This window comes from Physella acuta, unplaced genomic scaffold (assembly GCF_028476545.2).
Source record: "Physella acuta isolate Inbredline_101_S28 unplaced genomic scaffold, ASM2847654v3 ptg001829l, whole genome shotgun sequence".
Taxonomy (NCBI): domain Eukaryota; kingdom Metazoa; phylum Mollusca; class Gastropoda; family Physidae; genus Physella; species Physella acuta.
Window position 1 is genome coordinate 7,395 of NW_026733338.1, and position 62,168 is coordinate 69,562.

At 34.3% G+C, this 62,168-nt stretch overlaps 6 protein-coding genes across 8 annotated transcripts; 3 read left to right on the forward strand and 3 right to left on the reverse strand.

Moving 5' to 3' along the window:
• The first annotated feature begins 3,610 nt into the window (after positions 1–3,610).
• LOC131930717 (glutathione S-transferase kappa 1) lies at positions 3,611–7,451 on the forward strand. The gene is made up of 9 exons (XM_059287305.1): positions 3,611–3,637; positions 4,416–4,516; positions 4,726–4,807; positions 4,943–5,043; positions 6,000–6,128; positions 6,355–6,390; positions 6,521–6,637; positions 6,867–6,960; positions 7,094–7,451. The coding sequence occupies exons 2-9, from the start codon at positions 4,451–4,453 to the stop codon at positions 7,138–7,140; spliced, it is 672 nt and encodes a 223-aa protein (XP_059143288.1). The 5' UTR covers positions 3,611–3,637; positions 4,416–4,450; the 3' UTR covers positions 7,141–7,451.
• On the reverse strand, positions 7,452–22,741 carry LOC131930715 (condensin complex subunit 1). Its single transcript, XM_059287303.1, has 32 exons — positions 22,659–22,741; positions 18,979–19,175; positions 17,999–18,057; positions 17,679–17,851; positions 17,313–17,464; positions 16,786–16,907; positions 16,447–16,570; positions 16,163–16,310; positions 15,873–15,995; positions 15,689–15,763; positions 15,362–15,496; positions 15,005–15,231; positions 14,757–14,873; positions 14,225–14,313; positions 13,976–14,085; positions 13,222–13,475; positions 12,879–12,963; positions 12,610–12,746; positions 12,372–12,504; positions 12,111–12,195; positions 11,822–11,995; positions 11,442–11,632; positions 11,223–11,322; positions 10,784–10,907; positions 10,435–10,590; positions 9,846–10,023; positions 9,549–9,640; positions 9,356–9,436; positions 9,054–9,237; positions 8,765–8,903; positions 8,484–8,669; positions 7,452–7,834 (listed from the first exon to the last, which is right to left on the reverse strand). Exons 2-32 carry the CDS (start codon positions 19,161–19,163, stop codon positions 7,767–7,769), a joined length of 4,206 nt encoding a protein of 1,401 aa, XP_059143286.1. The 5' UTR covers positions 19,164–19,175; positions 22,659–22,741; the 3' UTR covers positions 7,452–7,766.
• A 349-nt stretch (positions 22,742–23,090) lies between these two features.
• LOC131930720 (BLOC-2 complex member HPS3) lies at positions 23,091–40,563 on the forward strand. Its single transcript, XM_059287308.1, has 23 exons — positions 23,091–23,521; positions 24,172–24,403; positions 24,547–24,649; positions 24,922–25,025; positions 25,140–25,486; positions 25,779–26,015; positions 26,295–26,408; positions 26,784–26,962; positions 27,425–27,553; positions 27,666–27,787; positions 27,923–27,989; positions 28,135–28,304; positions 28,906–29,005; positions 29,355–29,538; positions 29,732–29,795; positions 29,897–30,161; positions 31,573–31,639; positions 31,869–31,903; positions 32,013–32,108; positions 38,531–38,755; positions 39,174–39,416; positions 39,629–39,725; positions 40,145–40,563. The coding sequence occupies exons 1-23, from the start codon at positions 23,308–23,310 to the stop codon at positions 40,321–40,323; spliced, it is 3,573 nt and encodes a 1,190-aa protein (XP_059143291.1). The 5' UTR covers positions 23,091–23,307; the 3' UTR covers positions 40,324–40,563.
• Positions 40,564–41,031: 468 nt separating this feature from the next.
• Positions 41,032–47,866, reverse strand: LOC131930722 (RING finger protein B). 3 transcript variants are annotated; one of them, XM_059287310.1, is made up of 11 exons: positions 47,793–47,866; positions 46,260–46,645; positions 45,732–45,849; positions 45,009–45,160; positions 44,399–44,505; positions 43,571–43,734; positions 43,329–43,428; positions 42,958–43,014; positions 42,698–42,817; positions 42,229–42,472; positions 41,032–41,804 (listed from the first exon to the last, which is right to left on the reverse strand). In XM_059287310.1, exons 2-11 carry the CDS (start codon positions 46,498–46,500, stop codon positions 41,074–41,076), a joined length of 2,034 nt encoding a protein of 677 aa, XP_059143293.1. In that variant the 5' UTR covers positions 46,501–46,645; positions 47,793–47,866; the 3' UTR covers positions 41,032–41,073. The 3 variants fall into 3 exon arrangements, with proteins under 3 accessions (XP_059143293.1, XP_059143292.1, XP_059143294.1); XM_059287309.1 differs by having other exon boundaries at positions 46,260–46,649; positions 47,793–47,857; XM_059287311.1 differs by having other exon boundaries at positions 46,260–46,649; positions 47,831–47,851.
• A 1,259-nt stretch (positions 47,867–49,125) lies between these two features.
• Positions 49,126–56,500, forward strand: LOC131930718 (protein RCC2 homolog). Its single transcript, XM_059287306.1, has 10 exons — positions 49,126–49,403; positions 50,943–51,033; positions 51,144–51,284; positions 51,632–51,763; positions 51,878–52,081; positions 52,656–52,822; positions 52,994–53,174; positions 53,517–53,622; positions 53,743–53,815; positions 54,012–56,500. The coding sequence occupies exons 1-10, from the start codon at positions 49,212–49,214 to the stop codon at positions 54,189–54,191; spliced, it is 1,467 nt and encodes a 488-aa protein (XP_059143289.1). The 5' UTR covers positions 49,126–49,211; the 3' UTR covers positions 54,192–56,500.
• Positions 56,501–57,388: 888 nt separating this feature from the next.
• LOC131930719 (uncharacterized) lies at positions 57,389–60,733 on the reverse strand. Its single transcript, XM_059287307.1, has 4 exons — positions 60,648–60,733; positions 59,126–59,261; positions 58,821–59,014; positions 57,389–58,510 (listed from the first exon to the last, which is right to left on the reverse strand). The coding sequence occupies exons 1-4, from the start codon at positions 60,727–60,729 to the stop codon at positions 57,762–57,764; spliced, it is 1,161 nt and encodes a 386-aa protein (XP_059143290.1). The 5' UTR covers positions 60,730–60,733; the 3' UTR covers positions 57,389–57,761.
• Between the last annotated feature and the right edge of the window lie 1,435 nt (positions 60,734–62,168).

Here is a 62,168-nt window from a genome sequence, read left to right on the forward strand (position 1 = left end):
CTGACCTCGACTGACCGGCGCCTTATATGGGCTATATTACGAAAAAAAAATTCCTCCGACGACCCCCCTTGAAATTTTGTGAGGTGGTAGGAGAACACCTTGGGGTGTCACAAAAAACTCGGCATATCTGGAAAAACTTCGTAAAGCGGTCAAAACTGACCAGTTGTATTTCCCTATATAATCTTTGTATTTTATGGGAAAAACAGAGGGTCATTTCAACGCAGACTTTAGGGTACTTAAGCTCAGTATATCTGGCTAATTTTTTGCATACACTACTATAGATGACTAGGCCGTATGGAAAAACTGTTGATCAGACTCAAAGCCCTCGACAAGGGCTAAAAGATGATCTTGAGTGAAATTCTCCTTATATGAGATATAAATATATAAATAAATTGACGAACGATCCCCTTAATATTATGTGACGTCGTAGACCGACCATGGAGGCTAACAAAAAAACTTTAATCCCGTCGGAAACAGCCATTATAGTTGTTAAATATGTTCATATACCGTAATTTCTTATATAAGCATAGCAACTGTTTGTAAAAAAAAAAAAAAGACATACGTCATACGTTCAGTTTTCAAGGGAGGTAACGTTTTTTAAATTATTATTTTTCAAATAATTGTATACTATTTTAAACAGAAACAGAAAATGACGAAGTATAGCATTTGTTTTAGTACAAAATTAAGTTGTTAATTTAGTTACGTATCCCAATTAAATAAATAAATAAATTTCAAAAGGCAATGTAATAAAAACTATGAGATGTACTGTTCATGGAAGCTGTGTAGTTCTAATTCCATTTTACTTATACATTGCGTACTTTCCGATATTTCTCTGAGAACTGTATGTAAATGACAAACTAAAACATTTTTTTTCTAAAGTTAGCATTACTGTTTAAATTAAAGCACTCAACACCAAATCCATCGCTAAATAATTAAGTATTCAAATTCTCAAATGTTATTTAAAAACCTAAGCGAAGCTAGGCAGTATGCCTAGTATATATATATATATATATATATATATATATATATATATATATATATATATATATATATACATGGGGCCCTATATATATATATATATATATATATATATATATATATATATATATATATATATATATATATATATATATAATCTATATCCTAACTGAGTAATTTAGTCTACTTCATTGCAATATATAACCCTTCTGAGAGAACAAACCAGAAAAAATTTAGTCCAAACTAATTTTGTGTTAGAGATGTTTCCTAAATATGCTGGTCAAAAATATATAAAGACGTTAGCTTGATTCGTGAATGGTTTCTCGCGTTATGTTTAATTTTTTCATTTTTGGCTTTTATAATATCAATTTTGAAAACATTGATTTTAATAGCTATACTATTGTATAGTACGTCTTATTTAAATAACAATTCAGAGAATCAATTGCTTTTTAATGTACATAGTACAAAACTATTTAAATCAGCTTCGTGGGCATCCCTATTTTAAAGAAGGGCAGTAAGTCATGTAAGTAGTGTGAATGTTTACCTACCTTTCAAACTATTGCTCTTGTAGATTTTAAAATATTTTTCTACGCAACAATCTCTGCTATAGTAGATCTGTTTTTTTTTTTTTTTTACAAAACCACTTTCAAGATGCATGAAAAACATAATTTTTGAAAAAAAAATTCATTGTTTTTTGGTCGGAACTGGGCCCCTAAACGTCCTGGGTCCCCCCGCATTGCGGGGTCTGGCGGTATGGTAGTTCCGCCCCTGGAATAGATCCTTTTTTTAATTGCTAGTTGCATAACAAGTCCTAATACTGCAATTTTCGTGTAATTAAGTCCACTAGACCTACTAAACGGAGTAAAACTGGTAGAAAAAGACGAGTGCTACTGCTTTGTTACAAATGTTCATTGTAACTGATAATTTAAAACTGTAATATACTAGTTTCGAAATTGTCCTAAATACACGACCAAAAGTGGACCAAATAAACTTGCACCTTCTACAAACTACACTCTAGAGCAGTATCTATAGTTCTGAGAAAGGAACTTAAAAGGGACAACAAAGCACCGACGTGTTTTTATCCATCAGTACCAAATTTGGGATGGTCTCAAAAAGCTGTCTTAATATCTAGCGGCCTCGCGCAATTGAAGTTTTTTCAAAAGAATTTTGCCGACAACAGCGTGTGTTTGATTGTAGGAAAAAGAATATACAAGAGCGTGGGATGGTGTCTATAGAATAAAGATACTCCAACCGCAGCTACAGTATTCTTTTTTCAAAACAACCATCAGGTCAAAAATGCAAGAAAATTAATTTTAACTTAAAAAAAATGATTATGGGCGGCAGTGGGCCCCCTAAACGGCGTGCCCCCCCCCCCGCATTGCGGGGTCTGGCAGCACTGTAGTTCCGCCCCTGACGCTCACGTATGCACCCGTTCTTTTTCTTCCCACGTTTTCTTTAACTTGCTTTCGTCTCTGTTTGTCTTTCCAATCAAATCTTGCGATCGAAATTTCTGGCACTTCCCAGTTAGCTAGCGCGCTGAAATTTTCAGGGAAGCTTTGTTTTGGATGACAATAGAATATTCAATTGTTATTATTACTAAATTGATCCATGGAAATATTTTATTGAGCATTTTAGAGCGCTATATAATTGTAGTAAAAACGTGGGGGAAAAGGGACATAACCCAGTAACTGTAATTTGATGAAAACAAGGTTCGGTACTCTCCCTCTTTTTGCTTACTGACTAGTGTTCACGCGGTGTTTGTGTACAAACAACCGTAACAACTGGTGGCCAGTATGGGGGAGACGATATGGTCGAGTGGTTGGGCACACGATTGCTATCCCACTCGACACGGGTTCAAATCTATGTGTTCTAGTCAGTAACGTATTCACACAACGTGTTTTTTACGAGTTGTCTTTTTACGAGTTGTCTTCGTTTACCCCAAAAAAAAAAAGTGAAAAGATAAAATCGATAGCAAGATTTTAATGCAAACAAACAGACAAAGACTAAAAAGTAGAAAATATTAATCATTAAAAAAGTTTTAAAAAACCCACGATTTCTGATTGAACTAAAAAGTAGAAAATAAATGCTAACCATCACAATAATGCAAGCGATCACTCTACTATAAGCGATCAAAAACGTGGGGCGCCGTGATTTTCTTACAGTTTCTAATACTGTTGACTCTCTACAAGCTCCCTAATAAAAGTCAATAGTATTATCTAATCAATAGTAATATAACTTTTACTTCGGCGCCCCACGTTTTTCATCGCTTATAGTAGAGTGATCGCTTGCATTATTGTGATGTATAGCATTTATTTTCTACTTTTTAGTTCAATCAGAAAACGTGGGTTTTTAAAAACTTTTTTAATGATTATTGGGACTAGATCTAGATCTAGTAGCGGCTGGTTTGAGGGGGAATAATAATATTATTCCCCCTCAAACCAGCCGCTACTAGATCTAGATCTAGTCTAGTCCTTTTTGTAAGTTAAGAATAAGGGTGATAAGTAGATCTAGATCTACTTTTATTTTTTACTGCCTAGACTGTCTAAGTGCAGATTTAGGTTCAACAAACAAGAAAATAATAATTGAGTAGATCTGGAATCTTGATTATCTTCTTAGTTCTAAATCCATAAGCCTAAATCTCTGTTATAAATTATAAACGGTAGGCCAAATAGATCTTCGATGATATCAATCAAATCTAGATATTTAATTAATAATTATTGTTGCTTAAATTGTCTTACTTAAACTTGAATTCAATTTCAATATCTGTCTGAAACTGAATAAGTTCAAAGTTCAGTGGCAGTAGAATCTACTACTTACTTAGTACTTACTAATAGATCTAGATCTAAAATCAAATGTAACTAAATGATAGACTAAATCTAGTCTTAAGTCTAGGATCTAGATTCTAGATTTAGAATCTAAACTAAATCTAGTAGTAGTACATAGTCATACTGTTACTACTCAACATTGTAGTTGACAATGCTATTACTATCTATTCTATCTGACTGTTACTATTAAAATACTATAGGACCATAGGGCTATCTATAGGGCATAGGGGTGTCCATAAATGTTGTCACACTCTTAGGGGGGTCTGTAATTTTGTGATGGTGTGTAATGACGGGAAGGGGGTTCAGATGGTGTGACGTCACACTTTTCCATTATAAAAAAGCGGATGATTATAGATACCAGTGTCCGATAATGGAATCATCTTTAAAATAGGGGTGTTGGGTTGTTAGTAGTATTGTAATCTCGACTAATTTTATGGTTAGAAATTAGGGTTAGGCGTATGGTTGGACCAGGGTTGGGGTTAGGGTTAGGGTTAGCATTAACATTAGCCAGCCATGTGTGTATTTAGTTAACTACCAGTAACCTAACACCCCTTTTTTAAAGAAGATTCCATTATCAGACACCGGTGTAAACATTCTCCCCCCTTTTCTAAGCCCTGATTCCAGTGTAAAGATTATTTAAAAAAACCATGTCAAAGAAATCTGTGGAGTTGTTTTACGATGTTGTGTCGCCATACACATGGTTTGCATTTGAGGTAAGTATTTTAAAAAAAAATTAATGCCTGTCTTTTGTAGTAATAATTACGTATGAGTTTAAAATTACTGAAAAATCAGTTTTATAGAAACACATTGTCTGTTCATGCACATTCAAATATTCATAAATACTGGCATAGAGTGAATGTATAGTTAATGCTATGTTCTATTATTGTCTTAGATGATTGCATGTATGCCCTAATATCCTTAGGTAATGTGCAGATATCAGCACAGATGGAACATAGCCCTTAAATTACGTCCTTTTTTCCTGGGTGGGATTATGAATGAATCAGGTAAATTCTTTCACTGTCATTAGTAATATTAATCAAAAGTTTCAAAAATACTGTAGGCATTAATTTTAACGTATAAAGTTGTAATTTTGTAACTTATCCTGTGAAAAACTAAGATTATTTGTACACAAATTAAAGGAAACAAACCACCAGCTACTGTACCAAATAAAGGAGCCTACATGTATAAGGATGTGCAAAGACTTGGGAAGTATTTTGATGTACCCATTAAATTTCCAAAGGTACGTAATTATATAATAGTACTGTACTAGTATTCTATGAAGTTTACAATTTTTGGCATTGTTTTATACTTATTTTATATATATCTATACACGTTTGTAAATAAATATATAGTGATTTTAGATGTGCTGAAACTTAAATCTAAGACGATATGATGAAATGAAACAACCACTTGGAAGGGTTTCACTTAGTTCATGATGATTTATGTTATGATGCATGTTTGACTAGGGCAATGGGTGCGCATGATTGATGGTGCGGCCGTATATTGAACGAGTGAGTGTGTGACGCTGTACGCAAGAAAGTGACGTTTTAGTGTGAGTTCCGTTGTTGCCGGGGAAGAAGATTGAAGTTAGTCTTGTCCGTGTTATGTTAGAGTTAGGTTGTCTAGTTGTAGTATCGTTTGTCCAAGCTGTCCGATGTCCATTTCTTATTGTGCAATAAATAGAGTTAGTAACCGATGTCATTCTGTCAAATCCTTCATAAGCGTTGATGTCGTCGCGTCTCAAGATATACTGTAGCATAGCTAAACATAATCAAATGATAGTGATATGGAAAGATGGTATTGGATCAGGTAGTTGTACCCTCTCACTGCATAACTGTGGTACACATATAGAACCCAGTTATAACAATTTATATAACTTGGAAAGAGTTAGAAAACTAACCAGACAAAGCAGATTTTCTCAGTAAAATTGACAATTTTACATTTTTGTGTCAACCCAATGGTCTGGAGCTACTGTCCATGACATAATTTGTCTTTGATTACATGAAAGATATCTTAAGTCAGTGATGGTTGATAGTTATTGAGCATTATCCTGATCTCCCAGCCTGATCAAAGGATTTCTCTTGAAGCCGATTACTTGCGCTATCAACATCAAAATAATAAAAAAATTTAAACATTTACTCTAAATCATTGCTTTTAGACTTCATTCACTTTTAGACTATCTTTAATAACTGGTAGAACCCATCAGAGATGATGTTCATTAAAGGAACTCTTGCTGCCCAAAGGTTCCTCACAGCCATTGACATGACCCATCCTGAAATGCTTGAAAAAGTCTCTAGAGAGCTCTGGATGAGGAACTGGAATAGGGTATTGTACTCTTACGTTAATTACATGTTTAATTATTTGATGTAAGCTGTTCAGATTTACGAATCTAAATTCCTCTGGTGTTTTTTTAAATATCATTATCAGTGGAAAGCTTGATTAAAAGCTTTAAAATTGTGAATTGATTAATAAGTTATTGCAAAGTATTACTTTTTATATATTAAGATCATGATTTAATTTCAAAGTTTTATAGATGAATTGTTTTCTACAGGATGAAGATGTAACTGAGCAGAGTAGTTTGGCTGCAGTAAGTGTTTAGTCTCACTAATATTAACGGTAGTTTCTGTGGTTTGGAAAATTGTATATTTTTATCCTTTTAACAGACTTAAGTGCTTTTTTTAATCTTTATATAATTTCTATAATTTTTCAAAATTTAGGCAGCAAAAAAAGCAGGAATGACTGAAGAGAACATAGCAGCAGTTTTAAAACTTGTCGCTGATGAAAAGGTTAAAAACAAATTAAAACAGACTACACAGGAAGCCATACAGTTAGGGGTATGTTAAAGTACTGTTTACCTTCATATATCTCAATAACATCTTGAATTTGGTACTGATTTCATTGTCTCTATGCAAAACAAATGTTCATCTGACTAAAGATTATTACCAGCAGACACCTACTTTTAAAGTTGCATCATATTTCTATGAGATTTACAACAAACAACCATTTACTGTAAAAAGCTCTCTATAACATTTGTAATTTGTTTTTTGCCCCACAATACACTAGGCATTTGGCTCTCCAATGATTGTCACAGAGGTAAATGGCCAAAAAGAATGGGTGTTTGGGAGTGACAGATTCCCAGTACTTGCTGATTTACTTGGTAATTAAAATATCTTAATTAAATTTATTGTACATTGCAATTAGCACAGGATAAAAATAGTTTCATTACCTCCAAAATGAAATCTTACTGACGAGCTAATTAGAATTTTTGTTAACATTTTTATTTCGATCAGGTGAAAAGTGGGAAGGTCCCCTGCCTGGAATATCAAGCAAACTATAGCATCGTAGAGTTATCCAGCTACAGCTTGTTTATTGTTGATTTCATTGTGATCCAAGTTTTTTTGTTATATTTACAATTGTCAAGCAAGTCTTTTGTCAAAGCATCAATAGCTGTGACAGTTGATTATATTGTTGGTTGTTATTCACATTTTAACCAGAGAATTTATGCCTTGTAAACATGGAACAGTGTTTAGTTATACTACTTATAGCATTGTGTATCAAAATCAAATGTAAATTCTAAGTTTGTTTTAAGACAAAGTGGAGTATTTATAAAACAAATATTCTATAATAAATTATAATAAATACCAATAATCAGTTTGTTCTTATTTTTATTGTACAAAATTATGGAAGTTCAAAGAAAGAAAGGCAAAGAGAATGGGATGATAGTAGATTCAAGATGACATACTCTGTATGTGGGAACAACTTGTAGATATGAATGCGTTGTAGGTGACATGAAAACTAACAATTTTGATATCCAGATAGTTTGACTTAATATTTACAAATTCATAAATCCATTTCACAATCCTTTCATTTAAAAAAATTTCATCAGTCATGTTTTTTAAATGTACAATGAAAAACTAAATGACGATAAGCAATTAGACAGGTGTGAGTGGTACTTTTCCTTTCTTAGATTTTTTTCTGAGATGGTTTTGTAACAAAACTGTCATCATCGTCCAGATCTCTTTCTACCTCTCCTGTGGTAAAAGGAAAAAAAAAATCTTTCTCTAACTGATCTAATTTCCCTTAACAAATAGATCTTTTTAAAAACTCCTTAACAATCTCAAGATCTTAGTCTTAAAGATCCATAATAGTCACTATTCAGTCTTCTTCTTCTTCTTCGTTCTTAATTATCAGTGTTTGAAGGGGATCGAGATTTATCTGCCAGTGGGTTTGAACTCGAGACTTTGTTCGAATTAATCAACCATGAGCTTTTTTTGCAGACTCGACCACGCCTCCAACACAATTAAGCGTTACGTGTCAACTGTTTATGCGCCATTGAGGCCATTGACTCCGATTTCAGCCTGCTTTTCTTTTTGGATTTGCTTCCATAGCCTTTGTCCAACCAAGAACAAACCACAAGGCAGCAGTTGTTTAATTTTGGAGTTGTCTCTCCTAGAAGAGCGGCTGTCCCCAGCTAACGAGCCTCATCTGCCCGAGGGTTCGAACTCAAGACTTTTCGGTTTAGCAACCATGAGCTTTACCGACTCGACCACGCCGACCCACTATTCAGTAAGAACCATAAAAAGTGTAAAATAGTATATTTGATAAAAAAGATAGGTCCCACTCAATTTTTAAAATTCATCTAGATTTTGTATCTAGAGCTTGACTGAGTGGTCTACTGACCTTCTTTCCCCATGTCAAACAAAGCTTCATCATCTTCGTCAGAGGAATCCAGTGTAAACCTGGCCTTGGTCACCTTTTTCTGACCTCTCAACACTTTCTTGGGTTTCAGTGGGCTTATGTTTTCAATATTTTCATCTTCTTCGTTCTCGCTATCACTCTCCTTCACTTTTTTCTGTTTTCTTCTTACTGGAAAATTGGTTAAAATATTTTTTAAAAATATGTAAATACCTAAAAAGAATTTAAAATACAACTTATTTAAATAGTACCAAGAGTTATCGAACCTGGTGTTTTGGCTCCTCTCCCTTTACCTTTGACACATACTGATGTTTTTGTAGTTGCAGCCTTGATAACAACTTCACCATCTTCTAAACCTTTAGTATGAGCTTGTTCTATCTTACTTTCAAGCTCCTCCAAAGCTGCCTAATTCAATATTATATAAAGTTAGTTACAAAATAGATGTGTAAAAGGTTAAAATTATGTGAATTTGTTTAATTTTAATGTAAAAGATGTATTTGTAGATAAAAGGTAGTGAATGATAAGAAATTAAAGCATTCTCAAGATGCAACATACTCTTGCTTCTGGTCGCATGAACTGTTTAGACTTGCTGATGATTTGACAAAAATGACCATACACATCATTGTCAACCAGCTTGTCTGCGTAGCAAGGGAAGTTCTCTAAAAGCTTGGCAATTGCTTTCTCTGAGTAACTCAGTTGTGACAGACAAAAGGAAAGATCTCGGACTTGCCGGTCAGTTCTGGAAAAATAAAAAGTTAAATAATAAATACTGAAAACTAGCTGTAAGCATTAGTTAAACAAAGTAACCCATACCACACAGCAAAATAAGTTATTAGTAAAGTACAAAACCTACTAACCGTGTACCCCTGAATCTGTGGCAAAGTTTCTCAGCTAAACTTTCACAATGTTTACTTTTCTCAATATGAGAAAAGATGTACCTGTAGAACAGTTTTTAAAATTACTTTAAGTGAAAAGCTTACATAAATTGAGAAACTTTATAGACTATAGTGAAACAATAGATAATTTTAAAAATTAAAATGAAAAAGTTACTTGATAATAATTTGGAAATGATTTTCTTCCACCCCTGTATCTGGGTCAGAGAGCCGTGAGATGATGTCGGGCATGTTGTACATAGAGTTGCCCTACACAGCGACAAAATCAATTGATTACTTGAACCCTTAATTACTTCAACACTTAATTAATTTGCACAAAAAAGTAGGCCCGTAGGATATTTTTTTTCTTTAAAAAAAAATCAATATAAAATAAAATACAATTATATTAATTGTAATCATCAATGAAAACTTATGGTAAACATTATATCAATATATTTTTTAAACCAGTTTTTACCTTCTTAGCAAACTCATGAAAGAAAAGTTTAGCAAGTGCTGACACAGTTTCATTCATATCAACAATACAAGTAGCAAGCTCACTGATTTGACCTTTGACCTTGATCATGTCATTTAGAATCAAATGTGTGAGAACCTGTAAAGTTGTCTTCCTAACAAAAGGGGAGTCGTCTCTGAGCCTGAAATCAATGTGTCTGTAATTAGTACCCACTAATTCTTTGATGACTATCTGAATAGTATTTTTGTGATCTTAGAATAGTCCTTTGTCTAAATTTAAAATGGAAAAATAAATATTCTCCATCTATTCCTCTGATATCAAAGTACTATGCACCTGATGTGCAGAAGTACACTATCAGACTATCCACAAGGCAGAGCTGATCTGTTACTTAACCTTGCATATGAATGGATGGTTGTGGACTTAAGGTTGTTCTAATGACTCAATCCCATGAAACAAAGTGGAAACTAAGTTGCCCTTCAAGTTGCCCTTCAGTAAATGATGGACCAAGTCTAAATTTATTTTTAATTATCTACACATTAAATTAAGATTAATCAGGCGTTTATGAAGATGTAATAGGGAAGCCATTCCTCACCTGCCATACAGATGTGATGTCCAGGGCTCCACCAAGTTCGGGAAGCGAATGGTTAAATCACCCAAGGCAATGATAAGGTTTGCTCTGATGGTTGGAAGGGGAGACTTCTCTAGTAGGGTGAACAGAAGCTGCAAGTGGGATTCACAGAACTCGGAGCTGAAACAGACAAAGTACAGAGCTGACAGACTGTGTATAGAGCTGAAACAGGCAATGGATATAGCTGAGTACAGACAATGTATATAGCCGAAACAGAAAATGTATATGGCTGTAAAAAAAAAGTATTTAGATAAAACATACAATGTATAGCAGAGAACATGAAATGAAGGCCAAAAATGTTTTTTTCACTGACCTAATAATCATGAACCTGGAGAGGGCAAAAGCTGCTGCTATTTGATGACCTGGGTCGTTGTACTTGGCACTGTTTCTGCAAACACCTTCTATCAAAGGTTGGAAGGCACTGAAAAAGTTTTCATCTGAAAAAAAAAAAGCATTAAGAACATTTTCAAGTATATCTAACAATATTCAGCATTACATAACTATAAACATTAATGTTAACCAAAAAAAAAAGAGGCAAATATGTCTACAGAAAGTGCTGTGACACATACATTCCTCGTACACTATTTATAACTTACACTCCACTTGTTAAAATAGGTAATATTTGTTTCAAACTTCTGCATTATAAGTTAAATTGGAATTGAATAAAATTAAAAATGAGAACTGTTGCAAACAAGTAGCTCTATACTCTATATTATAAATTAAATGTATTAGTTCAAACAAATTCAACTCACTTCCAAGAATTTCAACCTCGCATACTTTTTTCACATATTCAGCTTCTGCATCTTCAGCAGATGCACCAGCTAATGCCATATCTTCTTCTAATTCAGCCGCCTGTCAATTAGGGATTTACAAAAAAATTAAAAGTAGCAATTTGTGGCAAAAATGGTCTTACATAAACCGTGCAACAAAATGATTTACATAAGAAAGAAATGAAACAAATCCCTATGTACCTTATCACTCCCTCCTTTGCTTTTTCTTCTGTTGGCTCCCTTTTTGTTTTCTTCAGTGACTGCCAACCTTCTTTTCATCTCCCCCAGCACATCATCCTCGAGAAACACCATCTGACGGAAAGAAGCTAAGCCAGCGGCCGCCAAAACTCTTGTCAGAACACACGACACTACATCAGACTTAACTTCAGGCTCTGTTAATATATATAATAATATATAAGTATTGTATTTTATTCATTATATACAAGTGTTAGATACTTATTAAAGTAAATGACTATTTTTATAATTCTTTTCTTGAAAAAATTGTTAGCTATGTTTTAAATTAAATTTCTGACTAACTTCTTAAACCAAATAAAAAAGATAACTGACATGTCGTCACTTACCATCATCACCTTCTGTCTTTGGTGCTGTCACCTCAGCACATTCATTTAAAATTTTCAAAAGTTGAGTCAACAAATCAGCACAAACAACATCAGGCGTGTCACAGAGGTTGTAGATGATGGTGAAAGCTTGTTCGGCCAGTGGAACCCAGAACTGGTTGCTCGTGTCTTTCACTCCTTTACAAGTTACATCATACATACATTAAGTATATGTGAGATGAGGTTTTTCTTACTGCTTTAATATATTTATGTTATCTATGGCTGTTAATGTACTGACTGAATAGTTACATACCTTTCAGAAGAATGGCCTTTAACCTCTCAAACAGATCATGATCCTGTGGGAAACGCAGGGGCTCTGCTGCAGGCTTACCCTTCTCCTGATAAAAGACACAGATAAGATGGGTCTTTTAAACAGATCACCACATAAGAGGGGTCTCTTATACAGATCACCACATAAGAGGGGTCTCTTAAACAGATCACCACATAAAAGGGGTTGCTTATACAGATTCTAACTAAATAAACAAAGCCACTAAAAGATGTCCTGATGAAATACCTTGGTTGAAACTGTTAGTTTGAGCAAAGCTTGGCAGGTTCCTACGGCTAGAAGATAGTCATTGTCAGCTCGAGGGCCCAACCCTTCTTGGATTAGAACCTCAACGTTACTTTTTATAATGTTAGGTTCCGCCCTGAAAAACAAATATCAGGTATTAAGTTTACATATATTTAAGATAAAAAATATACAGACACATGGATTAGAATAAAAAACAGTTGTAACATATCTGAAAACTTACTGGGCACACATGGCAATCAGATGGACAGCACACCTGGCATCTTGAGCTGTGAAAGCCTCACTTTTCATGGTAAATCTTTCCCACAATGCCTTGATCACATGCTGGCCAATATGGCCGCTTTTGACAAACTCACACACCTGAATACCAAGAAAGGATCAAATAATTTTTAACAGTTTATATGTTTGCCTGAAAACATAATTTACATTATTATATTATGATATATTGAAAGAAAAAGTGGGAAAAGTCATTTAAAAAAAAATGTAACTTACCATGGCTTCTAAAGATAACAGGTCTCTGTAAGCTGACCCTGCCAGCAGGCTTGACAGATTTTTAACAATTGTTGAGGCAAAAGATCTAAGACAAATGGATCAACAATATAGGATTGATATGCCATATTAACAAGACATTGAAATATAATTATCTTCAAATTTAATTATCAGGTAATTAAACTAAAATTAAATATACAAAACTAGAAATTCTTTTCAACAAACCAACATTGCATTACACATCACTTATTGGAAATGAAAGTACTATATATAATTCTGGAGAAAAAGCGATAGCTGTCTAGCATAGCCAGAAACGGTTAAGAATTATGTTAAAAACAAAACCTACTTTTGATTCTTCTCTTTTGATTCTAAATAGAGTGACTTGTAAGCATTGACAACAGCCTCCCTAACTGTGGCTTCCTGGGACCAGATCAGCACCATCATCCTGCGAATGCCAACAATGGCAGAAGACACACCAAACTCGACAGCTGCAACAAAAAACTGAATGGCCTCGAAAACATCACTTGTATTTTTTGAGCCGAGAAGTTGGCAGATGATGGGGATGCACTGCTGCACTTGGGTGGCAAAACTCAGGGAATTCTGAAAATCAGGCAACAAGACATAGCGTATTTAAGTCTTTTATTATTATAACTATAACAAAGTGCTATTTACACAAGCAACTTAACAAAAATCTTACAGAGGTTAATGATTTACTAGATGAGTCATGTTGCTACGTCTGATGCAACATTCATTCTCTAGAACCTGACATAGCCCAGTTATTCTACTTTAAGTTTTTTCTATCATAAAGTAGTATGCAATCATCATAGGTTTGAATCAAGCACATATAGAGCCATGTCAAATATATCAGATATTTTTATATCACTGAGTATATCACTGAAATGAAAATTGTTAAGAATCTTGTCAAGTTTTTATTTTTCTAACTGTAAAATATCAACTATGGTTATACTCAATATTGATCAAAAACAATGTTCAAAATGGTGAAAACCCATTTTAGGCAAGTTATAAATCAAATAAGTTACACATATTATCAAATAAAGGTTGCTACGGGTAACACAGTAAAACAACTGAGCATTGTTTACCTTTAGGTACTGGACAAGTGTTTGCTGCTTAGTGAGCTCTGAATTATTTTGGTCAGATTCAGCACTTGATGAAATATCTACTTCTTGAAGTGGAAGAGGGCGCTTTACCCCTGAAAACAAAAAGTTAAAAAGTAATTGACATATTTTGTTGTTGAGGTGGGTTTTTTTTCAAAATAAAAAAATAAATGTACCGGAGAAACAGGAAATTTAAAAAAAAAAAAAAAACAATCTGATGAGGAAGAGCCTTACAAAAAAACACCTCCTTGAGTGAGGATAAAATTTTTCTGGTGTCCATTTGGTTGTCAGTGCTTTCAGCCTCATCATCTGAACTTGGTTTCCTAGAAAAGTGGAAAATTACATGGTATCAGAAAGGTATGGGATGGAGTGGTCAATTGGTAGAGTGCTTGACTGATAACCTGAAAGTCACAATTTTGTATCACTGACTCTATAGTCCACCCAGCTAAGATGAGAACCTGACTCAAGTCAGCTGAACATAGTGCTGACCACACCATCACTAGATATGCCATGATCACTAAACAGATGAGTTCTGCTTCATCTTCCCTATGAATCATTATGTCTGATAGGGGAACTTAGCTACCAGAAAGGTAGTTTCAACAACCATTAGTTTGAGTCAAAGAAGGTTATGAAATATTTATAGGTCTAACTTAGTGTTTTACAGTAATGCTTGTGTTTACTAAGAGTCAAATAAAGCAAACTATTGCTCCTCATTTCGTATATGAATACTAAAAAGTGCTAAAAGTGATGACAATAAACAACTCACTTGTCATGTTCAACAAACACAGGCAGATCAGGGAAGCTCTCCATAGCAGCCAGGGTTAATGTGATGGCTTCTACTACTTCCCCACCTTCTAGGTACTTCACTATGTTCCCGAGCACTCTGAAAAATTAATCCAACTGTAACTTGTGCAACATCTTTGAATAATAAAACAATAAAATGTATCTCCATTCGGACATATCTATATCACTTAAACTGTTGGTAACCAAATAAATTAACATAAAGCAACTTACTCATCAGATGTGTCTTCCTCTCCTATGACAGAAGCCAATTCATCAAGCTTGATGCTAGCTAAAGCAGCTTTAATGCCCTTGACCAACTGCTCTTCAATGGTCAGCCAGTCCAGAGTCACCTTATCATCAACAGGCCTGGGAGTTACGGGAATTTCTACTTTAGGGGCCATTTCATCTAACTGTGCCTTTTCTTTTTCATAGTGAGTTCTAAGATCCTCAACAGGCAACTGAAAACGTTTTGAAAAAAGATTAATGTACACACGTCAGAGCAAAGGTAGTGAAGTGTATTCTAGCTGTTAATTATCAATATTTAGCCACTGTGTTTTAGTTTGGATGCTAAAGGCTTAAACAGTTTACCTTGGAGGCGAAGGGGTTACTTTTGATGAGGGTTGTGATCAACTGTAGGGCATGACGCCTGACAATACTGGACTTGTCATTCAGCCGACCAACTGCCAATGTCATGACCGTCTCTTGTCTCAACAGCGGGAGACACTAGGGAAGGACCAGAAAGTGTAGAGTTATAAATCCATAATCAAATAATAGACCAAGCTTTTTTTGTATTCAATATTTCAACATAAAAATGACACCTACGCTTTGTAATGAGATAATATTAAAATAAAGTACATTTCCTACAGATTATTTAAAGTAAGTTTTTTTTAATTAAAAACAGAACATTATATTCACCTTTTCAGTCACAATGTTTAGCCATATCTGTAGAACCTTGCTCCTGACAAAGGCATTTGTATCATGCATGTGGTCCTAAAAGAATTTCAAGTTTAAACTTAGGAAAATGAGTTTAAAATGTCCACATATTTATGTGAAGACTGATTTTTATAAAGCATACATTTAGAATTAACAAATAACAAACCTCCAGCTTATCAAAAAACATATCTCTGGTAACCCGCAGCTTTTCATCTACTGTATCTGTGCTGAGATATTTTGTGATGATCTCTCCCATCATACCAAGAACTCCATTACGCAATGTGTAGGACTGAAGACAAATTAAGAAGTATAAATTTTGAAGTCTAATGCAAAAGTTGTTTAAATGTTACAAAAGGAATTGTTTAAAATTTGTATATGTAGTAAAAATTGAACTATTTAGTAATAAATCATGAAAGCATGATTTTAAGCAAAATGTTTGATTAACATAGAACTTACATCTCTTTCCAGCAGTTCAATGACCAGATAAACTGAAGGCAACACAGTGGAAGGCAGTTTTTCAGAAAGCTCCACTAAAAATGAAGCATATGCTTTAGCTGCAGTTGTGTCTTTTGCTGCCTCTTTTGTGTCGGAGTTACCTATTTCTCTGTTAAGATCAAGCAAATGATGACCGAGTTGTGGTAATTAAGTAGACTAAATAAAACATGCATGATTACAACTCAATAAAGCATTATTTTAGATGTTACATTTTGTTTAATATTTTTAAGTGAATTTGTTTTTACCTGAGAATTTCTGTGATAATGGACTTGCATCCATGTTTAGTGACCATTACCTCTACAATCTGTACAAGTGAAGGCGTTAAAAACTCAAAATGTTTCAGAAGTTGATCAATCTTTACACTTGCACCTAACAGAAAAAGTATTTATATTAGTTTAATAAATTTTTTACTTTTCTCTGTGATAGATCATTAGCTAACAAAAGATTATATGGATATCCAACACTGAGATATTATTGGAATGCTCTAGATTAAATATGAGGGATAATATTCAACAAGCGGGCATGCAAAGTTGATAAATCCTAGCATTTTTATTTGATTTTAAAACTAAAAAAACTCTCCATACTCAGTCCATGATTGTAGCGTTTGACCAGATTCCCCAGGATGTGAGCTATAACTGTGATGACATCCTTCAGCTTAGTCACAGATGGGTTCTCCAGCAGCTTGTAGCAGCAAGTACTAACTAAACTGTAAGGATTCAACTTATTATCTTCATGTATTACCTTTTTTTTTAAAACTAGTACAAAATTCTGCTAAACAGAATCTATTAGTGAACTGCAGCATAACATAAAATAACATTAAAAAGGACAGTAAAATAATAAGGTGTGTTACTGTCCTTGTAGTCATTCTTACAAACAAGAGTTAGTTTATTATTTAAAACAGGTCAACCCTGCTTAGACCACTATGTCATTTCCAGGTAAAGGCCTGTCTTCCTATGACCAGAAGAAAAATCTACTGAGAAAAAGAGGCTGGACAAGATAAGCCTGAGTGACACAAGAAAGGTGGATTCCTACTGTAGACAGCTGAAGAAACAACCAGGACGGCTGAAGTCCTAGTTGGACACAGAATAAACACTAGCCCAACAGTACATACCTTACAAATTCTTCTTCTGCAACAGGTGGATCCCAGAGTTTGTTAAGAGATAGTTCGATGAAGGAGAGTAGCACCTCAACACCATGCAGCTTCTCAGAGTCCCAATCCATATTCATGTTGCTGGCTACAGGCTTGGCTTTCTTCCCTCGACCCTACATTACAATCATAAAATATTATTTTAATACGTGAAATTGTTAATTTCTAAATAATATGCTGCAACTGTTTAAGCTAAGGGGTTTCTTAATTAACTAGAAGTAATCTTAACTTTTCTAGCTTAGGCTGGAGTTTAACTATTAGTCTTACACATTAAAAAATAACAGTTAATGTATTTTAAGTACAATACTGATTAAGATAATGTATAAATACTTTTCCAACAACAACGGTACTGGGTTGCGTAGCTTCACCATCAAATGCTTCCATAAACTGACAGAGTAAGTAGCAGGCCATCTTTAGTGCATTCAAGTTTCTCACACGTTCCTCTCTGCTGATGTCAGACTGATCGAGGAAAGATGAAAGACTCCGACAAAATGTTTTACACCCTGTAAAAAAATCATTTTGAAATGACATTCTTTCTTCGTTGTTATTAATTATTATTATTATATCCTTGTTCCTGAGGTAAAGCAATAACAAATGTTTTTTTAAATGTATAAATTTAAAGTTGCACATTGTTTTCTTTTTCTACCCACCTTTGAGTAGATGAACCCATGTGTCTTCTTTTATTATTGTATCCACATCTTTTAGCAAACTATAAAAAAAAGTTGGCCAAGAAAATGAACAAAAGATACATTTAATATGTATTGTTTTTGTTTATGTTAAACACTTGTCAAGTTTAAAAAATTGAGAAAACCTTTTTAAGGTATAATTTGGAATGTAAAAATGTGTATGTTAGGATGTAGGCCTAGATAAAAATACTGTAAAAGGACCAAAGCATGTTAAACATCTTTAGTTTAGCTGGTATTTAAATAGTGAAGACATTTTATTCAGAAATTAACAGGTAACATTAGACTTAATTCAGCTGTAGAATATCCACTGAGTCTACCCAGCTCTGATGGGTACCTGACTCACATCTGCTAACCACACTATCTCGTCAATATGCCATTGCCAAGGTAATTGAAACCGATGAATTATAAATTACGAGCGGACCCGCGGCGTATCACATGCCGCTATTTAGTTGTTTTATTTTCTACTTTTCAGTAATTCATAATTTGTGAATTCAACATTACCAATGCTGCCACTGAAAATATTTGCTTTAAAACACAATCAGTAGGTTGTTAAGGACGATACCCCCCCCCCCCCACCCTCCTTTCCCCAACCCCTACCCTACACCCCCCCATGAAAGCAGCCTCCTCTTAGTTACCTCCCCTAAGTTTAAAATAGTTTCAAACTAAATTATCTGCCCCTAATAGACGTCACTAAACCCTGGCTCTACAATTGTAAACATTTAGCGTGAACCACAGCTCACCAGACCATGTGGGGGTGGTAGGGGTATGCCTAGAGCGGAAGAGAGAGGGGGCTGCTAGGCGCGCTTACTGCTTGGTGTTTTCTATGGTCCCCAAGAAGAGAATTATGTATATATAGATCTCCAAGGGTCTTGTTAATTTTACATTCCTTTGCAGGCCATATAAAGATGAAATAAATTTTATAATACTCTGATATTCCAACTCACCAAAGTACACTAAAAAGTGTATCAAAATGTTCAACAATGCAATTAGGGTTTCCATGGCAGGCAGATTTAAATGCTTGAACTGCTGGCACTATTTGCCTAACCGTGAACAAGTCTTCAACCACATAATGCCTGGCATCTCTTCTGCTCAGCAGTTCATCTTTACATGTTGGTATTGCAAACTCCATTTCTCAGCAAACCTGCAAATGATATTTTAATTATAATTTTTGTTGTTCCCAATTATCTAAAGAGCTATAATATTATTGTTCTTATCTAGTATATGCTATACAACACATTTATAGATTTGCATAATCAATTACAAAAATTTTAATATAATTATTTATGCTTTGTAATTGTTAACTAATTTTTATTAATTTTGTGTATTTCATGATTGTGAAGTGGTTATTGCTAAATTTATCCAATGTTGACATTACTGATACATTGTGTATTCATTTATACTTTAAAATATCTTTTATTTAGGTGTGTGTTCTGGACATGAGCTTCTCATAAAATTACTTTAGTTATGTAATATCAGCATAAGTAATAACTTTAACTGTTCTTGATCCAAGCTGGTCTGGTAATTTGCAGAATGAGGGGAAAAAGCACAATTGTAAAATAAACTTTTACTTAGGCCTAGATCTAGATACTACAGAATTTGATAGAATCTACTAGCAGAGCAGAAGTTCAATCAATTAGTAGGATCTAAAACCTAAATTCAAAATAATTCAACATATAGAAAGAAATTCTAGATCTAGAAGAACCAAGTCTAGAATAGAAATCCCGAGCCCAGCCAATAGATTCTAGATGTAATCTAGATCTAGAAAATAGATCAGTTCTAGATATCTAGCAGTGAGAGTGAGATAAGTCATAAACTGAGGAAACTGTACTGTTAAGTTAAAGTTAATGATGACTGATTTAATGATTAATGTTGTTAAAGTTTGTAGACTTACTTGATGCCAAGCGGAGATGGTGGTTCACACTCAAATGACAAATACATCTACTCAATATTCGTTATAAATCTAGGCCAAGGCTATTCCCAGCCGGTTTGGAATAGCCATATTGGGGCTATTCCCAGCCGACTGTGAATAGCCCCAATACGGCTATTCACAGTCGGCTGTCATTTCATGCTAAATACAACTGTGAATAATATCTTAAAATAATAAAAGCATTTATTGTGACTGGGGAATGAGGTATAGATTAAGAGAGCAGTGTTATTTTTAATTTGTTATAAAAAAGTTATTACAATTAAAGTTTAGTTTAGCTTTTAGGCTCATATCAGACATATCTGCTACAGGCTACGTAGGTCATAGACAGTAGCGTAGCGAGGGGGGGACATATGTCCCCGGGCGCCGACCTTAGGGGGCACCAAAATGGGGGTGCAATTGAAAGTTTGAGGGGCGGGGTGCAAATGGAAATCTTGAGGGGGGGGGGGGGGGGGTTGCTAATCGAAAAATTTAGTTGGTTGTTCACATTGCTATTCACTTAACAATTATCATTAAAAATTCACATTATCACATAGAATAAATATCAGGTGAAATAAGATGTCCTTTTTCATCAGCTATAATTCAGAGTTTCCATCACACTTTTGTGTTTTTCTCTCTCTCTTTTTTTTTTTTTTTGCTGATATGCCAACAATTACATCACAAAAAAATTAACAAAAGTAACTCTTCGATGAGTAACTTAAGTAACTGAAAAAATACTTTGATATTAAGATTGAGAGGCGTACATTAAGTCATAGAAATAGGGCATCTAATCTAATGGATTTGAACCCACTCCTTCTGGCACGGCAGCCACTCCCAATGACCTCTCGATCACACATCTTCATGCCTAGTTAGGTATTTTTAACATTAAATCTATCAAAAATGGTCACGTGAATACGACTGTGAATAGCCCCACCACGGCTATTCACAGTCGACTGTGAATAGACACTTCGATAAATCTGGGTCTACTAATTTGGTCAAATTTTAGTTTTTATTAATTCATAAAAAATTAATCAGGCGACCAATTAAGTCAAATTGAATGTCATGATGCATTGTCTTCATTTCATGTCTTGACCCACGTAGGCCACGTACCAATTACAAACCGTATCTGTCAGGCCGTTTCGATCTAGACAGACTGACGACAGGATGAGAAAGCAAGTTAAATAAAAGCTTCTTTCTTAGCTTAATGATTAAGTTAATGTAAAAGTAAAGTAATAAGTAGTCTGGGCCAAGATTCTAGATCTAGAGTAAAGTTCCACGCGCGGTTAAAACACCGGTGCGATCATCGCCTGTTTATCGCTTCGTACAATATTTGTTTTGATGTTTTATACGAAACTACCGATATCTGCTGTAAACCTGTCCATTTCTAAATATATCCAGGTCAAATTCTTTTGTTTTTCTCCTTCTGGAAGTCGAGTTTTTAAATTTTAAAGTTTCGAGGTATGACGTCGTAGGCGGTTCTAGTTCCCCCTATGAAAAACACTAGGTCCCGGATGAGATGAATAAAACCAACCAATCAAAGCTTTTTATAACTAGGTTAACTATAAATAGCTTCTACAATATATGCGGGACACTTTACATACGATAGATAAGGCTAATAAAGCAACCTGATAGGTAAATAGGGGTGGCCGCAGCTTGGGTGTCGATTACGGTGGTTTCACATCGCTGCGTAACCAACGACTTGAGCTAGACTAGCCTAGTTCTAGATGCTCTATATTTCAAACTAAGCCTAGAATCTGTATACTTTCTATTTTTTTCTGCTGTTTTAAATTATTTCGATCATCTACTTCTTCTAAATCTAGTTTGTGTCTCTACATACAAGCATATCTAAGCAAATGTTACGTTATGTCTTTTAGTGGTTGTTACGTCCCTTTGTTATGATTATTATAGTTGCGTCCCTTGAGTCATCACTGGGTCAACTTTTAATGTCTTTAATTAATTTAATTAACATGTTTTTAATTATTATTTTTGCAATCTATTAATTAATAATACAATCAACAACACGTTTAAGTGTGTAAAATATTTATTTCAATTATTAAAATTGGATCAAAACGTATACAATACGCTCGTTGGCAAGCAGGTTCTTGCGTACGCAGGCAAAAAAAAAAGGGAAAAAAAATATCGCAAGGAGGGACGTCACTAAAACATGAATATCTTAAATACTATGCGTAGGAATACAAAATGACTCATACATATTACAGTAGAATGGCAGCGGAGTAATACAGTGCTTTCGGTTTGTTTCTGTGTGAAACGGTTATAAAATAGCGCCCGATGAAAATCGGGAATTTGGAATTTTCCGCTATGTGTGACCGCGCGTGGAACTTTACTCTAGATCTATTCTAGGACTACTTTAAAAAAAAAATTAGGCCAAGTTAAAACTAGATCTAGATCTAGGAACGATCTAGATCTAGTGATTCAGACAAGACTAGATCTGAAATCATGTAGATCTAGATGTCTAGATCTAGATCTAAATCTAGACTGGATGCCGACTACTGTCTACACGCCGCGGCTACATGGCGTGTTTGTGTTGTTTTTTTTTCCCCATGCCCATGAACCCAGAATTGAGCTGAGTACGACGTGAGAGAGAGAAGTATGCCGTATAGATAGAATTTACGACTAATTACTGCTTTATCGAAATAATATAGATCACTTAAAAGGCACTTTGGGTACTTTCTCAAGTGAGTTCTATTTTTTTCGTCTTACTTTTAAACATTAAGTAGAATTTAGGAATTCCACTTTCTAGATGTCGAAAGTAATCCAAAGTTTCAAAATAGGCGCACTTGTAAACAAACCAACAGGAAGTTCAATTAGCCAATAAGATTGTTTATAATTTTAGATATTTTATAAATAAATGTAGATCACATGATTTTTAGGAAGCTAAAATGGCGTTTGCCTTCATATATTTGTTGTCATGAGAAGCTCAGAAAGGCCAAGAATACATTTAGGTTATTTAGTTAATATTTAGGCTTAAGAATAAAGAAAATTGTTTTATCTGATATAGATCTAGTAACTGAATTATGCAGTACCAGTAATACATACTAGAAATATGGTAGTTATTGGATTTTTAATGTATCTTTTTTTCCCTTCCTCAGTCTCTGACAGTGACCGTCACTTCACTACTACTGAGTCCTGATGTCGATGATAATCAAAGTGGATTGTAGATCAACAGATCTACTTACTACTAGATAAAATATTTAGTAATATAGTAGAATCTTGAGTCTAGATTCTAGTTAGTTAGGTGGTGAGATACCAGAGATTAGTGAGAAGGCCTTACCTTGAACCTTGCCTTTTAAAAAATCTGAATGTAATTTCTGAACAGGAAAAAAAATTAAAATAGTTAACTCAAACTGCAATGGTGCGAGTTCTCAAATGTCATAGCTTTTCTTCACAACAAGTCATCCCTGTAAAGAAAGAGCCTCTAACTATTTGTGCTGATGATGACAAAGTCTTTATTGCCACTAGTGACTGTGAAATCCTTATCTACCAAGTTCGTGATGGAAACTTTAAAGAGATTCACAGATGTCCAACAATTTCAGAAGTTGATAAAATTGTATACAATAGTTTCAGTAAGTTGATTTCTATGGGACTTAGAATGTACAAATCTAATTAAAATGAAAATAAATAATTATTTAGGCCTAGTTCTTAAAAATAAATAAACTATTGTCTAAAAATGTAAATCAGCTGAGTTGGATTGGTATGAAGTTTTGACAATTTTAATCAAAACTCTATTTTTATAGGGGCCTAATAAATTATAATTGTGTTAAATGAATAATATTCTTGTTTAAGTTTGTTATTTTTACAACAAAAATGTTAAGCGTGGAAATAATTATAAATTACATGGCAACGCAAAAATTAAAACATGTAAGTATTCTACTATTCTAACTATTTTAATGTAAATGGCACGAGACTGACTCATCTAATGTACTTGTTTTCATATATAAAAGTAAAAAATGGTAGCTGATATTTCAACTACCTCTTAAAAGAAATTTATTTTAAAATTGTATACGGGTATGCGTTGTGTTTGTGTTTTCTTGTGTGTTTGTGTTTAGTTTTGTTCTGTTCTGTTCCATAGTTGGTACATTTAAAAAGATTCCCTGTAGCAGAGCACGGGTATGCAGCTAGTTCTCTAATAATTAAGGAAGTAAATTCAGGTTTTGTAGGCCCTAAATGATATTTTTATGGGTTTCTTTAAAAACAACATATTGTTATCTCTTAGAAAACTACATAGCAACTATTGAACTTAAGAAGTCATGGAAAAGAGAAATGAAATCAGCCCATATATACTTAAACTGGCAACTAAACACAAAAGAAAAAGGAAAGCCAAGAACTAAAGTAAGTGTGGCAGGCAAATCACATGTGCAGTATGTGACAAGTAGCTCAAGTTCACCTGTAATGGAAATAGTAGAGGTTCCTGTGGAAAAAAATGCCAGCTGCATAGCTGTATGCAAGTATATACTTTTCTTTACTTAGGTTTGAATATACTTACATTGTTTATCATTTTAATTTATCTGTATCAGTAGGTATTACAATTTTATTTTTGTTGTGGCAGTTTTGTATTAATGTGTATACATTTAATTATATTATTTTACAGATATACAGGTAATTTTGCCATAGCCTGTAGCTCAGAAGTTAAACTTTGTACTGTTGTGGAGAAAACCGTAGCTAATTCTAACAGTACTTATATAGACGTGGAGGTGGGTTGACTTGAAAACTGAGTGAAATTTCCTTGTTTTATTTGATTCATTTATAGATCTCAAACTAAATTATATTGATCTTCTGCAATCTTTAAGATAATTTTTCTAATTTAGACATTAAATCATACTATTAGATTGACTATAAATATATGTATGTATATTAACCTTTTAATTTATGAATTGTGTATGATGTATTTAAAAAGGTTAAAAGTTTTTAATACCATAATAAAAATGTCATCCGCTAAAATGACTGCATTTTTTCTTACAAGTAGGTATTTTTGGAGTTGTGTTGGAATTTTCAAATTACATCTCTCTCCTTGTGTGAAGAATTTATTGTATGCTGTTCTCATAAAGAGATTCAAGGCATTAGGGTCAGGTGCGAGAATAAATAATTTAACTATACCGACTTAATCAACTGAGGAAAAAAAAAATTCTCTTAAGTCCTGAAACATTTATTTCAGACCTACAGGTTTAAATTTGACTCTTTCAGGTATGATGAGAGCGAAAAGATCAACCCCAGATCGCAAAAAAAGTTTGTGACATCCCCAACCACTTCAATCAGCTCAGAAGGCCGTTCTGTGTCCACCTACATGGACAACGAATTGCTGTCCCCCAACACACAAACTACTAACCTTGACCAGGACTCTAGCAGACTATCATCAGGGGCAGCAACTCCCCAGTCTGTTGTCAGTGAAACCTTCATGTTTCAGGATCAGCGGTCGCTAGGAAGGGTCACATTTTCACCACAAAGTGACAGTGAGGATACAGAGTCCAAAGAGTTTAAGCCACAAAAGCGGTTAAATTTGGATGCCAAAATGGGAAAAGATCTCTCATCTGGTACACTTTGCTTTATAAAATTATTTTAAGACTTTTGTTTTAAAAAAAAAAGAAGTAGACAGCTTTTTGTAGGAGTCATTAATAACAGGATTTTTGTTTAATTTTTTTATCACTGTTTCTGACTAAATAGAGCAGCACATTGTTTTATATATTTAAATGGTGGTAGAAAGATAATTTATGGCTTTTTTGTAAATGTTTATCCTAGTTGAAATATAAATAAGCATCAATTTGCATTTTGAACAACTATTTTTTAATTGAGATTAAGAATGTAAAATTATGGACATATTTTCAGTGGGTATGTGGCAAGGGGGCTGGCAAAGCCCCAAGCCCACAACTTTGCAACAGTTGGAGGCCACTGAGACCAAGATAGTGAATGACGAAAACTTTGTGGAGTGGAATTTCCAGCCAGGGGGTGGGGCTGCAGGCAGCTCAGCTGTTTGCCTACCTGGTCTGCACACACCTGTCACACAAGCCCAGTGCCATCACCATGCTAAGACTATAAGCCCACCTGTTTTGTCAGACTTCTCAGGTAAATCCTTAATTAATTGCCAGTAGTTTTATTTTGATTATACTTTTATCTTAGTAGAGATTTAATTCTCAACATAAAATGCAAGAAAAATTACAAGTATGTTTATGATAAAATTGTTTTTTTTTTTGTCAAAGATGAGAGCTAACTTTACTCACAAAAATGTTATTGTTGAAAGGTTGGGAGATAATTATACCAATTAGCGAACAAATTTATATTATGACTACTGTTATTTTATTTAAAAGCTGTTTATTTATCTTTTCTGTTATTGTTTCTGGTCAGGTGGGAATAGGAAATCTAGTTCTGGAGTTCAAGCAGAGACAGTTTTGTATCTGAGTGACACACGGGAACAGGAGGATTGGATGAGTGTCACATTGATTCCAACATACAGCGGAGGTTAGTCTAAGTCTATCTGTCTGCTACTGTGTTTCTGGCTGTCTGTCTGTTTGCTGTGTTGTCTGTCTGCTGTGTTGTCTGTCTGCTGTGTTGTCTGTCTGCTGTGTTGTCTGTCTGCTGTGTTGTTTGTCTGTCTGTATACAGCTGCTGCTATGTTGAATGCACGTAAATATACCCAAATAATTTGATTATAAATAACTAAAATTATCTGTGCAACCTATCTACCCTGTTCAGTTTTCAACTATATTAGTTGAGGTTTTAGTATTTTATTCCAACTTACATTTTTTATTACAGGTGACCAATAAAAATTTTTTTTTCTAACAACGTTGAGAAGACATTAACTTAATGATCCAATCAACACCTGTAATTTTCTAGGACTGAGCACACCTCTGAGAGTCCCGAGCGTGAACACAGACAGAATGAGGTCCTTGCTGAGCCCTACTAGGACCTCTATGTGTTGTTATGTCAGTGGAAACAGGGGAGGCTACCTGTACCAGCTGTCACCTGCCTTGAACCAGATTTCTTTGTACAAGTACACAGACCAGGCCACACAGGTGAGATGGGGAATAAATTTACTCAGTGTCTTGCATGCCTAGGCTATGTAAATCATAGCCTTTTGCTAACAGTGTTAAAATATATTTAATTTTTATCAATGTAAATCATATCCACCAAATGTTCATGGCCCAGAATAAATATTCTTGGTTAAACTGGGTAATTCAAAAAAATTTTTGTTCCTGGTATGCTTGAATGAAATCAAAAGTATTAATTATTAATCAATCTTTATTGGGGAACATTTTCCATTGCTTTAATGACATGAACTCACTATTTGGTTAGTTAAATGTTAGACGAGCATTTAAATGCCATCTTATCTCCCCTTAGCTATGATAGTGTCCCTTAACAAACTTAGTTCTAACTCTTGAATAAACATATCACAGTATTAAATTATCACCTTATTAAAATCATACATTTATTTTATCTTGTTTAACAAAGTGAAAATGTTTTAATGAAATGATTAGGTCGGAGTAAGTGAGAGCCATCTACATGTTGCTACAGCCACTGGCATAGAAACGTACACATCTCGTTGGGGTGTTCTGTCTCAGGAGATGATGAAAAAAGGACATTACGATGAAGACAGTCATGAGAAGGTAAATTTATTCTAACTTCATGTTCATTTTTATAATACACAAACCTTAAACAGAAAAATACTCTAGTGATTAAATATTAATAGGTTAAATTTTTTTCCATATCTTTCTCCAGTGTTACCCACCCTCCAGCTTAGATATTTGTTTATGTGGACATGAGCCCTTCTTTGGAGTTGCCAATTTGTCTGTTGGGAAAAATTTTCTGGCTCTGTTATCCAAAGTCCAAGACCCAGCTGGGTAAGATATTGTTTCATTGTAAATTAAAAACCTTTATTGGGTTGTAAATAAATTAAACAAGTTAAGTCAAATTACATTTTCTAGATTCTAATTTTATGAAGACACAAATCATTTATGAAATTCTGTTTCTAATAGGAAAGAAGCACATTGGAGTGTCTACATTCTACACGTGTTCAACTTGATTGAATTGTATAAAGAAATGGTAATAACAAATAGGCCTAAATAAAAAGTGTAACATTAAAAATCTAGCTACCAAAGTGTTATTTAAAATTCACTTGCAAATTTTTAAAAATTCGCCTAGATATAAATACAATTAAATAATAAAATGAGTGACCTTATTTTTGTAGATATCATTTGCTGAAGGCATCCATAGCACAGGCCCATCATCCTACATCCACCTGTTACTGGAGGCTCACCTGTTGGTCAGTACTCACCCACTCTGTACCGTCATGCAGGACCCAGGTGTCAAGGAGTGTTTGCAGCAAGTCAGTCGGCTGATTGGAGATTATTACTCGAAGTATGTTCACTTGAAATTAATATTATATTCTTTTTGTCAAATTCATATTGGGATGGTATAGTCGAGTTATAGAGGACCCATCACTCTAGAATTTGGTTCGACGACTCCACAATTAATGCAAGTTAATGCAGCTCTGCATAGTCCTCAACACAATTACTTCAAAATAATATGCAACGTTTGCACAATCTGATAGTGTCTACTTCATCTACCTTATGGATTATTTAGTCTGAAAGGGTACTTAATCCATTCATCCCTGTCTCTCTACTGTCCATGAGGGGCTTTGCCCTCTTCTACTCTGCCTTGCTGTATTATTCCATGTCTTGAAGAGTTTTTCCATGAATTATTGATATTGGTCATTGATAAAGCTTTGATTAATATTTCTGGTTTACAAGCATTAAGTAATAATGAATACTGTCTTGAATTTAGTATTTAAACTAACATAGTATAGCCAAAAATTAATAATGCACCTAAATGAATTAATATTTTTTATTCATTAATTAATAAATTAATATTTTGTATTCATTAATTATTCAAATCTATTTATTTTAGTTAGTTTTGATAATCAGTTTTCTTGCTGTAAGAGAAAAGTTTTGTGTGGCAGGCCAGGTCAAGATGAATGGCACTTGTGTTGTTCCTACTATAGAAGCTCTGGTGTGCCGGTCAATGAGATTGTAGCAGACATCATGGAACAGACTGAAAAAGTATGCTTGTGGCGTTCACTCTCTAGAGATAATTTATAGTTACAATTTTATTGCATTTTCAAAATATTTTAACTGAAGTTATTACATTTTTACACCAGACCTCTTTATTGAACTGACCAATTAGTTTCTTCAGATAATTTGTGGTGTATTACATATTTGATATCTAACTATTCTTCTTTAATTAATAGTCTATTTAAATATTTTATTATGAAACTGAAATATTGGTGTAAAATAATTTAACCTACTTACTCATGTGCCTAGATCTAAAATCATTATCATTTTTTCTTTTTGTTCCTTGTGGAGCCAATGACCTCAGCTTAGTCCTACAGCATTTATGTATATTCTGCAGCATAACAGGAGAGAGTTTGGTAAAGGTGTCCTGGACTACCTGAACAATGTCCTGTTCTTACAAGATGAGTACATAGACCTCAGTAGCAGCTCTTGTGATAACATCCTCAAAATGTACGCAGTGTCAGCACCAGAAAAACTTTCTAAAGTCATTTTGCTGTCAAATATGAAGGCATTTACTCCAGGTGGGTTTTTATTCTAATTTTGTGTCTGCATGTTTATTTGTTATACGAATTTTGAAAAATTACTAAATGTTGTCCTGAAAACGTTTGTTAAAAAATCAGATTTTGTTTGAACTTGTGATCATTTTTATAATAGTGAGTTTATTTGTTAAAATTATTTTTCTTTACTTTAAAATATGTTTGCTTTATTTATCAGAAACTGCTTTTCATCATTTAAAAACCTGGTTGTCAGTCAAGTCTAGCAGTTCCCAACAAATTACGTAAGTTATGGATTTAAAAAAAATTAACATGACTGAACATTCATAATTAGGTCGACGGTTAAAAAATGATCTCTAATATTCTGATTTCTCATCTTCCTTAGTCCAGTAGATAAACTAGCCATGGTCCAGTTACATTTAACCATGTGTGAGGTGGAGATGGCCAGAACAGAACTTAACTCCATCCAAAAAAGCAACCTTGTTGACGTGTGTTCGTCTCACCCAACCCTCATTCATGAGAACTTCAACTCCTTTACGCCGCTAGCCCAGCTGTTGAGGCAGCACATGTCTGGCACACTGCTGGAGATACTGGTGGAGATGCTAGACATGTGTGTCATGTCGTTAGACTCTCTCCTGTATCTGCTCAAGGTATGTCAACCTTTTGTGTGTCATGTCGTTAGACTCTCTCCTGTATCTGCTCTAGGTAGGCCAACCTTTTGTGTGTCATGTCATTAGACTCTCTCCTGTATCTGCTCAAGGTATGTCAACCTTTTGTGTGTCATGTCGTTAGACTCTCTCCTGTATCTGCTCTAGGTAGGCCAACCTTTTGTGTGTCATGTCGTTAGACTCTCTCCTGTATCTGCTCTAGGTAGGCCAACCTTTTGTGTGTCATGTCATTAGACTCTCTCCTGTATCTGCTCAAGGTATGTCAACCTTTTGTGTGTCATGTCGTTAGACTCTCTCCTGTATCTGCTCTAGGTAGGCCAACCTTTTGTGTGTCATGTCATTAGACTCTCTCCTGTATCTGCTCAAGGTATGTCAACCTTTTGTGTGTCATGTCGTTAGACTCTCTCCTGTATCTGCTCTAGGTAGGCCAACCTTTTGTGTGTCATGTCATTAGACTCTCTCCTGTATCTGCTCAAGGTATGTCAACCTTTTGTGTGTCATGTCGTTAGACTCTCTCCTGTATCTGCTCTAGGTAGGCCAACCTTTTGTGTGTCATGTCATTAGACTCTCTCCTGTATCTGCTCAAGGTATGTCAACCTTTTGTGTGTCATGTCGTTAGACTCTCTCCTGTATCTGCTCTAGGTAGGTCAACCTTTTGTGTGTCATGTCGTTAGACTCTCTCCTGTATCTGCTCAAGGTAGGTCAACCTTTTGTGTGTCATGTCGTTAGACTCTCTCCTGTATCTGCTCAAGGTAGGTCAACCTTTTGTGTGTCATGTCATTAGACTCTCTCCTGTATCTGCTCAAGGTAGGGCAACCTTTTACAGGATTTTTAATACCTTTTTAAAGCATCTCACTGTTTTAAATATTTAGACAGGTATAGGAAAGTAATGTAAAAAGTAAACGTAAGTTAAGTTCCCTTTGAAACCTGATGGTCTATGGGGCAAGTGAAGTAGAGTTCACCTGTTTCTGTTAACTTGGCATATGAAGGGATAGTGTGGTAAATAAAAAATAGTTTGAATTCTCATGTTTTCAAAAATATCATAGACTTCCACTCATGTTGCTATTTTATTGAAAATCAATGTAATAATGTGTTAGGTAAAGTTTCCCTTTCAAACCTGACGGTCTATGGGGCAAGTGAAGTAGAGTTCACTTGTTTCTGTGACCTCAACATATGAAGAGATAGTGTGGTTAGCACTATGCCCAGCCGCCTTTACTTTCCCTAATGTGAGTTAGGTACCCATCAGGGACGGTCTACTGACTTGAACCCGGATTCGAACTCAAAACTTACGGTTAGCAGTCCAGCTCTCTACCACTAGACCACTCCGTTCCCAATGTGTTAGGTAGAAACTATAATATTTTTTAAAAAGCTAAAATTTGAACACAATTTTCAGAGTCAGAGTGAATCCGACGACCCTTACAGCAACCATGTAAGAGAAGTCTTGGAGCTGATATTAACAGGTCTTTGTTGTTCTTTTCTCTAAGGCTTTGCTATAATACTTATTATATTTGACTTAGAAGAGTTACTTTTGTTTTGTTTTTTTGTGTTTAAAGAGAGTTATATTTATTTGGTTTATAGTTTGGAAAAATATTGTTTCATCCAGTGTAATCAGCCATTCAAAGTTTGTTTTGGCAAGTTAAAGTAGGGCCTACTTTGTTTTTTTTTTATTTTTTACTGACTTAATTTCAGATCACAAAAGAGTATTTCTATTTGAAGAAGCTGTTGTAAGTTATTTTTTTTTTGCTTTAAGCTTTTACTATGCTGTCTAAACCTACTGTAATTCTATAGTAGATTTTTTTTTTATAAAGTTGAAATTAAATTTTAATTTTTCAGACTTTACTTTGTGAAATCTATATTAAAAAATTAAAAGACAAGTCACAGCCGACCACAAAGCAAAATGCGACCACAAGTTTTCAAAAGTTTTCTTTGGTAAGATTTAACCAAACAAAAACACAAGATTTTGAGAAATTAACTAAAACATGTTAAGTGGATGAGTTTCCAATTTAGCATGACATGGTGGTTGGGGAGGGGAGAGGGGGTGGGGGTAGACAGCGTGGTCATATGTTGAGAATGTGATCACTAACTTAAGGGTAACAGGAATGAACTGTGTGGTGGTTACATAGTTATTTGTATGCAACAGTTTTTTTTTTTTTTTTACAAGAGCATATACATATTACCAAACATAGTTGTGCTGATTTAGCCAAGGTGTTCCAATACTATTAACTAATACTCCAGGTTGCACAAGCAGCTGAATTTGTTTCTTTTTATTTCCCACGTTTTCTTTAACTTGCTTTCGCGTCTGTTTGTTTGTTTGTTTTTCCAATCAAATCTTGCGATCGAAATTTCGGGCACTTCCCAGTTAGCTATAAGCCCACCTGTTTTGTCAGACTTCTCAGGTAAATCCTTTGTTAAAATGTAACCGGATATCTATATTCTTAGTTGTTGTAGATCTACTGATGATTCGTTTTCTTTTTCATCTATTTCTACTGATGTCAGCATGATATTTTAATTTTACTGGTGAGTGAAAATGTTAGGGACTGGTGTTGTCACCAGAAGCAGCAGAGCTAAGAAGTATCGTTTAAATAAAGAAAAAGCGATATCAAAAAAGATTGCTAACATTTGTGCAGCGGATGATATTCATTTTCAAAAGAAAGATGGAGGACAATGCGTTATCGTTGCCTTTAGAAACTCAATTAGCTATGAAAAAGTAAAAAGAATCTTCAAAACTAAATATGCTGGTGTTGTTGAGGAAAGAAGGGATGATGATGGCGCCAATGTTGAAGATATTTATAAATTACCAGGGCTATCTGTCCATCTGTACCACACGAATAACAAAATTATGGTACAGGGAAAATCTAACGTTGTGTCTGTTTGGGTGGATTCGGAATTTTGCTGTATTCTAAATAACCTAATTACAACAGACAAAGCTGTCGACATGCCTCTACCCATGTCGCCGCCACTATCACTGTCACCACCACCTTCACTGTCCCCACCCAGAGTATTGGAGCTACCCATTTCACCGCCCATGATTATGTCTGCTTCCAACAGTGACAATCAATGTGCAGAGGATACGATCAATACCAATCCGTTAGATTGTGTAACACCTATAAATAACTATACATTTTCATCAAACCTATCTCAACCAACTGATTTGCTTAGTCCAAAAATATCATTTCTTCAAACCACACAACTGGATAATAACTTAAGATCGTTTATTCTTAACGAGATCACCTGTGTTAAAAAAGCTTTTAAAGCGGAGAAATTGCTGTTTAACAGCCAACTAGAACAACTCCGAGTCGAAAACGCTGTCTTAAGGGATGAAGTCAAGAGACTATCTAATGAAGTGCATAGCTGCAAAGATATACACGTTAACCTTAAGAAACGTTTGATTGATCAAGAAAATATTTCTGCGTCACTAAAGAAACTCCTCACAACCAAGAATCTCTCTTGCAGCACAATATCCACCTCAACATGTGAGGATAATCAACAACAACTAATAAATGACACAAAAATCACATCGGCAGGCATCATGCTAGAAGCTCCGTTCCCAATCCCTGTTAAAATTACGCAACGTGATGACAGAGCGCGAATCAAACCATCGGAACATTCGAGTCCCAGCACCCTGCAACGACCACGAACTAAAAGCAATTCTACACAATACAGCGTCCCAACGGTCAAGGCTGTTCATGTCCCTGTTGTCCAACGCTCTACTCACTATGCCACTAATAGAGATAGCACACAACATGTCGCCGCCCCCTACACCAACCAAACAACGAAATACCATCTGATCCTTGGTGACTCTACACTTAAAGGTCTCCATCCTGATATAATGGCCACGGATCATTACGAGCGTGTATCGGTAATAGCGCTGCCTGGGGCAAATTTTGAAAAAATTAGGGACATTATTAGTAGCCGATCACGTGACTCTAATACCACAACTGTAACCTTACATTGTGGTGTCAACGACAGTCTATCAAACGTCAGACTGTCACAAGCTAATATGCTAGAAATTGTGAGAAGTATCACTCACAAATTTCCCAACGCAACAATCCGATTTTCATCCATCGTACCCCCATGTCGGGGCAAGGGTAGGCACTTGATAGATATAAATAATAGATTTTTACAGTCTTTCTGCATTAGTTATAAATACTGTTTTATAAACAATACACCTTTTTTCACTGCGAAGTCAGGAGCCCCGAGACAACGCTTGTACAGTGGCAGTATTCATTTGACTAAAATTGGAAGCAGCATTCTTGCTAAAAATATAAAGTATCCCCAAAGAGCCGTCAGCTTAACAGATAAAGACCATGTGCAACTTTCAAACGTAAAAGGTACAACGTCTGATTTGGTTTCGACTGTTGATTTGCTTCCAACAATATCTTCAGATCAATTGAACTCTAGCCCAGGCTTACATCACTTAATGGGCTTTAGCCCTTTGTTGCTTCATCAAGCTCTAATGTTGTCGCTTAAGCGCCTTCCCGGAACCTAACTTTTTTCACTTACTATTTACTAGTTTAGCTCACTGTACTATTTTAATTATAGTGTAGGCAGTGTGAAGAGCAGCGAGTGTTTGTTTATTGGATGACAAAGCGTGTAATTGTAAGACAATTATATTGATTCTGTTTAATTAGTTCATTATATTGATTTTTGTTTATAACATCTCTTATTCATTGATATTTTATTATCTTTATGCATTGTCTATTTTCATCATCCTGGCCCTCACAATGTGGGCTAAAATTGGGTCATTTAAATATTTTCCACATATTTAATAAACACCATGAAGTTCTAAAAATTTTAAACAATTCCAACAATCCTTTCCATATCTTTGGTTTCTCTGAAACTCGATTACAATCTTTTATAAATGATGTTGAGATATCCGTCTCTGATTATAACCTAATACGCCGAGACCCATCCTTACACAAAGAAACTGGCCTTTGTGTCTATGTCCACTCCTCAATTCGTTTCAAGTACAGGATGGATCTGTCAACGGACAATATAGAATGTATTTGGATTGAACTCGAAAAAAGCAAACACCATCCGGCAATTTTAATTTGCTTCCTTTATAGAAATCCCTGTGAAAACATGGATTGGTATGATCGTTTTTGCTCCATGATGGATACCGTTTTATCTACTAACAATGAATATATCATATTGGGAGATTTTAATATAAATTTATTAAAACCTCAAGGATATTGGCAAGATATTATTGATTCTTTGAATCTTAAACAATTTGTGCACACGGCTACCAGGGTAAATGATAAATCTAGTACAATAATTGACCACATATACGCATCACCTGACTGCAACCTAATAGAGGTCTGTGTTCCCTCTTGTGGTGTTAGTGATCACTTCCCTGTTTGCTGTACTTTTTCGACAAAAAGATTATGTGTACCTTCGCGGCAACACATAACTATAAGTTATCGCTCTTTTAGAAAATTTAATGAAAATCTTTTTCTTTCGGATTTATTGGCTGCCCCCTTCTGCAATGTATACAATTATAATTGTCCCGATCTTGCCATTTCTGAATGGCTGCGTATTTTCTATACTATATATGATAAACATATTCCTAAAATCTCTAAAAGAGTTAAGACTACATACAAACCTTCTTGGTTTTACAACAATATCGAATCTGCAATTAATAAAAGAGACTGGCTTAAACGTCATGGAACTTCTGAGGACTTTTGTAGGCAGCGAAATTATGTCAAACTGCTTGTGCGTAGGTCGAAGAAAGAGTATTTTAATAAGCTGCTGTCAGGCAAACCTAATTCCAAATCTATCTGGACTGCTATAAATCAAATAATTAGAAAAAAACGCACATGTAATACAGCTGGACATTGCCAGATATCTGCTGATGACTTTAACAATCATTTTATATCATCTGTAGCGCTCAACACAGATGCTGATTACACAATCAGTGAGGAGCTTAAAAATTTTTGTAATTCTGCTCACCGTGGTAGGACAGAGCTGATCATTCCGCTTCTCACTGTTCATGAAGTTTATGTTAGCCTAAGATCTCTTAAACCGTCTTCAACAACTTCGTTTGATGATATTTCTAATAATGTATTGAAGATTTCAGCTCCAATAATTTCCGAAGTTTTAACCTATGTCTATAACCTCTGTATTGCCAAGCATTATTACCCGACACATTTTAAGCATGCTAAGGTTATACCACTACACAAAAAAGGTAACATCCAAGATGCTAATAACTACAGGCCAATTTCTATACTTTCTTCCCTCTCCAAGCCACTAGAAATACATATAAACAAATGCATTTCATATTACCTAGAAAAGTTCAAGCTTTTCCATAGTAATCAGTCTGGGTTTAGAAAGTTTCATTCTTGTCACACTGCTCTGATTAAGATGAATGAAAACTGGCTTATAAATATTAACAAAAACCTACTCTGTGGCTCGCTGTTTGTCGATTTCAGAAAAGCCTTTGATTCTATTGATCACACCATACTTCTTAAAAAACTAATTCCATACAAATTCCACGACTTTACAGTTAGGTTACTTCACTCCTTTTTATCTAACCGATCTCAACGCGTGTTTCACCTTAATACCATCTCTTCACAGAAATATGTTAATATAGGGGTTCCACAGGGCTCAATCTTAGGTCCTTTACTTTTTTCTTTATACATTAATGATCTTCCATTGCATATTGACGCTGGTCAGTGCGAGATGTTCGCTGATGATACTTCTTTGCATGTCTTTGCAGACAGTGCTGAGTCACTCAGTTACAAACTTCAAACATGTGCCAATCAGCTTGCAACTTGGACAAAATTTAACAAAATGAAACTTCACCCCGATAAAACCAAGTCAATGTTTATTACAACTCATCAGAAACGCCTTCGTCTTCCATCCACCGCATTAAACATTACTATAGACAATTCAAACATTGAACAGGTAGACAGTTACAAATGCCTAGGATTGTTTATAGATCACAACCTCACTTGGTCTGACCATATTCATTTTCTAAGAATGTCCTTATTAAAGACAACCTTTCAGTTAGCAAGGATAAAGAACTTTCTCAACTATAGGAGCAGGCTGGTTTTTTATGAGGCTTTTATTCAATCCAGGTTGGATTATGCTTCTGTAGTGTGGAGCGGCAGCTTTATATCTAAGCAGCGTCCTCTTCTTTCTTTACAAAAAAGGGCTATAAAACTGGTTACTGGCTTGTCTAGTAGTATGGATTCTTTTCTTACAACTAAAATACTTCCATTAAATAAAAAGATAATATATACTAAATCAATTTTCTTATATAAAATATTCCACGAAACAGCCCCCTCTTACTTATCAGATCTATTTTCTTTTAACATAAAATTAAATCGTCGTCTCAATTTACCATTCCCTTATTCAACCTTTTTCCAAAAACATAGCTTCGCCTACTCTGGTTCTAATTTGTGGAACAATCTTCCTAATAAAATAAAGCTATCTAGATCTGAAAATATATTCAAATCTAAATTAAAACTAAAATTATTTAATGACCTAACTGACTCATTGTAACATTTCTCATTCATCTATTATATTCTCTTTTTTATCTCATTATGTATGATAGCTATGTACCATTGTTTCTTTATTCCACATTTTCAGTGCTATGTGTTACTGCTATGTGTTATTGAATTGCTTTATTTGTTTAAACGGCCAATGTGAAAAAAGGCCTTTGTGCCTACAATTGTAACCGTTGTTTGAATAAATTTGAATAAATTTGAATTTAATTAATTACCAGTAGTTTTATTTTGATTATACTTTTATCTTAGTAGAGATTTAATTCTCAACATAAAATGCAAGAAAAATTACAAGTATGTTTATGATAAAATTGTTTTTTTTGGTCAAAGATGAGAGCTATCTTTACTCACAAAAATGTTATTGTTGAAAGGTTGGGAGATAATTATACCAATTAGCGAACAAATTTATATAATGACTACTGTTATTTTATTTAAAAGCTATTTATTTATCTTTTCTGTGATTTTCTTACAGTTTCTAATACTGTTGACTCTCTACAAGCTCCCTAATAAAACTCAATAGTATTATCTAATAAATAGTAATATAACATTTACATCTTATATTAACAATGACCGATAAAAAACTTTTACTTCGGCGCCCCACGTTTTTCATTTTTTGTCATAATGCGCACGCAGTTTGCGATAGCTTATAGTAGAGTGATCGCTTGCATTATTGTGATGTATAGCATTTATTTTCTACTTTTTAGTTCAATCAGAAAACGTGGGTTTTTAAAAAAAATTTTAATGATAATTATTTGTCATTGAATTTTCAAACATTGCTTATAAAGGAATTTTGTTTCTTTAATAAAGGCTTTTTAAAATTTTACTTTTGCATTCATTTTGATGTAGCCTCAAGGTAATGGACATTTTGCTCCAAGATTTGGTTGGCTAGATTTCCTTCCACCATTTCAAGGCCCACAAAAAATGATTAGGCCATGTATAAGGTTAGAGTTCAAGCCAATGCCAGGTCAAGGGTTAAGGACTGCATCAATACCTATCTCAGCCGTAACAAAACAGGGTTTGAGTGAAAAGTGCAACTGCTGCAGCTGCAGTGAAAGTCTTCTCAAGTTGCAGGTATATGCTACAACCACAGTTTATGTTTATGGCCAACATATCTAATGACCAAATAGATTTTTTAGGGCTGATAGTAATTTTGCTTTCAGTTCTCCACTATTTGTATTTATATAAATATTCTTACATTTTTTTGTAATGCATATTTAAATATATAATTTTTTTTACAACTGTTATAAACAAAACAAAAGTAAACAATTAATTCAGTGTTAATTATTTTTCAATTATTTTTTTTGCAATCAAAGGTAAATAAGCAAGTTTGCATGTTATTTATATTCGATTAACATTACTTGTCAAATCCATATTTTGCTTATTTAATCTTTTTCTTATTTTAGCCAGTCTTTTAGCATTAAAATGTTAAAATAGAATTAATTTTTTACAAACTTTGGACTGATTTCTAAATGAATTTTTTACCTTTCAGTCTCTATTATGTTCCACAAGAACCACAAATGAGCTTGCCAGTTTGGTCCTCCAATTGTTGGGGTCATCACAGATTGAATGTGAAGACTTTTCTGCTCCTCCAGGAGATGACTTCTCTGACAGTATAAAACTTCTGTGTTTGATAAAACTTGACTTGGATAAAGCTACGGAACAAATTGTTGACAAATATCCTAACATAGTTGGATCTTTTGCCTCTTGCTGTTTTAATGACAGTGTTGAAAAGGTATCAAGATTTTTTTTTTTTAATCTGGCAATGGCTACTGACATTATTCAAATGAAGTTCCATTGAGTTACTTGTAATTTATTTATTCTTAATCTTTCATTTGAATTTTAAGCACTTCTTTCCTCATTTACATATCCATAGTTTTATTTTACCTTGCATATCTAATGTTATCTTTTATTTTACCTTAAATGTTATGTAACTTTTTATTTTAGTATACCTATCTTTTGCGCTACATGGAAGCCGTTATGAAGAAATTTTTAGAAACACCAGATGCTGATACTGAAGAAATCTATGTTAAAGCTTATAAAGGTAACTCATCATGTCTTTCTGTCTTGGTTCTGTCCCTTGAGTAGCAGTAGAAACAAACAGAATGTGTTGTTACTTTTGTAGATTTAAAATGCTTAAGGCACAGCAGTTGTCGGAGAGATTACTTATATCAGGAGTGAGAGTTTGTACAGTATAATATTGAAGTTTATTTGTGTAGGGCTTCTAACTTGTACAATGATTTTTATAACTTCATTAAGTTTGTTGAAACAGATTTGCCTTCCATAAAAATAAAAAAAATGTAACATTTAGGAATCTCTCTATCTAGACCAGTGGTATCAGTTGAGTTCTGTTGTTAAGGTCGCCCCTGCATAACATCATAGCAGGCTTAGTTAAGCTTAATAAACTGTTACTAGAACTAATTTCACATTGTTGAAATAAGAGCCACTCTATTTCCAATGCAGATTTGTTGACAAGACTAACAGAGTTATTCCACCCTGCCCAATTCCTGGAACTTCTGCCAGCAGATGGCAGCCTGTACTTCCTGATTCCATTTTTGTCTTCTAGTCTTGAAACTGAACACACAGAGCAGTTAAAAAGAAAAATTGTCCACATGGGAAAAGAACTAATGTCCCAGGTTTGATGTCATTCAGTTTTAACCCTCTTGGACATTAATTAGCAGCAATATGAGCAAGTCATCAATTTAGTAATTTTTGTACATTTTTTATCTTGTCAACCTGTCTAAAACATCTTTTTGTGTGTTTTAATTACAGGTATATTCATTAAAATAATTTGTATGTAGATCTATATGCATTTATAAACTATTTTTTTAACTTATTTTATTTATACTGTTCAAAATGTATAAAATCCCCAATAAATTTTGTGAATCTAAATTATTTTTTGTAATTGCTTTTTTTTTTTTTTTAAGCATTGATTAATTTCTATACTTTACGAACAATAAATCTTCCAATTATGAGAGAAATCCCACAGATTAAAACTTATAAGTTATTCCACTTGACAATGTGGCCAACTCTAAATGTAACAGGCTAGAGTGAACATTTGATTATAACCCTTGTTCTTAACACGACCAATTTTCCAAAACTCAACCTACCTCTCTACAAAAACTGACAATGAGTAAAAACAACTTAAGTCTACCATACACCTGTATGTATAGTTTTCAAATGTTTCTTCAATTGCAATGAAATTTAAAAGAATGTTTCTTACTAATGTTTGTTATCACTGAATAAATATTTTTTACACTTAACAACTAAATTAATTTCTTTCACTAAATAATTATAAGTAGTTTACATTTCTTTGATACAGAATTGAAAAATGACATCAAAATGGTAGATAAAATATTTTTATTTTGTACAAATATTTAAAAACTCTGTTTTCACCTGGGCTGTAACACATACAGTTTGTTAATGGCTGTGTTGGTGCCATCAGAAGCTTTCACATCCCTGATGGCGCCACCGAAGAGTATCAGCTCACCTCTACCCTCCAGCAAGCTGCAACAAATTGTTTCTGTTGGCGCTCCAGGCGGCTGCAGTTCACTTAGTGGCCGGCACACCGCCACCTCATCTGTCAACACACCACTTATATTGACCACATGGACGTCCATTTTGTTTTTGGTTGGTATTATGTCCGGCACATTTTCTTCCAGATCTACATCCTGGTTGACATCCACTGGTTTTTTATTTCTTGCTGCGGAAAGAGCACGAGACTTGGACCTGAGAATTTCCTCTTGTCGCTGCAGGGCCTCGAGCTGCTTTTGTCTATTGCACATTGCATTTGGACGGATAGATGGCATAAACCCAGCTCCCCTGCCTCGAACATTCGCAGGCACATTTTGATTTCTTCTCTGAAATGTTCCTTGTTCTGGCTGGTTGTAGTTGTGTGGGCTGTTTTCAGACTGCTGTTGGTGAAAATAATTTGGGTCAGGACTGGCCTCGTTGCCCCAACGATTGTTAAGTCTGTGAAAGTAACCCTCAGCTTCGTCTGACCCGTGCGGGTTGTGGTGGTGGTTATCTGGGTCTGCTAGATTCACACACTCTCTGTGTAACTTTTGCTGTAGGGCAAGTAAGCTCTTGTTGGGTGAACTATTGGCTTTATCATCTTGACAATCTGAAACATGTACCATATAAAAAATATACATTTAAAACAAACACTCAAAGAAAACAAAAATCTAGATAAAATATGTTTGTAGTAAATAAACATTACTCCTAAAAACATTTTTTGTCAAAACATTACTCTTAAAAAAAATTCTGTTCAATATGATTGTAGTAGCTCCAACTTGTATGGTATATTAAAGTATTGATTTTTCAATTTTTTAATAAATGATGTGATGAATATAATTTTACAAACTGTAATAATTATGTACGATAATTATCAACATTTGACACAAATCTATGAAAACTAAGAGATACATATTTAAAGTTTTAAACTTAAATTAAGTTAAATTTATTTGCAACATCTTTTTAAAAAACTTTGACTAAAAACTGGATATATAATAAAAAAATTGGAATTAGAATTAAGTGTCAGAACAGACCTTCATTGTTTGATCTGTTACTGCTACAGAGAGGCTTTTGTTCATCAGAGTTGTTTGCCTTGTTTGGTGGCTGAGGTGAAGAGTTAGAATCGTTCTGATTAGATAAGTGATTTGACGACATTTGCGGGCAATTTTCACCACTAGCAGCTGCCCCCAAAGCACAGGTGCGTATAGTTTTGGGCTTGATGTTTCGTGTCTGACGCAGTTTGTTTGACTTGGCCACCACTACAATCACATCTTTCACCTGCAACAATATTCAGCAATTAACAATTGTAGTTGAAAACAATGTTAAATTATGAGACTATATTCTTGTTATTTCTTTGTCCAGTACTAAATCATCAAACTAAGTCATATATATTAAAAGATGTAATAACCTATTTTGCAACAACTGATTGTTACAAGAAACTGACAAGAATATCGCCTTTAATTTGTGAGGGTACTAACACTACTACAACTACTAGGTACTCACTCTACAAGCTGCATGACACCATGACTGTGGAGCCATAAGTTCTGGGTGTTGGATGGTTATTTTTGACCAAGTCCAAGGTTCAGTGGGATGTAGGGTAAGAAGCCACATATCATTGTAAACCTGAAATGGCAATAATCATTATATACCTGCAGTAACAACAACATAAATACATGAGTTTATTACTATTGCACTGATTTGATACTGATTTACTACCAACTGGGCAAACTTCCACAACTACAAAACTTTCATGAGTTACTTACCCTGCTGGGTCCAACTGATCCGCCCATTATTAAAATGTGATTCTCATCTAAGGTGGTCTGCGAATGGAAATAGAATTTTGAGAAAAACTGGATTTTTAGCAGCAACTTCATTGTATATTGAATGCAATTTTACAACCAGTAAAATTGAAGGCAGCTGGACACTGTACATAAGCATCGACCCTTTATACTTCATAAAATGATTTCATAGAAACTTTCTACTTCACCTACCATTAAGACTATCTAGCAGCTGCCCATAATAAGGTTAGATGTATGCAGTTCATATAAAATTCTTACTTTGAAATTTTACAATTCCTTATGATAAAAGAACCATGCATGTTGTAAAATATACAGAACGGAAAGCTGTTGCATACCTGATACTGTCCATATCTAGGGTCGGGCCTAACATCGTGTGTGACTGCTTGCAGCTTCCATGAACATTTCAGGAAATTAAACACCCAAACATTGTTAGATCTGAAGGGAAAAAAAATGCATTTTATATTCTTTACTTAAGTACTTTTAGAAAACTAATTTACAAAAAGAACATCAAGAAATTAGAACAAAATACTTATGCCTCAACTGTATACATTTTTTTATTTGACTAGAATCTACTTACCCCATTCCAGTTCTGGGAGAACCACCAAACACAACCATCAAATGACCAGCAACAGATGCTGAGTGGCCTCCCAGGGCTTCAGGTTCTTGACCAATGGACAAAATGTGTGTCCAGCGATTGGTGACAGGACTGTAGGAGTGTAGCTCTGAGAAGTAGTGTGCAGACTGGGGATAGATGGGACAATGTAATGTGAGAAGTAGTGTGCAGACTGGGGATAGATGGGACAATGTTATGTGAGAAGTAGTGTGCAGACTGGGGATAGATGGGACAATGTAATGTGAGATGTAGTGTGCAGACTGGGGATAGATGGGACAATGTTATGTGAGAAGTAGTGTGCAGACTGGGGATAGATGGGACAATGTTATCTGAGAAGTGGTGTGCAGACTGGGGATAGATGGGACAATGTTATGTGAGAAGTAGTGTGCAGACTGGGGATAGATGGGACAATGTTATGTGAGAAGTAGTGTGCAGACTGGGGATTGATGAGACAATAATTTGAAAAACATTCAGTTTTTTCAATTTTTTTTAAAAAGAATGGTTGTAGCATATTTCGAAGACTTTTTTGTTTTCTAATAATAAAGAAAATTTTATTTATTATAGGCGAATAGCAATAATGAACCAACACATTTTGTTTTGTAGGCACTCAATAAGGATTTTTATAACAATTTTATTTCTTTTCCATTACTTATAAGGAGAAAAAAATATTTCCCATGTTAACTGAAATATGTTATGTAATTTTGTGAATTTTTAGTGGATGAACAAAAAGAATGCACTTAAGTTACTTTTGCATGTATAGTCTAATACAACCTCTCAACAAAAACAACTGACCTGGTGTGGATTAGGGTAAGGTATTGGATGACTCCAACCTCCAAATAAGACTAAGTTACCATTATAGACCACCATAGTAGCACAAGCTTTCGGAGATGGATATGTACCTAGAAAATACAAGATCTGTATAGAATGTACTTTGTACATGCAAATGTATACATTTAACTCTTAGGCACTTATAAAATCTTTTTAAGTTACAAAATGTTCTAAATATTTTTTAAATTGATCTTGACAGGGCAAACACAAAGAAGGGATGGATGGAAGGAGGGGGTTCGGTTCAAAACTGTGTTTGATCCTAATTTCTTTCTACTTGACCGATAAGGAACAACAAGTCCACCCAGGCATCAACATCATGGGGTATTATTTTGAGCAAAGTATCCAGAGAAGCATGTTCCTGTAGCCTGTATACCTTCCCTAATATAACTTTACTTTTATTGAAAATAACCTTTTTTTTTTATTAAATTCACTGTTGAATCTATTGCTTGTTTTCTATCTAGTACAGATTTTAGACAATATTAAATAGAGTTTTTTTTTATATTAGAATATTACTGATAAGCTGATAAATACAACACAAACAAATGAGGCTAAGGTTAAAAAGATTAATTTCTACCCATGGCAACAGGACGAACCCATTGTCGAGTCCCAAGATCAAACCTCCAAAGATCGTTGAAAGTAGTATTTGTAGAAGTGCAACCACCAAAAATGTACATAGAACCATTGTAATAGGTTGCACTGTGAGAGTGTCTGTCACTTATGCTGATGCTAGTTGAAAGATAAATTTGTGATGGGTGATGTAAAAAAAATGTTCACAAAATTTTGAGAATAGTTTTGAAAATTGAACTAATTTTTAAAAAATTTAAAACAATACTGTAGAGATGAAATGTTAAAAAACTGTATTTACAATACATTATAAACTTTCTTCTTCTTCTTGGTTCTTAATTATTAGTGTTGAAGGGGATCGAGATTTATCTGCCAGTGGGTTGAACTCGAGACTTTGTTTGAATTTATCAACCATGAGCTTTTTGCAGACTCGACCACGCCTCCAACAAAATTAAGCGTTACGTGTCAACTGGTTATGCGCCATTGAGGCCATTGACTCCGATTTCAGCCTGCTACAAGGCAGCAGTTGTTTAATTTTGGAGTTGTCTCTCCTAGAAGAGTGGCTGTCCCCAGCTAACGAGCCTCATCTGCCCGAGGGTTCGAACTTGAGTCTTTTCGGTTTAGCAACCATGAGCTTTACCGACTTGACCACGCCGACCCTTCGCATTATAAACAATATTACAGTAATGGCTCTCTAACAATTTGAACATTTGTATTAAATAATACTTCTTACTTGGAGCACTTTTTTTCTGAACTGGCTTTGCAAATGGTATCATTAGTCAGAAGACTCCACTTTACTTCACAGTTGGCTAAATTCTGATGAAATCTCCTTTTACATTGAGCCACTAGAGCTGTCAGGGACAAGATAGTCATTAGAACATGCAATAACAAAAGTGCAAATGTTTTGTTGTCTTTGATAGTGTGTAAGTCTTAATTGTGTAGAGCAGGGGTCTCCAAACTACGGCCCGCGGGCCGCATCATCCGGCCCGCGGAGATCTTTTTGTCCACGGAAAAACGTTTGCTGGTGATAGCTGAGGAACTTTGCCCAGAAAAATCAGAGACATGCCCGGAAGAAACTGGCCCCCGAACTGAAATTTGATAGTTAATGCGGCCCTCGGACTGAAAAGTTTGGAGACCCCTGGTGTAGAGTATCACATACTGGAACAAACTTGTGGTGAATAAATTATGTGAATAGATGAACACATATCTAGTGAGAAACAGATATAATAAGATAAAATCTCAGTTCTGGTTTTGTACTTACATTTAATGATTCTGTACCACTGTTTTGAGACAAGTTTTGCTGCATCCAAATCTTTATATGGGGAGAGAAACCACAAAATGTGTTCCAGGATCTCCTCAGGCATATCATTGAGAGACAATGCCTTCAGCATTACATCCTCTGTCAACAACAGCCCTTCCTGGATCACACCAGTAATCAGGCAATCATCCTTAAAGGAATCAATGCTACAGATAGGTTCACCCACCAGTTGTGGAGCTTCCATAATGAATTTTACTTCTTATTTGTTCCTTTTCGTATGTCAGGTTGTCTGTAACACATTACGTTTCAACGTCTCATTCCCAAAGTTTGACTTTTGAGCATTTTTACAAAACATATGGTTCTGTGGCTAGGGCTACAACATTCACTTTCTAGCTGAGAAAAAATCAATACATTATGTTTTTATCAGTGTAAAAAATGATTTATTTCAAGATATTTATAGAAGACAAAGTCCAATAACATTAAACAAAAATACCCTGTTAACTACTTTAAAGATTTTTTAATCATAAAGATTTCTTCTCTGCCTCTTCCTTGCTTAAACTGTTCTTTTGTTTTACATAAGTATATTACAATCTTGATACACAACAAAATATTGTTGATACACAACTAAGGTGGAAAAAACTGCTTCCCAAGCAAATGTGATGCAATTACTGTGTTAACTTAAATACATTTATTTTGTATTTTAAATAGGGATATCATTTTGTTGTTTACTATTAAATACTACATGTTTAAGGTGTAGTGTAACTTGAATATCTATTTTTCCAAACTGAAATTTTTGTTCCAAATTAGGTGATGTGGTTTAAAAAAGTATAATTTAATTTTAAAGTTTTATCAGCAAAGTTTTCAGAACAAATTACTACAAAATTACTAAGTGGGGTTTTCAGAAAATTGATCACAGAGTTTCTACTACTTTCTCCACAGTACACCAACACAGCCAATCATTGTATGTCTTACAAAAGTGAAAATTCAGGTTATTTTCAAGATCTCTTCATTTGCAACTTCTAACAAACATATTCTCAGTTGTTTACTTTTAAAGCCACTTTAAAAAAAATATTTTTTATCCAGGTCAACAATATTTTGACCTGCAGTAAGAAAATGAAACCATGTTATTGTGTTGTGTTTTGGTTATGTTGATAATAAAATACGCTCAACTGGAGGTGAACGTGAAGCCGGGAATAAAAATACGCATGGAGTTTTCATTTAGTACCTATCAATCCTCCTATCATTAATAATATAGTATACTCATACTCTAGTGATAAGTAATAGTCTACTCTAGCTAATTAGCTAAGCTAATAATAGTAAGCTAGCCTTAGTGGTAGCCTAGGCTACTCTCAGTACTCTGTACCCAAGTTTCTGTACGGTACTGAAGTGTGAGTGTACTGGTATTGCCTAGAGAGTGAGTTTTTAGTAGATCTAGATCTACACCTTGTATGTAAATTTTAAGAAAAATAAATAAATTATTTATTATAAAGAAATAAGTAGGCCCCCTAAGCAAAAGTAAAAATAAGATATTTTTACAGTGGTTTGTTTTTTAAATATTGTAGACATTTGTTTACAGTTTTTCGCTTAGATCGCCATTTTGTATTTTAAAAAGTAGCACTTAAAAAACCAATAACTAAATAACGAGAAACAATATCTAGTATTATCTAGTTCTAGACTCTATGACATTAAGCCTTAAGCTTACTGATTGCAGTGGCGTAGGCAGTACTTTTGTAGATGTAGCTATATAGTATATAAGTATATAATATACACCCACCCCACCAACGCAGCTCGTCTACCGCCCCCCGAACGAAATAGAATGTATACAGAAATATACTTTTGCAAGTGACAAGCCATCCCCCCCCCCCCCCCGAAAGTTTCAAGAGCCCCTCCCCACCCGGGAGAAAAAAGTCTGAAAGAAACACTGTATTTGACAAGGGGGATGGGGTGACAAAGTGTGACGACACAATTTTTTAATATTAAAATGTTATGTTAGAAACTGAATAGTAACAATTCGCGTTTTTACAAGCTTTTATTGAACTCGCTTCCTCTGTTTGCTTGTGATGCTTCGTCCGTCATGGATGGAAATTGGCGATTAAAATGTCGATTTCTATCGGACCGATTTGTTGTACTTTCATTTTTTTAAGTTAAATAAAAGCTTGTAAAACATGCATTAAAACGTTTAAATAACGTTCCGCCCGGTCCTCTAAATCTTTTCTCTCGATCCCTAGTGGAAAGATAGACAATTTCGTAAGGGGTTCTAACGAAGTTTGGTGAACTTTGCGGGATAGAGTTGCCTTGCTTTATAATATGAAACATAAAATAGGCCGTCTAACCCGTGTTTATTTCTAGCATCTTTATGGGAGGGGGAGGGGGGCACTGCTCCCCCGTTAGCCCCCCCCCCCCCTAACACGTTAACTGCCCCCACGGACGATCAAGGAAAATATATAGAGCTATACAGTTACCCCCCCCCCCCCCCCGAGCAAAATGTATGAAAGAAGCACTGTTTCTCACCATCCTAACACACCTGCCTGCGCCACTGTTTTTATCGCCGGTAACTAAAGCATTTGTAGATTTGTAAAATAATAAATATATATCTAATTGAATAAATTCTCAACAACATCCGTTTAAAAAAATAGATCTATATTTTTTAAATGTAGGTGTATAATTTCAATAACTTCTATAAAAGATATGGCTGATGTTGATTTAGGATATCTTTCAAGTTGAACCCACAGACATAGGCCAGGCCTAACTAAACCAAGACCCCCTTACTTATCACGGCAGTGGTTTAGTGGTTTTACAAACCAATCATAAACTCGTCACGTTTTATGATGGCGGGAATTAGCGTGATGTCATGAGATTTCCCAGTGCACGAATCGCTTGGCGGTTCCTGTTTCTGTACGACTTTTGTTTTGGTTTTCTTTGTCAAAAAATTTCTTGATATCTCATAGTACAGTCATGCCTCCCAAAAAACGAACCGGGGATACTGACTCAAATGGGAGTACTAAAAAGCGCAAACAAACTCAAGAAGAATCTAAACCTTCAGAGCATGCAGAAACTACACCTCCAGAGAAATCGGCCTTGGAAGACCGAGAAGACAACGAAGCCGATGCAGGTGCCGAGGCAGAAAATGACAGTGGCGTATCATATGTGAGTTGTTTATTTAAGTTAATATAATGAAATGTATACATAGGGCCTAGTCTATATAGACGTATCGTCATATAGATCTAGATATATTTGTTGTAGTTATGTCGTGGAAAAATAATGTCTTCATTCAAATGATTGGATTACTGTCTATTTTAAACCAGAAATAAATTGTTTTGTTATTGTTGTCATCCGCCATTGTTATCGATAATAGGTAGAGATCTACTAGCATAGTCAGGAATTTAGATGAAAATATTAAAAAAAAATTAATAATTTTGCGATTTGATTTTAAAAGTTTAGATCCAGTATGCTTGGTCAACTCAGCATATAATTACTTTTAGTTAAAGTCAATCATTAGCCTACCAGTCAGGGTCAGCTTTTATTTATAGATTATTCTAATGTGACTAGAACTAGTGACTACTCAAAAGAAGCTTCTCTCCACCCCCCCCCCCCCCCCCCCCCCCCAAGTCTGAGCTCTATGGCACTCACCAGCAGAAGATACCAAATGCAATGACCCAGTGACTGTAATTGCCTTAATAGCTGTCTGCTCAATGGGTTCAAATTACCTTTTTAGCCTTAATCTTCTGTCAAGACTAACTGTACCGTAATAACCGTGTGGTCCAGTGGTTGTTCTCGGCAGGATCATCAGGAGTTGAGGGCTCAATACTAAGCTATATAGTATAGTTATATAGGCCTATACTAGTGTATGTAGTAAAGAAATCTAGTCTATAAGTAAAGTATAATTATTGGTTTATAAAGAAAAAATTGCCTATTTAACCTCTAAGTTTTCATCATGTTAATTCCTGTCCCATTAAGACAACACATAGGCCTGAACAACAAACATATCAACAAGATAAACCAGGTCACTGTAGCGCATTTTTAACATACGCATACATATCTTTTTCTGACTTTATTATTTCATCACTGCAGTTGGAAAAACTAGTCTCTATTCTATTTCTAGATTGATTACGTCTATTTCAACTGTTATTCTGTATCATATAGGCCTATATTTTTGTACTAAGAAAATTATAAATATTTATTCTTTTGCAGAAAATATTAGCCTTTTTAGTGACAGGCATAAATGTATTTTACCAACAGTCTAATCTCATTGCTGCAAACAAAGCCTGTCCTCGCCCCTTCACCCTTATGGATTGGTTTATTATTTTTTAATGTTGTTACAAAATGGATAACTTCATGGTCGTCATCACATGAAAGTTCACCACTCACATGTTATAATTATGTTGTTTTGGTATTGATTTCTTTTTCTTGCAATACACTAAAAATTATTATAGACCAGCAGCTTTAAAGCAAAAAGTGCTTTAATATGTGACTGTTTTGGGTGTTTTCAGTGTATCGTAAAGTAAGCAACTTAAGTGTGACGTGAAAAATATAAAATCTCCACTTACATGCTGATGCTTGTTATAATACTTCTTATTTTGTTTTTAAGTATTGTTGCTATTAGACTATTTTTCTAACTTTTAAATATAAATTAATAAAATATTTCCGAGTGATAAATTTTATATTGATTTTCATTTTTTAAAATAGAAAATTGAGGCTCCAATGCTTGCTGGGGAACTACTCTTCTGTGGTGCAACTAATTGGGATCTTGTTGGTAGAAAAGCCCTCCCTAAAGGAAGTAAGCTACACTAATCTATATATGAAAAAAGATGTACTTACCTTTAATTACATTGTGATATAGTGAGACTTTAATGTAAAAAAAAACTGAAATGTTTTGTTTTGCTATAGTGAAAAATCTTGGTGGGCCTAATCTCTGGAGCCCCAACAGAATCTCAACATTGAAGGGAATTAAGATAAGGACTGTGGTTTCTGGCTGCACCTCTGCACACTGCATAGCTATCACAAATGAAGGAAAGGTCTATGCATGGGGTTAGTATTACATGTTCTTTCACATTAGGAATACAAAATATATGGTAAATCATATCATCTTTTACTGTCATGGCCAAGACACATGGGGCAGATGAAGTAGTTCATCTGCTTCAGAGATCTTGGCATTTAAAAGGATAGTGTGGTCAGTAATATGCCCAGCTGTCTTTGTTTTAGGTACCTATTAGAGCTGGGTGGACTTAGTGACATTCTACTGACTTGAACCCGGATTCGAACTTGAAAGTTTTGGGCTAGTGGTCTAGATCTCTACTGCTAGGCCACACTGACCCATATGTATGGTGATTACTTGGCTATTATGATCTTGTATGTTTTTAAACAATCTTCTATAGGTCGTAATGAAAAGGGCCAGTTGGGTTTGGGAAATGTTGAGCGACAAGACATACCTCAACTAGTCACCTTTTTTGAAGGACGAAACATTGTGGATGCTGCATGTGGCCGCAAACACACTCTTTTCTTGACAGGTGTGTGCTATATTTTGTTATAAAAGTTTGCTGTTTGATTCATAATTCTCTGAGAGATATTAAATTTGCTTCCTTATTTATGTATTGTTTATAAATTTATTATGAAACTTTCAGAGAGGGGAAAGGTCTATGCTTGTGGGGAGAATAAGATGGGACAGTTGGGTCTTGGAAACCAAAGTGAGCAGGTCTTAACTCCAGCACTTATACGCTACAAGGGTCCACCTGTTAGAAGAGTGTCTTGCGGGGGAGATTTTAGTGTCATCTCTGATATAAATGGCAATGTTTACAGTTTTGGATGTCCTGAATATGGTCAGCTTGGTAAGTAAGGTTTTTACTTCTTGTGTAATTTGTTTGACATATGTTGCTACTTTATACAGGATTCCCACAAAAATGTCAGGTCAGGATTGTCTGGGGTTCACAGATTTTGGTTAGGAAAAGTTTTTGATAGTGAAAACATTTGAAGAAGAAAAAAAATAAATCAACAAGTTGTTCATGGCTGTTTTTAAATTTCCCATTTTAACATTGATCTTTATCTCTACATACTCTTGTTTTTTTTAAAACTGCTCTTCATTTTCTTCTTGCTTTTGTGCCCAAGACACATGAGGATGTCACTTTTCCTTTACTTTCATTAAAAAAGCCTTCATATCAAAAAGCTTATAAATGTACTGAAATTAGGTAAACTTTCTTTCTTTAAAGCATTGCATTAACTTTGTTTAAAATTTTATGAAAGGTAACAGGAGAAATTATCAGGTTACATATCATACATTTCAGCAATACGAATATTTATCTTATAATTTGGTTTTTAAGTACATTTAAAAAACTTGGGTTAACTTCACCTGATGATCTTCACTTGTGGAATACCAAACCTGTTTATAAATTTGTGAAATTTTAGGACATAACAGTGATGGCAAATACTTTGTCAAGAGCAACAAAATAGAATTCCAGTGTGAGAATGTGCCAAGGGTGATCACTGTGTTTGTTGAGAAACAGAGAGATGGGCAGGTGTCCCCTGTCACTGATGTTGATGTCAGGGAGATTGCCTGCGGTGCTAATCATGTTGTAAGTGGTGCATAGTTGAAAGCTGCAATTTTTATAATAAGTGTTAATTTGTTAAGTGTAATTTTATTTTACTTTCTAGTTAAATATTTATATGTATAAAGTTCTTTTTTATGTGGAATAATTCTGCATTCATTGTTTTAAATTAAACTTTTTTGTTTTGACTTTTAATAGCTAATCACAGATAGTAAAAAGAGGGTGTTTTCTTGGGGATTTGGTGGCTATGGTAGACTTGGTCACTCTGATCCTAAAGATGAAATGGTTCCAAGACTGTTAAAATATTTTGAAGGTCCAAATCGTGGTGCTCAGATGATTGCTGCTGGTTCTACGTACTCACTTGCTGTTAATGAACATGGTTTGTAGCATTTGGAAGACATTTTTAAAAATTGGTATCATACTTACTCATTTATAAGCTAGCTTTATTAACTTCTAATGCACAGCTAATCCCTTTAAATAGTATTTGAAATTAATCAGTAAGAGAGCTATAGTACAATCTTTTTAAAAAAAACTGCCTGCTATTTATACTGAAAAATTCAACTTGCTGGGCTCTCCCCTTACATAGGTATATTGGTCCCCAAATGACTTAGATCAATCATATTTACCAGATTGTGTAATCTATGAAAAATGGTTGACATTCATCAATGCATTAATTTCACCAAAGTTTTTAGAATTTATTTAATTTCCTGATGTTTTGCAGGTGCTCTATTTTTCTGGGGTCAAACAAAAACTTCAGGAGAGGCCAATATGTATCCTAAGCTGGTTCAAGACCTCTGTGGCTGGAAGATCAGGAGCATTGGGACTAGGTATTGTTGGGTTTCAGTAGTTTTTACAAGCTTGATGATTTGATATCAAAGTAGACATTTATGTGAACATACCAATCAAACAAATGAGTGAGGTCTTGTTTTACTTTTACTATTCAACAGCAACAAGAGCATAGTCCTGGCAGCTGATGAAAGTGTTGTCAGTTGGGGTCCTTCACCATGTTTCGGGGAGTTGGTAAGTTCTTTAAGATTGACATGCTTATTTCATTTTTACTTTTCACTTTAATGTAAAGTAGTATCTGCTTTAACCATTATGTATATTTTCAAAGTCAGTATTTTTTCTTGAAATTTTGTCATCTAAGTAGTCTTTTTTTACAAATATGCTGCATAAGGTTAATTTCAACTAGAGATGTTAACTTGGTGTGTTACAGGGATATGGAGAAGGTGGAATAAAATCATCTACAGTTCCCAAAGAGATGAAGCCAATTGAAGGTATTTATGTACACCATGTGTCCTGTGGGTTCTCACATACATTGCTGATAGCCAGGTGTGACTCGGAGGAGGAGCAGAAAGCCATTGATAAGCTGCCTGTTTATACTCCAGGCTCCTAGAGCTGGATTATCTATAGTTAGCCTGCAAAGACTTTCTTTTTAGCCTCATTGGTTAAGTATACATGCTAGCCATATGTTACAGGGAAGATGGTTAAAAATACCTGGGAAATATGTCATAATGATTGAATTGTTGTAGAAAAAAAAGTGTCATTTTTTAAAGTGGAAATTTTGCTGCTAACACGTTGAGACAGAATTTATAGTAATCATATGTACATACTGTTTTTTATATTTCTCACAGCCATCTTTGAAAATAAGATTGTAAATTATGTTAATAATAGTGGTCTCATTTTATAAAAAGTAATAGCTGTTAATCTTGATCTTTGAATCATACACTTTTTTGTTTTTTCTTTTATGAAATACACTGAGGGAAAAAAAAGTAGCTTCTATTATAATTCAGAACTGTACTTAAAGTAAAGTAAAATAATTGCAATTTCAGTTGTTGTTTTTTTTTTTTTACCTTTTATTTAATTATTTGAATCCTGGAGCATTTTTATCATAGTTGTTAAATAATTCCTGATACTGGAATAAGAAAATTTCAACTTGGTTGTTTTGTTTTATTCCTCTGCGACAGAGTATTGTTGTGCTGTTAAATTATTTCTGTAGATGTGTGAATCATTTGAGATGTAATTGTTTGGTTGTAATAGAAGTTAATTGATCTCATTAAAATTATACACAAGTTTATGTAAATGGTGGTGTTTTTAAAAAAATTACAAACGAAATGTTGCATAACTTCTTAAAAGCTACTAAAATCTCAGATTGTTTGCATAATACCCTTACTTAGCAGCTCTTAATATTGCAATAATTAATTGAACAAACACAATTTCTTTCTACTGTAAGAAATTGTTGTATCTGAATATAGTGTGCCATTAGTTTATGTAAAAGTTTGTTCCTGATTTGTATAATTTTAGAACTGTTATACATGTTTTTGTTAGTGGTGGTATACTGCAAGATGTTAAAATTGATATTGTTTACAAATGGATTTTGAAATGTTTGAACATACCATAAATAGTTTATTTGTATGATTATGAGTACATATTATATAATTGGTATATTTTTGTCTGGTATGGAGATCAATCATAAACCTCTTTTTAAGCATAAATAAAATTCTCGTTTAGTGCTAAGTAATTTTAAAATTTACTTAATTTGCCTGTCTTTTATTTGTTAGACTGCAGCATCCAAGAACCACTCAGAGTTAATGGCATGTTTTGGGATAAGCAATCTCAAGCTTTGTGCATTTTTTTTTTTTTGACTCATGTCATGATTTACATTTACTGACTAAATCCATTTTTTTAAGTCAGTTTGGTAGCTTTTTAAAATTACCTGTTAGATTGTCAGTATTTTGATTATGAGAAAAGTACTCTAGTTTTACTGTAATTTGTCTGTCAGGCTTTCTACAAAACTAGATCTCTCATAAATTTTTTCATAAATCTATTTATAGGCAATTTTTAGTGATGTTGATTTTGACCTGGCTGCCTTCAGTTTTTTGCTAAATATAAAAAGACCACTTTTTGTTACTTTACTTTTTAAAAATTTCATTTGTTACTTTTTATTGTTTTTACTGTAACAATTATTGATAGAAAGTCATACTATGTATAAAGAAAACATTTCTACTGCTCATGTGTTGGTTTGTTACCTTTACAAGTGCAGTGCTTGCATTTTTTATCTGAATCATATCATGTGATTATTGTTTACTTCATGCTTTTTTGATGAGAGATAATACTAACTTGTGTTCAAAATTTTAAAAGCTGTCGTAGCCTTAAATGACACACACCATGGCCTTTTGTTCTGTTGACAAGTGTTGGTTTCTACTTAGTCTGCTGGTTTGTTGGTGGGGAGGAAAATTATTTTGTTACACTTTTTTAAGCTTGTTAACTTCATTTCTATTGTTTTCATGTTACTCAGCTTTGCTGGAGTTTGTCAGTATTGTCTCTCATTCAAGGTCAGAAGTTTTGACCTGGGGTCACTCTGCCCCTGGTGAAAACTTGTGCCCTTGTGTAAAAAGTGATTTGAGGGCAGGCAGCATTTCATATTTTGTTGAGTATTTTAAATAGAGTGTACAAAAAAAACAAACCCCACAGCCCTGAGTCAGCTGAATGATTGGGCTGGGTATGCAAGGTTTTTACAGTGTTATATTTTCAATGTACATTTGTGCCCACAAGATGGTAATTGATTACTGCACCACCTCAGCATATTGTCACAAGTCTAGTTTGCAGTCATGTTCATCCATTAGCATAGTCATTTGTATCATATGTCATTTTTATGTATCATTGTATTTTCATTAATAAAAGTACATAACTATTTTTAAAATACTTTTGAGTTGACTTTTTATGTACTTGTATAGTAATACTAATAGGCTCAGTATTTTTATTAAAAAGAAAGAAAGAAAATCAGTTTAAGGATGGAGATTCTTGGTGCAATAAGACAATATTTAGCCTAATTTATAGTAAACATTAAATAAATGGATAAATTGTTGACATTTCTAATAATTCATAAGTACATAGATTATTTTATTTGGTGTCAAGTTCTTTTATTTACAGATCATTAGTAATTTTGTGTGTGTTATGGGCGTTAGTGCTTTAAAAATAGTTAAAAAACAAAAAATCCATGTTCCATTAATTGATATTTTCACAATTTTAAAAAAGATGGGCGCAAGACAAACAATTTGCTTATCTTTATTATCTGGAATGTTTAAAATACAACAAAATTTACCAGAACAACCAACACTAGTGAATAAGTTAACAAGTCGAAATCTTTACGAAATCATTTAGTTATAGTAGAACAAATTTAGATAATCAGTTTTCAAATTTCTTACCTTTTCATTGCCATATAATTCCAAAATGGTAGTGAATGTTAAATAAAATATTTGACAATAACATTTTTACACATTTCTTGTAAAGTACGAAATTCAGAATAATTAAAATAATTTTTAACTCTTTTTTCATCTTTATGGATATGCCTTAACTCAAAACATATATATACTAGTTCTTGATGGCCAAATTTCATAGTTTAAATTTGGCTTTTATTGATAAGTGAATTAATAGTCAATCACACTGAAATTTAAATGAGTGCTTAGGTCAGAATTATGTTAGTTTACACTTCAGAGCAGCACAAAGGAGATTTAAAACTTTGAATAAAACTTGAAAATATTCAGTATTACAAAAGCTAGCACTGCTTTGGCATGGTAAAATTTGGTAAAAAATATATATATATTTACAGTAATAAATACAGCAGTTAAATAACATCGAGAACAAGTTTATAACCAGCTTAGGATAAAACATTTAGTATTTAAGTGAGCACAGTATTCAGCAGTTAATGAGATGTGCAGATGTATGAAACATCAACACTACATTTTCAAGGTCTTCATAATAAAAAATATATCACATTTTTGTTCCCACGCTGAAAATGTTTATTTTTTTTTAGTTTTGTTGTTTGATAAAGTTGAGGGGGAGTGTTCAGATGAGCCATCAACAAACTACAAAAGACTCCAACTTTACATTATGTGATAGTCCTATTTTTCCTGCAATGTCACAGATTTTTTATAGCTTTTTTCCATAACACTTCATGACAGTTTTAATCAACTTGTTCTAAATGTAAAACTGATTTATCCTCTAGCCCTACACTCTCTATAGTTTCACTCAAATCTCTGTAAGTGTGTTTTGGTGCACTAGACACTAGAATATAACCACTAAAATCTTCTCCAGACACTGCTTCAGCAAAGTCTATAATAGCTTGTAATGTTTCACTACCGTTGAAGATTTTCTGATGCCTCTTCCCAGAAACAGGCAGTTTAATGGCCAGAAGCAGTTCTTTGCTAGAGTCACAATCAGGTGAAGGTATGATGACTGGCTTTTTCATGTGTGCTTTCAAAAGTCTTGAAGAGACGGCTCTCTGAGAGACTGGTGTGTCTGAATCATCATCATCAGCATCATATACCTCCCCCGCTTTGGATTTCAACTTGGATTGAGTCTGATTTTTGTGCTTGGCTTGAGATGGACTAGAACCTGACAAACTTTTTTTCCTTCTGCCTTTTTCTGCATCATGTTTATCCAGCTGTGAGAGATCTAGTCTCTCAATAATGTCTGTCACCTCTAGCTCACTATGCCGTTCACATGAAGGGACTGCATTGGTTTCCCTACTCTCAGAGCTTGAGCTGCTGTGAACTGTATGTTTGTGGAAGTTGTGTGGAGGCTTTCTTTGGTGATCTCTACCACTATAACTGCTGGAAGTGGAGTCGTCAAGATCCTGAGTAGGGCTGCCTATGGCTGGCAACAGGGGATATTTGGATAACACCGATGAAGGCCTTTGGTGTTCAGGTAGAACTGAGGGAGAAAAACCATGTTGGTTTAGTTGACCAAGATCATTCAAATATCTAAAACAAGCTTTTTATTCTAAACTTCAACTGATAGGATTTGGTGTTTTGTTTTTTTCTTGTTTGTGATGAAAAAATAAAAATATATATTCTTGTTGAATCTTAGTTATCTATTTTGTGACACCTGTGAGGAAATTGTTTTAGTTTATGTGCATGTCTTTAGAAAGACCTGGGGCCAAAATTTTTTTTTTCTTTGTATATCTTTTGTCAGACTTGGGGAAATTAATGGTGTTATTTAATATGCATATATTTTCTCAGACCTGGGGAAACAGATTCATTAAGTTCCTGAGACTTTTTAGCAGACTTGGCTCTAGTGGAAGTACTCAAAGGTCTACCAGTGGATGAAGGTCGACCTGTTGAGCTTGGAGGTCTTGGCTGCATGACTATAGAGTTTTGGTTAACATCTCCAACATAAGATGAGTCATGTGTGTTTAAATATCCACCAGTTTTATACCTGCAACACACACATTTATTATTGATGAGCACACAGTGCATAAGAACACCTGGACTATTAGTTAATAAGTTTACTGTGAAAAAACTATCCAATCAGCTATTAAGCTCTTACTGAATACTGCTGTAATGTGGTATGGAATTGCTGTTTGAATCTTTCACTCTTGCATACTGATCGTACTCAGATATTATTCCCCGTGTTTTTAGTCCACTTTTTGGTCTTAATGACAGGTTTGTAATATGTTGAAAGTCTGTAATCATTATTAAAATTAACAAAACATTAAGTAAAAATGTGTTATTAAATATTATAAGTCCAGCCTCCTGCAGGATTACTCTTTTTAGATGAAAATTTTAATTTTACAATATTTAGGCCTATACTTTTCTTTTTAAACAATAAGTATAAATTTTGAAAAATTAAAATTTGTATCTAAAAAAGAAATCATGCTGGGGGCTGGACTTAAAATGTTTTAAGCCAAGCAGGCTGTTGAAACTGGCATTGAAGTGTGTAAGAATTGCTGAAAATATGTTATGCTTAACCCTCTCCCCCCCCCCTCCTTAATATCACAAAAAGAAGGAAATCCTGCTCCATTTCATATCCCAACACTAACTGCAATTCTAGTTATAATCAGCATGTTTACTTTTTTTTTTTCGAGTGGGGGTAGAGCCTACAATGTAAGATTCAAAATTTTTATAAATTATAAGACTGTAACAGTGCTTCTTTTGGACATTTTTCTCCAGGAGAAGGGGGGGGGGGGAGGATAGTGCACTTAAACTTGCGGGGGTGGATATTGGTTAAAATATATAAGGTTACTAAATAAAATACAGATTTTTTAATTTAATTTAATTGTGGAATGGTGTGGCCTAGTGGTAGAGAGCTAGACTGCTAACCCAAAGTCTCGAGTTCGAATTAAGGTTCAAGTCAGTATATAGAGTGTCCCTGAGTTCACCCAGCTCTGATGGGTACATAACTCATGTTAGGGAAAAAAAGGCGGCTGGGCATAGTGCTGAAGCAAATGAACTCTACTTCATATTGCCCCATGTGTCTTGAGCATGAATGGTGAATAATGATGTAATTTCTTTTTTTTTTTTTATTTGGGGGGGGGGGGGGGGGGGGAACCACGCATGGAAAGAAACTATGGATGGTGAAATGTAAGAAGGTTGCATAAACACTCAATTTATACTAGGTAACTAGAGAGGCCTAATCACATTTAAATATTTTATTAGGCCTGATAAATTTTAATTAATTAATTTTAACATTTTACATTTTAAAGCTGCTAAACTAAAAAAAGTAAAAAATCTTCAAATTTTTAGAAAGTTTGTTTTTACTAAAAGTAAAGTTTTACTTGATAAACTAAAAACTTGATATTTGAATTGATTGATTGATAGATCTTCTAAGTCTTCTTTTTGTTAAATCTAGACTGGAGACTAGAATCCAGATCTAGATCTAGATCTAGAATCTAGTAGTAGATCTACTGATCTAGTCTAGTCTAGATCGAAATTCTACAACCCTTTTATTTTTAACTAACACTTAAAATATTTTATTTAAGTTTTTAAAAGCTAGCCTGCACAAGCTTACGCAATTAAGAGTTGCATTAAAAGCACAAATTATGCACAGAACAGAAACTGAAAATATGCACCGTCGTTTTCACTATCCCCAAACGGAGTTTCAAAACTGGCATCGTATCTACCATGGCGACTTAATGGCCGACCTTGCGCCATATTGTTTACAAATAAACACTTAGTAACGACTCAATACTATCACTTAAAATATATATTTAAGCAGACTACACTAAGTTTGTTATGAAAAGAGCCTTTCATTCTACAAAATATTTTTTCATTTTTTGCAAATGTATTTTAAAAGCTACAACTCTATTAATCTTTTGGTTAAAACACTTCAAACAATGCTTTGTTTCTTAAGGATCAATGATGCTGTTTTTAGAAATATTCATTAAAATATGGTTATGAACTAGGCTATTTAGAAAATGATAAATACGAGATGATACAGGGATCTGGGTGGCTCAAATCAAACACAAAATGTCTTATTTCGGCCATTTATGATTTTCGATCGTCAATAAATGACATCACATCCCAGCAGCTGGGGGGGGGGGGGGGGGGGAGTTTGAACTTAAGTGACAAAGCTGAATTGGAAGAGAATGGTTACACTAGTTTGTCGTAATGGCTATGAATTTTTTTAAAAAATGTATTAAAAAGAATTTAAGCAGTTATCTCGCAATCATTTTTCATTTTAAGTATTTTTAAAAATACTAATGTTAAATTAAAATTGATCCATGTAGATCTATGCACTAATTTGGTTTTATGAAGAAATTGTTGTTTCGGGGAAAATCTCAATTATTGGTACTTTGATTTTGGGAAAAAAAACACGTTATAGCTGCTTCTCTAAAATTGTTACAAGCTAGTTATAGGTATAAATAATGAATTATTTAATTTGTAAGACATGGCAACGCGGACTGTTAATAAATAAATAAACGAAGAACGGTATTCACAATTTAAATAATGAAATAACACGAACAAAAAAGAGTGTTTCTTCCAGATTTTTTCCTCCGTGGAGGGGGGGGGGGCACTTGAAATTTTCGGGAAAGGCGGACTAATAAAATTTCCTGGGGGGGGGGGGGGGGGGGGGCGGACACTGGTAAAAGTATATTTTATGGGACCCCGAAGAGATGTCTCGAAGAAAACTCTGAAAAGAAGTGAACTGTAATTCGTACAAACTGTGCTAGTTAAAAATAAAAACACGTGTTACCAAAATCACATCAATCAGGTCTTTTTTGTTCAAATGTAATAATGATTATCATATTAATTTATTACCAACTGGCTGTAGGCTAACACGGATTTAACCTTTTATCCGTATCCCGTAGACAAGACCTATTTTTATACCCCAGCATATGTAAAGATTGTGTGGTATTTTATGGGGGGGGGGGGGGCTTTATTCCATAACGGCCTTTTGTTCTGTCGATCTTGTAAATGTCAGCCCTTTGTCCAACACACTTTGCCTGCAATTACAAATGTAATTTACAAATAGAGGATGCTATTACAAAAGGGCATACTCAAACTACTAATGTATACGTTAGATTATACATTACCAGATTTACCACCCACCATATTACACAACAAATTCAAAAGCCTATACACCACGATTT

Coding starts and splice junctions, on each gene's coding strand:
- LOC131930722 (XM_059287310.1), bottom strand. CDS start 46,500: ATGGAAGCTCCACAACTGGTGGGTGAACCTATCTGTAGCATTGATTCC. Junction 45,161..45,731: donor TCAGAAAAAAAGTGCTCCAA/GTAAGAAGTATT, acceptor TCTTTCAACTAG/CATCAGCATAAGTGACAGAC. Junction 44,506..45,008: donor GGTTCGTCCTGTTGCCATGG/GTAGAAATTAAT, acceptor TGTATTTTCTAG/GTACATATCCATCTCCGAAA.
- LOC131930718 (XM_059287306.1), top strand. CDS start 49,212: ATGCCTCCCAAAAAACGAACCGGGGATACTGACTCAAATGGGAGTACT. Junction 49,404..50,942: donor ATGACAGTGGCGTATCATAT/GTGAGTTGTTTA, acceptor TTTTTAAAATAG/AAAATTGAGGCTCCAATGCT. Junction 51,285..51,631: donor AGGAAAGGTCTATGCATGGG/GTTAGTATTACA, acceptor AATCTTCTATAG/GTCGTAATGAAAAGGGCCAG.
- LOC131930719 (XM_059287307.1), bottom strand. CDS start 60,729: ATGGCGCAAGGTCGGCCATTAAGTCGCCATGGTAGATACGATGCCAGT. Junction 59,262..60,647: donor TGGGGATAGTGAAAACGACG/GTGCATATTTTC, acceptor TAATGATTACAG/ACTTTCAACATATTACAAAC. Junction 58,511..58,820: donor TAATGAATCTGTTTCCCCAG/GTCTGAGAAAAT, acceptor TTTCTCCCTCAG/TTCTACCTGAACACCAAAGG.
- LOC131930717 (XM_059287305.1), top strand. CDS start 4,451: ATGTCAAAGAAATCTGTGGAGTTGTTTTACGATGTTGTGTCGCCATAC. Junction 4,517..4,725: donor ACACATGGTTTGCATTTGAG/GTAAGTATTTTA, acceptor TAATATCCTTAG/GTAATGTGCAGATATCAGCA. Junction 6,638..6,866: donor AGGAAGCCATACAGTTAGGG/GTATGTTAAAGT, acceptor ACAATACACTAG/GCATTTGGCTCTCCAATGAT.
- LOC131930715 (XM_059287303.1), bottom strand. CDS start 19,163: ATGGAGTTTGCAATACCAACATGTAAAGATGAACTGCTGAGCAGAAGA. Junction 15,996..16,162: donor TTGAACTGCTGGAAAGAGAT/GTAAGTTCTATG, acceptor ATTTGTCTTCAG/TCCTACACATTGCGTAATGG. Junction 14,086..14,224: donor ACTCAAGGAGGTGTTTTTTT/GTAAGGCTCTTC, acceptor TTTTGTTTTCAG/GGGTAAAGCGCCCTCTTCCA.
- LOC131930720 (XM_059287308.1), top strand. CDS start 23,308: ATGGTGCGAGTTCTCAAATGTCATAGCTTTTCTTCACAACAAGTCATC. Junction 27,788..27,922: donor AAAGTCCAAGACCCAGCTGG/GTAAGATATTGT, acceptor TGTTTCTAATAG/GAAAGAAGCACATTGGAGTG. Junction 31,904..32,012: donor TTCTATTTGAAGAAGCTGTT/GTAAGTTATTTT, acceptor TTAATTTTTCAG/ACTTTACTTTGTGAAATCTA.